General features: G+C 41.8%; 2 protein-coding genes and 1 long non-coding RNA gene across 5 annotated transcripts in view; 1 reads left to right on the forward strand and 2 right to left on the reverse strand.

The window, feature by feature from the left end:
• The window catches only part of FOXD1 (forkhead box D1), a 2,134-nt gene extending 1,544 nt beyond the window's left edge, over positions 1–590 (reverse strand). Inside the window, exon 1 of the mRNA XM_065905493.1 lies at positions 1–590. This exon is cut by the window's left edge and continues 1,544 nt beyond it. Within this exon, the coding sequence (XP_065761565.1) occupies positions 1–582 (582 nt within the window). The 5' untranslated portion in view covers positions 583–590.
• A 12,325-nt stretch (positions 591–12,915) lies between these two features.
• Positions 12,916–48,683, reverse strand: LOC136146449 (uncharacterized). The gene is made up of 3 exons (XR_010658989.1): positions 48,459–48,683; positions 39,867–40,025; positions 12,916–12,960 (listed from the first exon to the last, which is right to left on the reverse strand). It is a non-coding gene; the product is annotated as an uncharacterized lncRNA (long non-coding RNA).
• Positions 48,684–48,873: 190 nt separating this feature from the next.
• Positions 48,874–55,720, forward strand: BTF3 (basic transcription factor 3). Of its 3 annotated transcripts, none has more exons than XM_065905334.1 (6): positions 48,874–49,168; positions 49,759–49,827; positions 52,643–52,756; positions 53,170–53,371; positions 54,337–54,393; positions 55,281–55,720. In XM_065905334.1, the coding sequence occupies exons 2-6, from the start codon at positions 49,759–49,761 to the stop codon at positions 55,325–55,327; spliced, it is 489 nt and encodes a 162-aa protein (XP_065761406.1). In that variant the 5' UTR covers positions 48,874–49,168; the 3' UTR covers positions 55,328–55,720. The 3 variants fall into 3 exon arrangements, with proteins under 3 accessions (XP_065761406.1, XP_065761405.1, XP_065761407.1); XM_065905333.1 differs by lacking the exon at positions 48,874–49,168 and adding an exon at positions 49,186–49,406; XM_065905335.1 differs by lacking the exons at positions 48,874–49,168; positions 49,759–49,827 and adding an exon at positions 52,073–52,091.
• The last annotated feature ends 7,036 nt before the right edge of the window (positions 55,721–62,756 follow it).

Here is a 62,756-nt window from a genome sequence, read left to right on the forward strand (position 1 = left end):
GTTGCCGGGCTCGCGGGGGATCTTGACGAAGCAGTCGTTGAGCGAGAGGTTGTGGCGGATGCTGTTCTGCCAGGCGGGGAACTTCTCCCGGTAGTACGGGAAGCGGCCGCTGATGAACTCGCAGATCTCGCTCAGCGTCAGCCGCTTCTTGGGGCTCTGCAGGATGGCCATGGTGATGAGCGCGATGTACGAGTAGGGCGGCTTCACCAGCGGGTTCTTGGCGCCGCCGCCCGCGCCCGCGCCCACGCCGCCGCCGCCCGTGCCCGCGCCGCTGCCGCCACCGGCCCCGGCCCCCGTCCCCGGGGCTGGACCCGGAGCCGCCGGAGAGCCCCCGGTCCGCGGAGCCAGCAAAATGTCATCGTCGTCGTCCTCCTCCTCCAGGTCCTCCAACTCGTCTTCCCCGGCGTACGAGCGCCGCCGCCGCCGCCGCCGCGCGGGGACAGCCAGGCGGTGCCCGCCGCCGCCGCCCTCGTCGTCGTCCTCCTCTTCCTCGTCGTCCTCGTCCTCGCCCTCCCCCACCACGTCGATGTCTGTCTCCTCGGCGAGGCCGGAGGCATCGGACATCTCCGTGCTCAGGGTCATAGCTGTGGCGCGGCGGCGGCGGCGAGGCGGCCCATAGGGGCGCCGGGCTCCGGGTTCCCGCCGCACCCCAGCCCAGGTCCCGGGAGGCGGGCCCGGCCCGGGGGCGCCACGCTGGGCGGAGTGGGGGAGGCGGGGGTGGGGGGACGGTGCTCCGCGGCTGCGGGAGCTGCGGCGCTGGGGCTGCGCGCAGCGGCCGAGGCTGGCGCTGCGACTTTGTAACTCCTGCGCCGCCGCGGTGGTCCCGCGATCTCTGCGCTGGCTTGGCTCGGGGCGCACCCCGCCTGGGCGGAGGGACTTGACCTTCCTTTCTCCACCAGCAGCCCCTCGCCGGGTCCGTCGAGGAGGGGTTGGCGGGGTACCGAGCGAACAAGTCTAGAGTGGCGGGCGCCCGGGAGGGTGCGGGACGGTCGAGAGTCCAGGGACAGGGCTCGTTGGAGGAGAGGGCTGAGTCCAGGAGAGGGCGGACCTTCCCCCGGCTTATAGCTGAAGGAGGCCGGTCACATGGTGTGCGCGTCAGAGCGCTGCCAAGGCTAGGGAAAGAAAGCCTAGGAAATCAGCCCTGCTCCGAGAGAAAGTTCACCGGAGGAGGGAGCAGCCACTGGGAAGAGGGGGGAGGAGACGGGACCCCACCATGCCCTCCCAGAGGGGCTGAGACCTGTGTTTCGCGCAGGCTCGTGGTGGTCTGACCAAGGGCCGCGGCACGAGGTCGAGTTCCCAGTCTCCTCTTCAATGGGCCCTCACGCCGAACCCCAGAAACACTCCCGGGACGCCACAGGTTGACCACTCGATGGCCTATCGGAACCGTCTAGCCGGGGTACGACCACCCCTGAGGATCGTCTGAGGTGGTTCCTGGGGAACGGCCCTGAGATTTGCTGGGTTGTTCCATATCCTCCAGATAGAACGAGCGGCTCCCCACGGAATGTGATGAGAACTAACCGCCCCCCCCCCCCACAGTTGAAGCGCAATAATAATTGTTTATTGACCTTTTAACCTGTCCCCTTCGGTTCTTCTTCAAAGACGTTTGTTTTCCACCATCTGTTAATAAAAATGCTGTTAGGGTGGCGTTTTAGTCACTATCTGAAATTGAATGCCCTAGAAACTTCACAGCTAAACTAAACCACTCTAATGAGAGGATCTGACACATTTCATGGGAATACAGAAAGTAACCATTGAATGCAGAGAAGAAACAAATTTTTAGTGGAAACCCAAATACACACACACAAAACTGCTTCTAGGAGTGACTCAAAAGAGTTCTTTCATAATGGGGTAAGGGTTTCTATAGCTGTCAGTAAGTTAGGATGTTCTAATCAACACTCCACAGTAATCTAAAAGTGCTTAAATTACTAAACAAATACACGTATCTCTACACAGTCAGGCTTAATAATAGAAACTACAATGATAAATTTAAAACTTTCACGCCAGTTTTTTTAAATGTACTTTTTAATACACTATTTCCAATAGGTATTGGTGAGAAGAAACGAAATAATTTTTAAAAAGAAGATTCAAGTTCTGTTCAACTCAGTTTTCCTTTTCGGGTTACAAAGTAGTGGAAGTAATCCAAATATGATTGTATTTTAAGTACACCTATCTATCACCAGCTCATTTTTACTTTGGCGAGTGGAAAAATCCTAATAAATACTCACACAGCTATACATGTTGGATTTTTGCATTTCCTAAGACACTTTATTTCAAACTGGGGACTTGCCTCAAAATTGTATAAAATGACGGCTTGACAAGAACTGAGGATCGAAAATGAATGGCTTCATGGAGGAACAATCAGCTGCCCTTATATATTAATATATCACTTTATGGACCTAGCAATTTTCACGTTTCCAGACGTTTCATTGCTTCTCTTATCAATTACAGAGTCTCAAAAACAAACTGTTAACCTATCTAAGACTTCTTTTTAAATCGAGTTTTTGTTGCTAAGGACAGCTATCAACCAGTTATAGTTACAAATGACCCATAAAGTCCATCACAGATCTTTGAAAGATCTATGAGAACGCCTCAAAGTCTTAAATAAATTATTTTTCATTGACTCTCGTTTGATATGTGGCTGAATCATTTAAGTATTGTAATAGGCATTAACCCGAGCCAACATTAATCAGTACTGCTAATCAGGCATTACATTGCTTTGTTGATGTAGCCAGGAGTCCTTACCAAGGAGTTCACTTTCACATTTGAAACGTTAAGTTTTATCTAAATAAACACCGTGATTTTCTCTGCATTGAGGGCTGGTGTGTGGCGAAGCATTTAGCATTGAGACGGAGAGGAAGAATTTGTTCGCAGACCATTAGTTATTTTAGATGGATGATCAGTTACAGCCGTCGTTCCTTCTGTCACCACCGCTGTGAACTCGTATGACCAAGAAGGGCTCGGGGATTGACTTTGCCTTCCATTTGTACTGTCCGAAGGTCCTTCCCGAAAGGGTTAAGAGCTTTTCCCTGGAAACCTTTGGGGAAAAAACGTGGCCAAGTTATCTTCTGGCCACTCAGGGGAAAGTGTTAGGATTTACTGAAGGTCAAAGCGGAAAATCAATCCGGGAGAATCGCTGCAGAGGCAGTTTTAACAAGAGATTTGGGTGAGCTTTACTAAAGCCTCGCATTCGGGCACCCCACTTGTTTTGCTTGCTTTAGTTAAGCTACACATTTGTGTACCACCTCTAGCTCCGCGCTCGTGAAACTCCCGGGAGCTTCGCGGAACCCTAGCATTCCGTTGTCCGCGCTTCCCGCTTTCGCCTTCCTTGATCCCTATCCTCGGGTCTGCCTCCCCATAGGGCTCCCAGCTCTCGGCCTCGGATGGAAATAAACTCCGTGACGGGGGCGGGGGCCGTCGCTGCGACCCCGGCTGCGGCACGCCCCGCTCGGACGGACGCGGAAAGCGGCGGGGCTCTTGCGGGCCGGGTGATGCCCCAGTGGGCGAGGCCTGCCTCCTGGCGGCGGCGCGGCGCGGAGCCGGTCCCGAGCCAGAGCTCGGGAAGCGGCGGGCGTTTTGCGAGTGCGGCCGGTGGGCTCCGGGGCTTCCCTCCGCCTGGGCTTCGGGTGGCTAGGCTTTTTCTTCCCCGAGGCCCCCACGTCGCCTTCTCTGGGGCAACTGGGCGTGCGCGGAGTCATTTCCCTGGACTCTACGTTTCGGATATTTTCCCTCGGCGATTTGGGTACTCCACGAGCCCTCCCGGAGTTACGCGTGATGCCACGCCGCAAGGCAGAGGCGGCGGCAGGATCCTCGGCAGCCACCGCCTCAGTTCTCTGCCCTTGGGCCCGGGACCTCGAGCTCATAACGTCCAGGGGCTTCCTTCGCGAGGACTGGCACTGACTTGGGGGCATAAACTCGCAGGCGGGAACCTGGACCTACTCGCTTTAGGCCCTAGGGCATCCCAGGCGTTTACCCGTGAACGTGAATGGGAGCGCGGTTCCAAACTCTGGTACTTTCGGGGCCTTGTCCCTCCTCCAAGTCACTCGATTTACCTGCTTTGAGATACTAATTTGTGCCTGGCACTCTGGTTTTTGGAGAGAGTAACAAAAAACGGCGAGTTTCTGGGTGACTCACGGAAACCAGGTAAATAGGTAAGTATTGTGCCTACTGAGAAGCGTTTCCTTGGTGTTTTAGACTCCGTCCCGCCAATGCAAGGGGCACGGGTTCAATCCCTGGTGGGGGAAGTAGGATCCCCTGAGCCCCATGCCCCGGACCGCCCCCACCCGCCCACCTAAAGTGCTTTCTGAGACTCCAGACAAAATGCTTCTGGGTTTGTATCCTTTTGGGATTCTGTTCTTTGATTCTGCGAATCCCTTCTTGTTGGGAGGTCGTTGTTTTCTGTTTGTTTTTCTGTGTATGCATGTTAAAATATACATAGTATATAATTTGCCATATTAAGTACAGGGTTCAGAGACGTTAAGTACATTCAGTTTGGTGCAACCATCACCACTATCCATTTACAGAATTTTTCCATCATCCCAAACTGAAACTCTGTACTGGTTAAAGAATGACTCCCATTCTTCCCCACTCCACTGCCCTCAGCATCTTGGCAACCTCTATACTACTTCCTGTCTCTATGAAATTAACTATTTTAGCTACCTACCTCATATGAATGGAAGCAGAAAATATTTGACTTATTTTACTTAATTAACATAATGTTTACAAGGTTCATCCATGTCGTATGTATTAGAATTTCATTCCTCAAGCTGAAGAATATTCCATGGTTTGTTACGTCTGCCACATTTTGTTTATTCATTCATCCATCAATGGACATTTGCTTTGTTTCCTCCTTTTCTGTTCATTTTTTAATTTCCACTTACCCAGCTCTTTGTAACACTCTGCATGCAATAGGCACTCAATAAAGATGTGCCTGTTCATTTTCCTACATATTTCTACCCCAGAAATCCTCAAAGGATCCTCATGGTTTTTTTTGCTGTGCCCTGCTGGATTTGTAACCTTAACTTGCTCACAGTTTTGAGACTTTCAGACTCTGATGCTACATATTATCTTCAGTTTAAAAAAAAAAAGGTAGGAGTTAATACTCTGCCAGAATTAGTTCCTCACACACACACACACACACACACACTTTTTATATCCTTTTTGTGTCCTTTTACCTATCCTTGAGCGCCCAAGATGATTTTGAAACGTTTCTCTGGCTGTCTAGGCCCTTCACTGCAGCGTTACCCTGTGGTGTAAAACTACCTGCCGTGAGTGTTGGGTTGCATGTGCCACTAAGCTAATGTCAAGGTCACAATAAGCAGGTACGTCCAATATGATGGCTGAGGAAGCAAGCAGGCTTTGAGAGTTGCTGCAAGTCGTCTTGGGGGCAGTAATGGCAGAGCAGTAACTTCCATCAACCTGTCCCAGTTCTAGCAGCCTCTCAAAACACAGGACTCCATGGGCCAGGTTCCTTCTACCCCTACCACACCACAATCTACTTCTTCAGGACAAGTTAGGTAGTCTGAAAATAAGCTCAAGGCAGGGCATTATTGACTAACAGTGGTTGGCGCCTCTCCCAATAATAGATGCATTTTACCAGAACGCATCTGGTAAACCCAGAAATTCTGTCGATAAACTGACATAATCTGGCTTCAGATGGTGTTATCTTCAGGCACTGTAGTTGGGAGGTGAGATTCCTTTGTGAAGAAGATATTTTAGTGGTCTCCTGGGTCTTACTAGGCAGTCTATGCTTGCACAACAGCTCCTTAAACAAGCATTTCATGGCCTGAGTAGGATTTAGAAATCCTCAAGAATTCAGAATGTCAGCAAAGGTCTAAATCTGTGTTTTTAAAACAGTAAAGTTATTTACACTGACTCAGGAATTTTCATTACTGCAGTTCACCTGGACTAGCCCTCCCATCCTGACACACACCAACACAGACCACTCGGCTCTGGGCCTCAGTGGTTTGCAGTAGCACACATTTAAATTTTGTACCCCCAAATCAAAGTCATTTTTTATTGTAAATTTAGATGTAAGATATACACAACTCCATTACAGAAAGAATTCCTCTGTTTTGGAGGTTGTCTTCAATACGAGACCTTCAAGAGTTTGTGGCTCAAGAGTGTGTGGCTCTGTACTCATCTAGTATTTATTTACATTGTTTAATAAATTAATTTCCTGGAGATATACTTAGTATTTTCAATTCTAATGTAAGAATTGAAAAAAAATAATATTACCACATTTAGAAAGAATGCTTTTATTTATTCTTGTTGTTGCCTCAGGGGTTGTTTGTGAAGTCTCTCTGGGAAGAATGGGGCTTTCCAAAGTGACTAGGGATGCAGCTATCCATAGGACACATTGAAAATGAGTTCTTATAAGACCAAGAGAAAGCCTTGTCTTGAAGTTGTTTGTGCTTCAAATTCAAATGTATACAGTAGAGTGACCAGCTCTCTCTCTCTCTCTCTCTCTCTCTCTCTCTCTATCACACACACACACACACACACACACACACACACACACACACACACAGAGTCTTTTTAACCTGCTGTTCAGGCTTCAACTGAGGCTGAGCTATCCCCTCCAAGCTCTATTTATGCAAACAGGACAGAAGCTCAATGTCTGCCCTCAGGGGCAACCCCTGCACCTGATGCAATGGTCTGACCTCAAGCTGAGGGAGGTGAGTCAAGTGAAGGGGAGGTTTGTTGCAGTTGAGTACAAATATAGTCCTCCGTGCAGAAAGCACTTTAAATGTCTTCCACTAGAGGCTCCTGTGAGTGAATCGACTTTGGTTGCTAACCTTCCAGAGCAGCAAAAACTGAGAAAGGTCCTGAACTCAACATTTACAGACGAGAAAAAGCAAATAATGATCACTAATTAAACAATTTTTAAAAGACATGTAAATTTTAAAAATGATGAAATGCAATTTTCCCCTATCAAATTAGCAAATTACATGAAGATGGTAGGCATGATGGTAAGAACTCAATCACTTTACACCTTTGTAAAGTGTACACTGGTGAAACCTTCTAGCAGACAATTTGGCAATGCAAGCTTGGATCTTAAGTGCCATTCTCTTTGATTCATTGAGTCTAGGGCCTTACCATAAGGAAAGAACCAGAAATATGAACAAAGTTTTATGTACAGAAATACTTGTTGGAGTGATTTTTTTTAAAGGGCAAAAATGGGAGACCTTCTAAATGCCCAAGAGTTAAATATATTACTATATTTCCTTAAGATGGAATATTTTGCAGCCATTAAAAATTGTGAACAATTTTAATAACTTGGAAAAAACCTCAAGATTAATGGTAAATGAAGAGGCCAGAGCAAAAATTCTATGTAATACTTACTAATTATATTTAATATACTATATGCTGTATACATGTAGATTGTATGACTGAAAGGAAATGTGCTAAAATGTCAACTGGTGATTCCCAGGAAGTGAAAGTATGGCTGTTTTTTTTTTAATTAATTAATTTATTTATTTATTTTTTATGGCTGGTTTTTATTTTGCTATTTATACTGTACTTTTCTATGTTTTCCCAAATTTCTCACGACGAATAATGTCCAAACTGCTGAGTTCAGACCCCTGAAGAGCACTGTTAGTGTGAAAGAAAGACTAGAAACTGAACGGTTTATATTGGAACAGACACCAAGGATTTAAAGCAAGCATGATAAACATCTTAAGGAAGAAAGGGAATTTGTTAGTAACTTTAAGCAAGAAAAACAAACAACTTTTTAAAAACCTAGTGGAAACACTGAAGAATGTAGTAGATGAAATAAAAAGAACAAATCAATGGAATAAACAGCAGAATGGATACAACTGAAGAATGGATTGAACTTGAAGATCATTTTAAAGAAGTCTCTCAAAAGCAGCCGGAAAGAACAAAATTCTGGCTCATAAAATTAAGTTAGTGAGTTGCGGTCAGCACTGAGAGAAAGCAGAATTGGATGGAATGTGACGGGATGGGACAGGAGGCGATAGAATAGAGTAGAATAAAAAATAGCACCAGATGACACACCATAATGCTAAGAATAGTTTGTGAAACTTTTACTTCAGTTATTTTTCTATTTTTTAATGCATATGTGTGTACTGAGTTGCCATGTAAAGTGAAATCTGTTAGTGTGGGCCACAGTAAAAAAAAAAAAAAGTTTGACAGCTACTATTTTAAAAATATATATGTTTACATCATGATCTTGCTATTTTTTTCTACCTTCTCTGGAACTTGGCTCATAAATTATCCTCTTTTTCTCTTAAAGCTCGTCTCAGCTTACAAACATGTTCCAACCTCTTGTATCTAAAAATAAAAGCGTGCAAAAATATTCCTCTCTCCTGAGTGTGCCAATGCAAGCTAGTTCACTCCTCTCCCTTTCCTTTCATCCTATGTTTTCAAAAGGCTAGTTTGTCCACATTGCTTCCAACATCATCTCTTGCCCACTCCTTAGACCCTCATTCCAACTCTGAACACCATTGTTGTATTAATTAGCATGCCATGGAGAAGTCTGGCCAGCCAGAAAACTGAGTTAGATGAAGAAAGCAGGTGCTTTACTGTGGCACTTGGAGTTTTTTGGTGTATAAAGTGCATTGTGATACTTCCAGAGGGATACAGATACAGTGTAACACTTTCGAAGTTTATTTTACCATGGAACACCAGTTTGGAAAATGGAGCTCACTGAAATAATATGATAAATAGTTAACAATGACTTTCTAATTGCCCAGAGTAAGGATTTTTCTCATTTATTCACTTAAGAAATTTTTATTATCTACTATGGGGCAGGTACCATTCTAGGCATATGGGATATGTAAGTAGATAGGGAAAAAGATCTCTGCCCAGACTTCCCTGGTGGTCCAATGGATGAGAATCCGCCTGCCAGTGGAGGGGACATGGGTTCAATCCCTGATCCAAGAAGATTCCACATCCCACGGGGCAACTAAGCCTGTGTACCCTAGAACCTGCACTCCACAGCAAGAGAAGCCACCACAGTAATCAACCCGCTCACCGAAATGAAGAATAGCCCCTGCTTGCTGCAACTAGAGAAAGCCTGCACGCAGCAATGAAGACCCAGCGCAGCCAAAAATCAACAAAATTTTTAAAAAGATCTCTGTCCTAGGGAGTTATATATCTTTAGCATAAGAGAGACAGACCACAAGAAATAAATAAAATGAATATATTAATTAATAGATGACTTCTGTGGAATGATAGAAGGTAGTAGATACTGTGAGGGAAAATAGTGGGGGTTACAGTGTTGGAAGTGGTGAGGGCACAGTATGGAAGAAACAAGCAGGTTACAGTTTTCAGTAATGACCAAAGGCTGGAATAATGACACAGCTGGATGTCTGGGGAGAAGAAATCGAGGCAGAAGGATGATTAGGATGGAGGTCCTGAGCTACCGAAATGGAGCAGGGCCTTAAGGTCCTTCCCCGCCTCCCCACCCCATGTCCTCAGCCTGCTTTTTGTCTGTGGAAACACTTCAGCCAAAGAATAAGTTTCATTGGAGAAACAAGAAAATGCAGAAACAAAGGAAAACAGTCAAAGGAGACCAGGTAATAATAGTTTAGTCAGTAAGCAAAGTCAAGTATCTTTAGTTCCTCCTCCGGGGCTCTGGGTAACATTCTGAGCCATGTCCTGTGAGCCCTTTTATAGATAATGAAACCTCCCCCAGGTGGAGGAAGACTTAACCGAGTGATGGCCAGACTGTAGCCATGACATCAGCTGTCACGGCTCCTAGAATTTGCCTCAAAGAAATGGAAGCAAACTGACGCTGGAATTGAAGAGTTACTGCACCGAAAACAGTCAAGATGACACTGGTCAGTTCACCACATGACCAATCTCAAGACGACTGTCAGGGCTAACTGTGCCGTTTCTGCATATAGCCTCCTCCCTCCATCTATAAAAACTCCTGCCCTGTTTGTTGAGGTGTGGGGGGAGTCAGCCTTTGGGCAGGAGTCCACCCCACCTGCCCCAGGTGCCAGCATCCAAAATAAAGCAAATTTTTCTTTCCACCAACTTGCCTCTTTATTGACTTTTGAGTGGCAGAAGCCAGACCCCACTTTCAATTATAGCAGAGCATGCTTGTTATATTCAAGGAGTGGTAAGCAGGTCAGGTGATCTAGTGGAGTGAATAAAGGGGGAGAATGATACAGAATGGAAGGACAGGAGAAGAGGTCAAAGGGTTGGGGGCTGGAAGGAGGCAACCATGCAAGGTCTTGTAGGCATTAGAAAGACAGGCTTTTACTCTAGGTAAGATGGGGAGTCACTGTAGGATGTCAGGCAGAGCAGTGACCTGCTTGAACTTAAATCCTTAAACCCTGTACAGGGCCTCTCTGGTTGCTCTATTAAGAATATCCTGTATGGAACAAGGGAAGAAATGGGAAGATAGGTTAAGAAGTGATTGCTTTAATGAAGGTGAGACCTGCTGGTGGCTAGAATAAGGGGGATGGCAGTGGGGACGGTGAGAGTGGTTGAATTCTAGATGTATTTTGAAGGAGCTCATGAGACTTCCTCACATTGAATACAGGACAGAAGATCAAGACAGGAGTCAAAGATAATCATCTCATCTGGTCTTTCCATGGCAGTTTTGTCTGCTTTTTTATCCCTTCATCACCTGAATGTTGGTGTTCCCCCAAGATTGTGTCTTCAGTTCTACCTCATTCCATATTCTGTCCTGGTAAGACAGAATGGCATTATGCACCCTCATAGCATTACCTGCTATTATTAGGCAAATAATAGCTAGTCCATGTGCCGCAGTGCGGTGCTTCCAGCTGCGTGCTGCATGTGTCTACCTTGACTTTGTGCTGGTGACTCAGATGCTGTCTTCTGACTTCTGAACCCACGACTCCTTCTTTATGCCTCATTGCTTCTGTGTACGTCTCTTGCCTTCGTGCCAGTAAGAACCAGTTGAGACTCAGACCAAGTCTGACTCCTCCCTCACTCTACAATGTCTAGTTTGCTACCGAGTCCTCTCAGTTCTATTTTCTCCAAGGTGTGGCTCAAATGCCACATCCTCAGCAGAATCTTACCCAACCTCAGCATCTTTACAGTAGTTTCTCCTACAAGTTTTAGAGCTTTAGGCTTTACATTTAGGTCTGTGATCCATTTTGCATAACTTTTTGTATATGGTCTGAGTTATAGATAGAGGCTTATTTCATTTTGTCTTTTGCACCTGTATATCGGATTGTTCCAGTGCTGTTTGTTGACAGGCTAGTCACTGAATTGCCTTGGCATCTCCTGATGGGAAAGCAAAATGGTACAACCACTTAGAAAAAAAAAAATTCAGCAGTTTCTTTAAAGGTGAAAAATACACTGACTACATGACCAGTCATTCCACTGCTAGCTCTTTATCCAAGAGAAACAAAAGCATGTGGTCATTCATATGCTTGTATGTGAATGTTCATAGCAGCTTCATCAGTAAAAGTAAAAAACTGGAAACAACCCAAATGTCCATTAACAGATGAATGAAGAAACAAACTGTAGCATATCTACACAGTGGAATACTACCAAGCAATAAAAAGGAACTGTTGACACGTGCAATAAGATAAACGAATCTCAAAGTCATGGCGAGGGGAAAGTATTAGTCTCTCAGTCATGTCTGACTCTCTGCGATCCCATGGACTGTAGCCCGTCTGGCTCCTCTGTCAATGAAATTTTCCATGCAAGACTGCTGGAGTGAGTAGCCATTCTCTTCTCCAGGGGATCTTCCCAACCCAGGGACTGAACCCAGGTCTCCTGTATTGCAACCTGATTCCTTACTGTCTGAGCCACAAGGGAAGCCTGGTGAGGGAAAAAAGCCAGACAAAAAAACAAATATATTCTGTACAACTCCATATATGTAAAATTCTAAAAAATGCAAACTAATCTAGAGTGACGGAAGGCAGATCAGCGATTGCCTGGAGGTAGCAAATGGGAGAATGGATTACACAGGGGAGTGATGATTATGTTCATTATCTTGATTGTGTTAACAATTTCATAGGTGTATACCTGTCAAAATGTATCAAATTGTACCTTCAACTGCATATTCCGTTGCACTCACAATGTTCTAATGTGGACTAATCATCAGTGAACTCTTTGAGAAGATATGTGTCAGCCATCTTTGCATACACATACTGTGTTTAGCAAAGCTTTGCTGGTGTGAAACAAACACAGATAAATCAATTGCTCTGCTGTATAACAATGTAACTGGATAGGTGGTCATAATGACTCTTTTTAAAACATTGATATTTGTGTTGTTGTTTTGTTGTTGTTTCATTGTTAAATTGTGTCCAACTGTTTGCAACCCCATAGACTGTTGCCCGCCAGCCTCCTCTGTCTGTGGCATTTCCCAAGCAAGAATCCTGGAGTGGGTTGCCATTTCCTTCTCCAGGGAATTTTACCAACCCAGGGATTGAACCCATGTTTCCTGCTTCACAGGTGGATTCTTTACCACTGAACCACCTGGGAAGCTCTGATATTTATGAGTTTAATGCAATTATAGTAAAAAAAAATTATGGTTTTTAAAAACTTCATTCAAAGATTATATCAAAGAACAAATGAGAGAAAATAACCAAGAAATTTCTTCAAAAGAAGAGTCATTGGGCGCTAGAGCTTGCCTTACATAGATATTATTATGTAGCTATAATAATCAAAATAATGGGGACTTCACATAGAAATAGAGTGATGGTGCAAACTGTAGAGTCCAGAAACAGGCCATGAACTGTGAACATGGATTATTTAGTATACTACTTTAAATGTGGCATGAGAGATTAGAGGGGAAAGCAAGGAATTATTCAGTAAATTTTATAGGACAATTAACTTTCCTAGGGAGCCAAAAAAATAAAGTTAGACACTTAGCCCATGTATCAAAATAAATTCCAGGTGAATAAAACTGGTGGTTCTTTAGAATAGGGAGAGGATGATGACAAGGATTTCTCACCTGGAGAGAGTTTTTCAAAGTGCTTTATCTTCTTCTGTCCCCCAACTGTAATATTTTAGCTGAAAATAAAGGCAAAGGATGAAAACTTTTTTAGATGAAATGATTTTCAATGAAAAATATAGGAGTTTTTTTAAATTGGATCTTAGAATGTGCAAGCACCTTAAGTATTAGAGATGGAATAAATCATGAAAAAAAGATGGATACATTTTGCTACATAAAAATTGTGTAAAAAAAAATGTGTGTGTGTGTGTATATATATATATATATAGAGAGAGAGAGAGAGAGAGAGAGAGGCAAAGAGGAAAAGATCAGATGGGGGAAGTAATTACAACAAATCTGACCAGTGGACACAAATAGGGGACAGAGGACAAAAATAGTTAGGATGGTAAATTTTATGTGTATTTTTTTATAATAATAAAAGAAGTGACAATTCAGTTCAGTTACTCAGTTGTGTTCAACTCTTTGTGACCACACGGACTGCAGTACGCCAGGCCCCCCTGTCCATCACCAACTCCCGGAGTTTACTCAAACTCATGTGCATTGAGTTGGTGATGCCATCCAACCATCTCATCCTTTGTCATCTCCTTCTCCTCCCACCTTCAATCTTTCCCAGCATCAGAGTCTTTTCAATGAGCCAGTTCTTCACATCAGGTGGCCAAAGTATTGGAGTTTCAACTTCAGCATCAGTCCCTTCCAATGAATATTCAGGACTGATTTCCTTTAGGATGGACTGGTTGGATCTCCTTGCAGTCCAAGAACACCACAGTTCAAAAGCATCAATTCTTCAGTGCTCAGTTTTCTTTATAGTCCAACTCTCACATCCATACATGACTTCTGGAAAAACCATAGCTTTGACTAGATGGACCTTTGTTGGCAAAGAAATGTCTCTGCTTTTTAATATATTGTCTAGGTTGGTCATAACTTTTCTTCCAAAGAGTAAGCATCTTTTAATTTCAAGGCTGCAATCACCATCTGCAGTGATTTTGGAGCCCAAAAAAATAAAGTCAGTCACTGTTTCCATTGTTTCCCCATCTATTTGCCATGAAGTGATGGAACCAGATGCCATGATCTTAGTTTTCTGAATGTTGAGTTTTAAGCAAACTTTTTCACTCTCCTCTTTCACTTTCATCAAGAGGCTCTTTAATTCTTCGCTTTCTGCCATAAGGGTGGTGTCATCTGCATATCTGAAGTTATTGATATTTCTCCTGGCAATCTTGACTCCAGCAAAAGAAGTGACAAAAAAGAAAAAATTCTGTGTGGAATTTTTGGACTGATCAGAAGGTTAAAGTGAACATGCTTAACAATTTGAGCTTGGAAAACTTCCTTTTTATCTGCTAAGAGATAGCTAAGGATGGTAAGGTGTGAAGAAAGGGATACTCCTATGACTTGCTGATGGGACTGAAAGGCATTTGGCAAGATAGAGTAGGTACCTTAAAATGTTTATATTGTTTGGCTCAGTGATTCTACTTCTAGGAATCAATTCCAAGGAAATAATCATTTATATAAACAGTGCTTCATTGGGAAAAAAAAAAAATAAGTGCTGCATCCAAACATTCCCCCCACAGGAATGTGAGCTCCATGGAAGGAGGAATTATATCAGGTTTTTTTGTTTTTTGTTTTGCTTACTGCTGTAACCCCAGTAATAAAACAGGCCCAGGCATAGACCAAGTGCCTCGAAAGTATTTGTTAAATAAACAAATATTTATGCTTTCTGAATTTTATATTGTGATATATTTTATATATGTAAAAAGATAATTTAAAAAAACTTACAAGACACTGAAGCATGACTGCTTGATATAAGAAGGAAAGTGTCATGAGTGTGGCTGAGGTTCCCTGTTAGACACACATGTAAGTTTAACATGGGGAAAAATTGTGAAGCGTGTTCACGTTAACCTCTAATCAGGCCGAAAATTCCACACAGAATTTTCTATTTCCTCTAACTTCCTTTATTATTACAGTAAAATACACATAAAATTTACCGGCCTAGCTGTTTCTAAGTGTGCTATTCGGTGCACTAGATATACTCCCATTGTTGTGCCACCATCCATCCACAGAAATCTATGCATCTTGCAAAACTCTGAACCCATTAATGAGTAGATCCCTTTTCTCCTTCTCCTCAACCTCTGGTAACCACGGTTATACTTTCTCCATGTACTTGACTGTTCTCAGGTACCTCATATAAATGGAATCATATAATAGTTATCCTTTATGTTTGTCTTTTTTTTTCCACTTAGCATGTCTTCAAGATTCATTCATGTTGTAACATGTATCAAGATTTCCTGATAGGCTGAAAAAAATATTCCATTGGATATACAGACCACATTTTGTTTATCCATTCATCCATGGATGGATACCGGGTTGCTTCCACTTTTTGGGTATTATGAATAATGCTGCTATGAGCATAGGTATACAAATATATCTTTGAGCCTTTGCTTTCAATTCTTTGGGAAATATACTCAGAAGTGGAATTGCTGGATTATACAGGAACATTATTTTTAAGGCATTACCATACTGTATTCTATAGTGGCTGCATCCTATTATATATTCCCAAGTGTTTCAGTTTTTTCTGCAAGCTCACCAACACTTGTTGTTTTCTGTTTTTTCATCTTTTGAAGTAGTCATTCTAATGAGTATGAAGTGGTTCCTCTCACTTCTTAACACCACTGGTGAGCTTGGAAATCTTCCTTTTGTCTCCTGCACAATACCTATCAGTGAACTAGCATAGAGAAACTATACTCAAGAAGTCCTCAGATAACAAGGCAATTCATAAGGTCTTTCAGGGTAATCCAGAAAGGGCCGGTAAGAAACCCATACACACACACACACACACACACACACACACACACACACACATACATACATACTCTCATTCCACTTGTACAGAGTCTTAATTTTCACTTTTCTCCTTATCAGGGAGAGGTTTCCAGCAAGCATGGTGGTCATTACCCACACCCTGCCACTAGTGGCAATATGCCTTTCAAACAAGGCTGACATGTGGGGGTCAAAATTCCCTCATCCCCTGTAGTCTGGTTAGAAATGACAGAGAGGGGTTTAAAGGTCAAGGAAAGCTTTGGAACTGATGAATATGCTCACTATCCTGATTATGATGATGATTCCACCGCTATATATATATGTCAAGACTTATCAGATTCTACACTTCAAATACATGTAGTGTATTGTATGATTATTCCTCAATAAAGCTTTTTTTTTTTTTAATTTCCCCACCCCTGGCAAAAATTGAAATTTTTCTAAATGAATTCTGTTAAAAAGCAAGGAAAGGCAAAGCAAAAACCAAAAGGAAGAATGAACTAGGGAATAATTGGGGGCAGATTACAGATTACATTCTCCTTAAAGTATTAAACATACTTAAGAGCCTGATGAACACAGTTTCTCAGCACAGATGGGTCCATGTCTTCTTTCCTAACTCTGCTCATGAGGGATTCAGACACTGAACTTGTGGGGGAGTCAGATTGGCAGTGCTCTGGAGTTTGGTTGAGATTTAAGATCCTGCCACAATCTGCTTCCCAGTTCTTTCTTTCTAGCCAATACTTATTATACTCCTCCACCACACCCCCCTGACAAGTAGGCATTTTTGCTTTTTTTTTTTTTTTTCCTGGACTCTGTCCCAAATGAGGAAAGTACTGCTTTTATGGGCCTCCAAGTTTCCTCCCCTGCTTCAGGCAAAGTGCACTAACCTTGCTAATGAACTTGTAATCATCTCAGAAGTTGTTCTGAAATTCCTACCCTTGCCTCTGAGCCACTGTTCCCTATCCTGTTCAGTTTGTCTGAAATTCATTCATTAAGTCTATTAAATTGACTTGAGGCAGGGTCACCAATTGTTCCTGACTGAAGTCTGAACCTAATGTCACAAAGGGCGAAGAGAGGTGAAGACCATTGTCTAGGAGCTAAGGTATCTGAAGCTCTCAACAAAAACACCAGTCAGATAAAGTAAAAATTTGAAACAAAGACATTGCCAACTACTAAGTAACAAAATATATTTCTAAATTTAGACTTGAAACAACTGATTATTATGCTGACAACTTCTGTGAATCAGGAATTCCCAAGGAGCACAGAAGAGTTGATATATTTGCATTATATGTGGGCTCAGCTAGGAGGACTTGAAGGCTTGGGTGATTCAGGGCTGTGGACAGGAATTGTCTGGAAGTGTCTTTATTTATGCTTCCAGCAGTTGATGAGAGCTGTCACCTGGGACTGTCAGCTAGAATACCAACAAGGGACCTTTTCAGGAGGCCTGGGCCTCCTCCCAGTGTAGGTGACCAGTCTCCCGAAAGAACAAGTGGAAGCTACATTGCCTTTTAGAAGCTAGCCTGAAAAGTCACATGTGATATTTCCATAGTAGTCATAACTCCCCCAGATTCAAGGGGAGGGAACTGCATTAGTTTATTGGGCTGCCATAACAAAGTTCCACAGACTGGGTGGCTTAAACAATTGTCTCACCATTCTGGAAGTTAGATGTCCAAAATCAAATTGTTGGCAGAACTAATTCCTTTTGAGGGTTGTGAGAGAGGTATCTGTTCCAGACCACTCTCCTTGGCTTACAGATGACCATCTTCTCTCTCTGTCTCTTCACCTCACTATGCCTCTGTGCCCAAATTTCCCCCCTTTATATTGGATTAGGGAGAAAAGAGTTTGAGTAAACTCTGGGAGACGGTAAAGGACAGGGAAGCCAGGCGTGCTGCCGTCCATGGGGTCACAAAGAGTCAGACATGACTCAGTGACTGAACAACAAGGGTTACTCCTAATGACTTCATTTGAACTTGACAACCTCTAGGCCCTATCTCCAAATAAAGGCATGCTCTGAAATACTGCAGGTCAGGACCTCAACATATGAATTTTTGAAGAAACAATTTAACACATAAAAGGAATGTAGACCCCAACTTTCAATGGGCAGTGTCAAAGTCATCATGTTAAAAGTGCATGTGGGAGGTACTGATGTTTGCCATCACTGGAAAATATAATCTACCACATCATGACATAAAAAAATTTAATAATGAGAACCTATCATGACTTGTATTATTCATTTCATACAGGTCAGCACACAACATATAGAACATTTACTTTGGACGGGGGACTATTATCATATGTTTTATACTTTTATAGTGGATGGAAAGCTCAGATATCAACTGTTTGGATCCAAACAAGACACCTGGGAAACTCTGTGATTGACTCTTCCCCAAGGCAATGAAAGGCTGTGCTTCACCATCTAGTGCTTCCAAACAGAACTTCCAACAAATTATTATTTCTGGCCCAAGGATTCACTCTACTTTAAACTCCTTTGCTGATTTGCTTATTTGTAGTAGGCACTCTCTATTAGTGCCTGTGGTTCAGTCTTGACCAATCTTGTCTTCACTCAGAGGAACTCATCCCTGTTAGTTTTGTTTTACATGCAAAGTAAATTTAAACATGTATTTTTTTAATCAATTTTTGGAGAAACAATATTAATAAGTATGTACTGTAACAATAAATCCTAACATGCCTCATTTGTTACCATTACTGTGACTACTTGAGATGATGCGTATAGAGCCAAATAAACTTTACACACAGATGGGGCTCCTGCCAAACCCAGATCACTATTAGGAACACGCTTAATGCCCCAGTGCATATCAGCAGATGTTCTGCAACAAGCAGTCATCGAGTAAAGACTGTACAAAAGCCAGTCTCGAAAGCCCAAACATTCCTTTTTAAAGTAGGGGAGAAAACGAGTGGGGTAGAAACCTAGTCACCACACAATCTACTGGACTAATTCTCCAGGTTGCTTTTCAGTATTGCTACTCCCGCTGTTTTGCTTTTCCAAGCTTCTTTTCTGCTGGTCAGCCTTTCTTTTCCTGATCACCTGGGGAGACACCCAGACCTACTCAGTATAATCCTCTGGAGGTGGGACCCAGGCATTATTTCGAAGTTGCCCAGGTAATTCTGGTGATCAGCAAGGTTTGCCAGCTACAGATCAGTGTGATCAAGTTCCCTAAGCATAGGCTAAAAAGGTGCTCAGCCCTGCTCAACCCTACAGTGGCATCCCTCACCACTTCCCATCTCATGATTTATCGATAACAACCCTGACTACCAGTAGTTCACAATACTCAGATTGCTGCTTCACCCTGCTGGGCCCTTGTTCCTGCTGAAAACCCTCTGCCCATCTTGACTGCCAACCTATTCACCCTCCAAAATCCAGCTTCAGGGTCTGCTTCCATGAGGTCTTCCCTGATACCTCACCTCCATCGCCATCCAGAATTAGTCCTTCCCTGCTCTGAATTCTGACTGTACCTCATTCACACAGCAGTCAACACAAGGTGCAAAATGTACCTCCTCACCTCTCTTCTCGAGTGTGATCTACTTGTGAAGGCAGATTCTATGCCATATTCACCTCAGTATTCACAAGGTCTAGTCCCAGGACAAAATGAATGAGTAAACTAGTTTTATGGGGGCAAGCAAAGGAGTCCCTTTGTCAACCACATTAAGACACCTTTGTATAAGTTGTTTGCATGTTTTGTTACTCTGCCTGGCCCTGAAGTGATCAGGGAGATTTTCTTTCAGCTTTTAACACAGCACACACTAGCTCCTTCCCTCAGCAAGAAAGCAGGTCCCTATAAAGAGGAAAATAGATTTCATTTACACTTATAACAAACTTGAAGGACATTAGCACCCGAGAAAGAATCTCCCAGACCAAGGCCCTCTGGTCTCACCTGGCATGGACCCTTGCCTTTCCTCCTTCCCCTATTTCATGCTCCCGTTTCACAGCCCAGATAGGAGGGGCCAATAATTGCATTCATTTGCCTTCCCTCTGTTACCTCTTCCCTGCTTGTAACTTTCACCAAGATTGCAGCTGCAGCCTGTAACTGACTCTCCAATTTAATGCTGCCAGTTTCCAGCCAGCAAAAGCTTCATAAGCTATATAAAAACTCAGTCACACTAAGGATTTTGGCATCACTCATCAGGAAACCAAGGATTTGGTATTGCCCCAAATTCAAAAGACTGAAGTCCTTGCTTCCTGCTCTGGCTGGTCTCTAGGGGAATGGCAACAGGACCCTCAAGCTACAACAGTGATAATATACCAGTGTGTCTCTGACTTTAGGGTATATCCAAGTCACCTGGGGGGCTTGTTACAACACAGACTGTTGCTCCCCAATCCCACAATTGCTGATTCTGTGGGTCTGAGGTGTGGCCTGAAAATGACATTTCTGAAAAGTTCCAGGTGATGCTTATGCTAGTCCAAGGACCATATTTTGAGAACCACTATGGTAGAAAGTAGCTGGGAAGGGGCAGATCAAGCTACCAACCCAACTTGTTAAACCTAGAATTGCTGTGTAGTCACTCAGCTGTGACCGACTCTTTGTGACCCCATGAACTGAAGGCCACCAGGCTCCTCTGTCCATGGGCTTTCCCAGGCAAGAACACTGGAGTGGGTTGCCATTTCCTTTTCCAGGGGATCTTCCCGACTCAGGGATGGAAACTGCATCTCCTGCATTGCAGATTCTTTACTACTGAGCCACCTGGGAAGCCCCAAACCTAGAATAGTGGTTCTCAAACTTGTCTGCGTATTAGACATATTAGAATCACCTGGGAAATGTAATGACTCTGGATGCCCAGGCTGCATCCCTATTATTTTTTAGATTTTATTTACTTATTTATTTTTGGCTGTGCTGGGTCTTTGTTGCTGCATGCAGGCCTTCTCTAGTTGCAGCAAGTGGGGGCTACTCTGTAGTTGCGACCACGTCTCATTATGGCGGCTCCCTTGCTGCCGAGCACAGGCTTCAGGGCATGCGGGCTTTAGTAGCTGCAGCACCCCGGCTCAAGAGGGTGTGTGCTTAGCTGCCCTGCAGCATGGGATCTTCCCAGATCAGGGATCAAACCTGTGTCCCCTGCATTGGGAGGTATACACTTAACCACTGGACAACCAGAGAGTTCACTGATTCCTATTATAAATTAGGATCTTTGAAGGTAGGAGCAAGGTATGTATTTTTTTAATTTCCCAAGTACTTCCATTACGCAGGCAAACTTGAGAACCAGTGATCAAGACTAGCAGTTCTCAACCCTGTTTCCAAATTAGTCACATGAGGACCTTTTAAAACATTCCTGCCAGGCCCCTACCCTGAACCAATTAAACCAAAGTCTGGGTATGAGGGCTGCCTCCCTCCCTTCCTGATTTCCTAGGTTTTTCTAAAGTTTAAGCAGTGTTGAGGATTATTACTAATCTGGACTTCAGTGACTCCCTGTTATAAACTGTCCTTTCCGTTTCTGCTGAGTAATCCCTTCTTATTTTGAACAAAAGAGACTAGGGAAATTTTTTGTCTTGAACACTAGAGGGCACTGGTCTGAATAATCTGGGTGTGGGTGGGAGCACGAGAATAAAGCAGTCTTCAAGGAGGTGTTGATCACTCAGGTGTGTCTGACAGACTCCACTGTCCATGGAATTCTTCAGCAAGAACACTGGAATGGGGTGCCGTTCATTTCTCCTGGGGATATTCCTGACCCAGGCATCGAACCTGGGTCTCCTGCATCGCAGGCAGATTCTTTAACGTCTGAGCCACAAGGGAAGCCCCTTCAAGGCGGGTGCCCTAGCAGTGTGGCCAGACCTTTCCTAAAAATTACCTAGAGCAGCCCTTCTCAGAGCCACCCCAGGCCCGCAGCACCAATGTCCCCCGGGAGCTTTTGGAATGCACGTTCTCGGGGCCCACACCAGAAATTCAAGCTTGGGGCTCTTGATTTTGTTTCCGCAAGACTTCCAGGTGATTCTGATGAATGGGAAGAGAGCAGTGGACAAATTAAGACCTAGATCTTCTGTTTCTTACAGAGACTCATCTCTATTTTTTTAAAACACACTCTCACCACACTACCTTGCATGCTACCAAAAGGAAGGCTCTAGAAACAATCGAGCAGCAATGTAATTCCATGTATTTCAGAGTGAGGGCGAGCAGTCAGACCTTCACCACCCCTGTGCTGGGTATGGGCTTGCAACCTTGGCCTCTTTGTAGGGCCTTAATAGGTGGCTTTGTGTCCTTGATAGGATGGCCACAGGTAATTCCCACTTTCTGCCAGCCATTTGCACTCAGCAGATGCTCTGTGATGGCACTGCCACCCCCAATGTGACTAGAGTATACTTAGGAAGCTTTCTGGGGCTCCTGAGCCCATCTTCTCTTCTCCATTTCCTCACCAGATGGGGTCACATCCTCTCTAATTTTTATGCAAGCCACAACATGTGAGCCTCTGCAGCTAGGCAGCTGGGTGAAGGCACTGCTGGATTGAACCCATCAATATTTTGCCAGAAGCCAGAGCCTTCCTCTCGGCCTGGAGGCCAACAAAATAGGAAACAGCTCAATTTCCTTTTTTTTTGCCAAGAACCCTTTATCGAGGGGTAGCAAGGCCCTCAGGCAGTGTGAGTTTGGAAGGGAAGCAGACCACAGATGAAGTGTGGAGCGAGTCCTGTAAAATAAGTAATTCCTGTCCTGGTGCTCTCGGCCAGGAAGGGAACCAAACCTACTGAGCATATGCTAATTCTCAGGATTTCACGTACACAATTTTACTTAATCCCCACAGCAACACTGGGACATTAGGAGTATTATTCCTACTTACAAAACTACAAAGATATAGAAAAAACAAATTCGAAGAGCTTGAACCATGTGCGTGGAACCCCGCAGTTAATAAACTGAAATTCACACTCCCAGTTGAACCTACCCTGCACATCTGGGGGTGACTTTGTCATTCACACCATGCATCATGCAGAAAAGACAGGCCTAGTTTGTTTCTGCCACTGCATTGCACTTCCTGAATATAAACATTGAAAATGAACACAATTTTAAAAAGAAACCAGTATAAACCTATGCTGGGTTTTAAGAGTTGATTCTTGGGATGCTCTATAAAAATCAAAAGTGTTGTTTCCATGTCCTGGCTATTACTGAAAAATAAAAAAATTAAAAAAAAAAAAAAAGTAAAAAAAAAAAAAAAAAAAAAAAAAATCAAAAGTGTGGCCAAGGAAGAATTTATGAAGGGAAACACAGATGTGATGACATCAGAAATCACCCTTATTTCTAGTACCCTCTTGAATCTGTTTCTCTCTTTTGATCCTGCTTCTATCCTATCCTAAGGCACCTGGTTCATACTAAGGGTATAAATCTTCTATCATACATATGCAAATGCTGTGTTCCAAGTTGTCTCTTGACTTTGGTTATTTCTAAAATAGGAGTTTTATTTGGTCAAATCTATGATTTCTTCCTTCGGAGTCATTCTTAGAAAGACATTCCCCATACTAGGATTTTAAAAATATTTACCTTATTGTGTATAATTTTTATATCTCACTTTTCACATTTAATCCATCTGAAATCTATTTTGTTGTAAGGTATGGGATAAGGCTCTTAAGTTAGCTCTCCCTCTCAGATGGATAGCCAGATGTTCTAATACTTTTTATTTATTTAATGATACATACTTTTCTCACTGATTTAAAGTATCACCTTTATTATATACTAAACTTCATCTACTTTAGTTTCCTCTAAGTTTTGGATTAGAGTTTTTCCATTGATCTACCCTTGTGATGGTAGCACACCAGTTTAATTTCTGTAATTTTATAATATATTTTAATACATGGTAGTGTTAGTTCAATCTTTTTTCATTAACACTTTTCAAGTATTTCCTGACCCCTATTGAACATTTATTCTTCCAAATGAATTCTGTAAGTATTTTGTCAAAACTTGACTCTTCCACTAACTGTTCTAGAAATACCTGGGTCCATCTCTCTAGTGGTGGTGCTAGAGAAGACTCTTGAGAGCCCCTTGGACTGCAAAGAGATCCAACCAGTCAATCCTAAAGGAAATAAACAGTGAATATTAATTGGAAGGACTGACGCTGAAGCTGAAGCTCCAATACTTGGGCCACCTGATGCCAAACTCATTGGAAAAGACCCTGATGGTGAGAAAAATTGAAGGCAGGAGGAGAAGGGGAAAACAGAGGATGAGATGGTTGGATGGCATCACTGACTCAATGAACATGAGTTTGAGCAAACTCCAGGAGATGGTGGGAGACAGGGAAACCTGGCGTGCTGCAGTCCATGGGGTCGCAAAGAGTCAGACATGACTGAGCAACTGAACAACAACAATTTCTCTAGAAGATATTTTTTCCAATACCTGTACCTACAGTTAACCCGGCACTGTGCTAGGAACTGGTGCGATAAAAGATGAATTTGACTTAATCCCTAACCTCAGGGGGCTTAAAATTGCATGCAAGAAAAGAAAATTAATGCATAGGTGCATTCAATCATGATTTCTGCTGTAGGGAGTGCTGAAAAGGGTAGAGTTCTGTGGAGGCTCTGATATAGCTCCTGGAGGAGGGGTGGAATGAAAACAGCAAGACATCACCGGTGCTTCACCACTAGGCCTGGTAAGTGGACTCAGACCCTAACTCAGTTAGGGTTCATGCTCACTGTGCACCATTGGACCCTAAGATTCCAAAGCCATGTTTGGGGGACTCCATTCCACCTTCGCACTGGCCGGTGGGTCTGCATGCCCAGTTTCCCCTCCCACATTAATCCTCTCAGGTTGTCTCACATGCCAGCCAGAGTGCGGCTCCCTGCCCAACAGTATGGCTCTTCATGTCTTTCAAAGCATTATTTGCCTCTTCTATGAAATCTAAAACCCCTCACACTCCTGGGAGGTGGGCAGATATCATACTTTCTACTAGAAAGAGGCATAAACGGATGTTGTGCAAAGCACACAAGTTGAGTGATTCGTCTAAAGTGCTGTTGACAGAAGCAAGCATAGAAGGAAAGTTCAGGCTCCTCGGTAATTCTCCATCTATCCCACTCCATGGCTTACTGAGTAAGCCCAATCTTTCTGTGTAAGGCAGTTCTAACAGTACTACTCAACCTATAGGGAGATATGCCTAGAATTTCATTCTCTCTCTCCCCTGCCCTTCTCCCACCACCACTGTAATGAAATGGTGGGTCCCCCTTCTTTACACTTCTCCCTCCAAACCGTGGGGCTGGGAGAGGAGGCTAGAACAAACCACGGCGAGCACCTAGATGGACACACAAGTGGAGAGGAGGGGACGCGGGCCTCTGGGGAACTAGAGCGTGAGGCCGCGTGGCTGTTGGGTTTCGTGCTGATGCGCCTCCAAAGGCTGGATCCCGGGCACTCCAACACCTCCACTGCCTTTGCCACTGCCACCGCCAGTAGCTTCTGAACAGCATCTTGACTCCTCTGGGCAACTGAAGACAGAACTCAGACTCAGCTTTTCACCTCCTCAGATACAGCTTTTAAACACACATACACACATCTTTAATGATTTTTTAAAAGGGCCTGTATACTAACTAGCAGTGGAGAATAGTAGGGACTGAAAGAGGAGAAAGGGTCTGCCCTGAGTGTCCCTCTAGTGCTATTTCATGTAGAGACTTCATAGAAGGGAAGACATGTCCCCTAACCCCAATTTTCTTTAGAAATATCTAGGACAGAAGATTAATCTGTAGCTCTTGCTCAACTGGGCATTTCATTGCTGGAGTTGAGACTTCAAGAGAAGGGGGAGTTTGGGGTTGATGTGGAGGAAATGGGCTGGATGTTGCCAAGACTAATATTGGGGGTGGGGGGTGCTGAGAACAGCTGTTGGGGGGTGTTCTTCCCTACCTCAGCCTCCAAACCGCACCCTGGACCAGCTGGAGGGGGCACAGATAGGGGCGGTGGGATCTGGGCCAAGGAATGGATGGAGAGAAGGGAAATCTTAAGCAATTGGGAGAGAATTCCTATAAGGACCCAGGGCAGGAGGTGTACATGGCAGGTGAAAATAAGTGACCTAAGTAACCAAGAAAAGTCAGGCTTGTAAGGCCAACTGCAAAGCTTGCTTCTGCAAGTAATGTGTATTCCATCTGTCTCCCCATGCCAGTGGAAGCACTAATAAGTGTTACATGTTGAAAGTTTTGCACTAGCTTGTACATAAAAATTCCATATGCCAAGTGACTGGACTACATGAACACATCTGTCAAAAACAGGTCTCTTAGGCACAATTTAGGACATTCCAAAACAGCTTTATAACTATTTTAGCCTCCAAATGGTATGAATTAACTCTCATAAGCCAGGTCTATTCTGGCTGAGCCAAGGTTTGGACCAAATGTCCAAATAATTCAAGTCAGAAATACTCTTTTGCCTTCATTTTAGAGAGTATCAGTAGCAAGCTCTTTTTTCCTCTGGAATTATGCTGTTGATTCGATGTTTGATGTCACATTGTAAACATATGTTAATATGACCAAAATGATAAAATAGTTCATGTATTATGAGCTTAAAAAGGACAGTGTTCTGTATTTTTATAAGATTCTGCTACTCCAATAACACTGAACATTTACAAAGTACATTGACACATACTAGGTTATTAGATCTCAGGTGCTAAGTATATTTTACTTTGGAAAAGTCAGTGTGAGGGAACTCCTGAGGTGGATCTTTCATTTTTATAAACAATTTAAAAAACTTTAATATGTATTTATTTGACTGCACTGGGTCTTTAGTTATGGCATGAGGGATCTTTTAGCTGTGGCATGCAAACTCTTAGTTGTGGCATGTAGGATCTAGTTCCCTGACCAGGGATTAAACTCAGGCCCCCTACACTGGGAGCATGGAGTCTCAGCTCCTGGACCACCAGGTAAGTCCCTAGATGGCCCTTTTAGATCCCTTCCCTTTGTGAAATGGGAGGTGCCTGGAGGAGGAATGCAAACTTCCCCTGCAGTAAGAAGCCCTAGATGCAAACTTCATGGACCCAGGCTCAGCACATACAGTAGCTCTAGGGATGGAAAATGTGCTTCCTTTTTCCCTCATACTGATGTTCCATTCTTATTAACTTTTATGAAAAAAAAAAAAAAAAAAAAAAGTTTAGAAAAGCAAGTATAACTAACGAATGACCAAATGAGTTGGATAACCAAATTGGAATCTTCAAATGTCTCAACATAAGGGAGTATTGGGAAGGGTCTAACATAAATGCACAAGTGTGCAGACATAGATCTCAGAAAACTGTAACTAAATGGAGGAGGAAATCAGCATGTCAGCAATGTCTGTGAAGAAAGGCTTTAGAATTTCAGTTCATGATTAAATAGGCATCAGCAAGCCATTCAGGCAGCCCTGGTGTCATCTTAGACTCTGCTAATAGAGGAGTACCATCCAAAACAAGGGAAGCAGCCTTCCTTGACTCTGTGTCAGATCCTGTATTCAGATACAGATACCTCATTTTTTTTTTCCCTTGTTCTGGCTATTCCCTGCCTCCCAAATACTTGATTTATTTTTTTTTCATTTATTTTTATTAGTTGGAGGCTAATTACTTTACAATATTGTAGTGGTTTTTGTCATACATTGACATGAATCAGTCATGGATTTACATGTGTTCCCCATCCCGATCCCCCCTCCCACCTCCCTCTCTACCCAATCCCTCTGGGTCTTCCCAGTGCACCAGGCCCGAGCACTTGTCTCATGCATCCAACCTGGGCTGGTGATCTGTTTCACTATAGATAATATACATGTTTGATGCTGTTCTCTCAAAACATCCCACCCTCGCCTTCTCCCACACCCAAATACTTTAGAAAATAAATTCCCCTTTCTGCCTATGTTTAAGCTGGTTCACTTAAAATGCAAGGTGCTGGCTGCACAGCTGGCAACCTAAATGTACTAACATTTATCTTCTTGAAGTATATGTATATATTGGGAATTTCTCAAAGTGGAAAAGAAAATAACACTAAAGCCATTACCTTTTGACCGCTGCAAACATCAAGTCTATCTCTCAAATGTTTCATCTGCCTGGATCATAGCATCTCAGTATTATTTCCCATTAAGAGGCACCAGAGCCTTTGAGAAAGGACTGGGACAGGAGTCAGCCAGGGTGAGTCTAGACCAGCTTCGGGCAGCAGAGAGCAGCCTACAAAGACCGCCAGCATCAGGGCAAAGGGCTGCAGGACACGTGCCCACTGCAGACGGCCAACATAAGCACTGAGGTGTGAAACACACCAAACGTCACAGTCCATGAGCTCAGGCTGACACTTTAAAAAACAAAAAGGCGGGCAAGCCTCACCAGTGATGTCATCTTTAAGAAAATAAGGAGAAAAAAACAAGCATTTTGTTCTGTCTTTCTGTACAAACTACCTCAGGAGAACCAAGCGATTGAGGAAAATTATTTCTCAAATGAATTCCAGCAATAAACTCAGAAGGAATAATGAGCTATCACCATTCTGAGCCCCCATGAAACAATGGATTTGGAGAATGATCACCAACATATATACCAAAACCATCAGGTGAAAAGCTGACGGGGACTGCAGAGTCCGTCGTAGTTTAGGCGGGCAACACATCGTAAGAAACAGACATGAAATCCTACTGCTTGTTGTAAAAAAAAATTAGCACATAAGTTTATAAAATTCTTTAGCGATCAATTAGAAATACAATGGGGAGAAACAGTTCGCCAGTCAGCCTACATCATAACTATTCTTTTACATTAACCATCTTGGGGGAAAACCTGAAGTCTGAAGTGCACAGGGGTGGGGAAGGTGCTATGTGTAACTGCCACCCTCCTTCAAACTGGCATCCACCAAGGACAAAAGTGCCTACCAGAAATATTTGTCAGCGTCCAACAGACATGGCAAGGCTATTCCATATTCTTTTCTTTTCAGGAAAACTCTGCCCTTCTCATGATATCCCATAGCTAACATAAGGGCCTTTCTCTCTGATGGAGGGATTCTGATCAATCTGCCCGTCTGGTTAGCTATGTCTAAGTATAGTGTGGCTTCCGGATCCACCACCATCTCAGCTCTCTCCGCAAGGATCTCCAGTCCTCTCTTAGTCCTCTGAATTCTTTTTTCTTCTAGTTTGGCTTCATTTTGCTTTTCTTCTTCAACCTGGAAGTTTTTTCTCATGTCCTCTTCAGACTGTTTTAATTCCAGAACCATAGCTTTCACATTGTGGGTCACTCCCTGCTCCTTAAGTGTTTCCCCTAGTTGAAGTTGTTTCTTATTTATGACAATTTTGATGTAATTTTCTTGAAATCCGAAGGTTTCAGCTATTTTAGATCTCAGTTCTCTGCCAGTGATGTGCAGGTGGGTCTCCAGCAAATTCTTCCTGTCTTTTTTTAGCCGTGCAGGTAGATAGACTTCAATTGTGGCAATTCCTGTCGTTTTATAGTGCTCATTTCCAGTGCCACGCTCGATTGCTTTGCAATGTATTTCTTCCATTATCTTTTCTACTTCATTTTCACAACATTCTAGCTTGTCAGAGTACTTCTTAGCAAGGTCCTTCAATGCCAAACCAACTTCTTTATTTTCATCTGTATATGGAGGTTTTCAAAGTTGGATTTTGTCTTCCCTTAAAAATTGGGTCAATTTTGATTGGAGATATTTCTTTTGTGCCATCCTGTGTCACAGCCGCGGCAGCCGCGACCCGCCGAGTCCAGATACTTCATTTTAAGAACAAGTTAGAGTGGATCCCAACAGAGCAAGCAGCTTGGTAAATAAGGCGTGGTGTCTGTCCCCAGAGGATGCCTAATGCAGACAGTTCAAAATGAGTGTCGGTTCAAGGAAACTGTGGTTAAGCCTTAAAAAGGAAATATTTAGAGGAGACTTCCAGTATGTTGGGAATATAATCTCTGTTTCCAAATATTTGAGAATCTCTCATGTGAAAGAGAGATTAATACTGTTGGTGTGAGAAAATTTGAATCAATAAGTGAACTTTACTAGAAGACAAGGGCTTCCCAGGTGGTGCAGTGGTAAAGAATCTGCCTACCAATTCAGGAGACCCAGGTTCAATCCCTGGGTTGGGAAGATCCCCTGGAGAAGGAACTGGCAACCCACTCCAGTATTCATACCTGGAAAATCCCACGGAGAGAGGAGCCTGGCGCGCTAGTCCATAGGGTCGCATAAGAATCGGTCACAACTTAGCGACTAAGTAACAATAGCAAGTACATCCGTCCTCAAAGGGAGTGATAGTGCCATCAAGGGGGTGAAAGTTGATTTGAGGCAGGGTGGGGGTGAGAAAAAAGTAACATTTCAGTGATTTCTGACCCTTCAAAATTCAGCCTTTCTCAGGGTTGGAATATTTGTATTCCTTAGTATTTAATTTCTCTCGTTGACCTTTCTTGGTATCATATAAGCAGCATTGCCACAGTCATGAAAGGTACGTAAGTGGCTGCTAGATCACTATTGCAAAAATCTGTACTATATCTGTGGTCACTAGATGGCTGTGACTGGAGGACTTTTTCTTGACTGACAGAGACTGAGGACTCAATCTCAAAGTCACATCATAACGGGAGGCCTGCATGTGCTACGGACAGCCTTGAGGATATTGACTATGTGTGATGCTCAGTGTTTTATATAGGATTTGAACTTTGAGAAGTAAATAAAAATGATTTATACTTACTATTTAATTCTATAAAAGTTAGCCAACAAACTAACTACATCAACTGTTGACAAGAAAAACTGTCAACAATAATTGAATAAATATCTAACATCGAGTTAGGTTAAAAGCCATTTTCTCATATCAAACAGAAGTTAAAAGCTAATGTTTAAGAAATTTAATTTTTTTTAAATTGTTTTTCTATCACTGAAAAAAATAACCCTTTTTGAATGATTTGTTTTTAAATTGATTGCAGTTATTATTAACATATACTTCTAAAAATCTCCAGTATCTATATATAATTTGATACATTGCAAACAGTACAGAAACAAATAATATATTAGAAGTTACACAGCAAATATAAAGGTTAATAGCTTTGATTTTCAATCTAAAATTTACCTTAAAATTTTGTCATTCATAATTCTGCATTAGATAAAAGGCAGAGATTTATACTTATTCTTCCTATGTATGGAGAAGGAAATGTCAACCCACTCCAGTATTCTTGCCTGGAGAGTTCCATGGATAGAGGAGCGTGGTGGGCTATGTACAGTCCATGGTGTTACGAAGAGTCAGATACAACTAAGTGACTAATACTTTCCTATGTATAAAGCATGCTTGCAAGCTAAGTGGCTCAGTTGTGTCCAACTCTTTACGACCCTATGGACTGTAGCCCACCAGGCTCCTCTGTCCATGGGACTCTCCAGGCAAGAATACTGGAGAGGGTTGCCACGCCCTCCTCCAGAAGATCTTCCCCCACCATGGATTGAACCCTTATCTCTAGGTCTCCGGTATTGGCAGGTGGATTCTTTGCCACTAGCGCCACCTGAGAAGCCCAGATATACATATATTACATGAACTGTATATCTGTATATCTAATTTAACACAGATATTAGAATTTCATAGGGAGCGATTAGGCAAAACAACGTCTTTAAAAGTCTTTAGTGATAATTTTTTAGAAGTTGAGAAACTCTGAATTAAAGCCTTCTAAGCATTTTGGCCTGAAAACATTTCACTCTTGGTTTGCCAGGACGAATTGTAGCCAAAGTTGGAAAATAAGAATGGGTTTATTCACAGTCTTGTCCTCATATCCCCTCTTGTTTCTTTTCCCCACCCCAAGTTATTGTACATTTTTTAAAAACAGAATCACTCTCTTCCTTTTGGAGCCATATATAAACCCATTCACTGGCTTCCATGCTGGGAGATGACCCACTTGAACCAGGCCAGTCAGTATTAATTCTGGGACTTCTGCTGGACCTGAGGAGCTGTTTTTCTGTAGGGGTTACATTTGTCAGGTTGTAAGCTCAGAGCTGCCAGGATCTCTCTTTGCCAATAACCTCAGGAAAGCCTAGCTGAGAACAAAACCCACCCCGAAGAAAGCAGAGCTGGAGAACCAAAGGAGACATATAGCATTCAGTGATATCACTGGGAGCCGAATCCAGTCATGCCTGAAGCTATCTGAGCCCCTGGACTTTCTGGTGACCTTTATGACTTAGTCCAACTGGAGTGAAACCTTTGTCACTAGCAATCAGAAGGGTTATTTTTCACTTACTAACCCAGCTCTGCCTCATTCCCTCACTCCATGGCCGTCCAGAACCTGGGAAACCCTCTTCCTTTTGTCATCCAAATCTGCTCTCCCCACATGGAGCCTTGACCCATCACCTATTTCTTCTCAAACTCCAATCTCAGAGAAACTGTTACAATTCTTACTGGGTGCTGTTCTGAGTCTCAGACACTAATCCTGAAGCAGTATTGCTGGTGCCACTTGGTTAAATTGTGAATTACGATTTATCTGAAAATATGTATTCCAGTTCCTTTTTACTGACACCTTCACAGTGTTTGCCATATATGTAAATATACATAAATTAATTAGGTACATTCTATCATCATCAGCTCATGGATGATTAAGCAGGTATCATGAAGGTACTGCACACTTAATCTATACTTATGAAATACTACTCTGCCCCTCCATGACAAGTGTCTACTGGTAATTTATGACATAAACAGAGAGTAAAGTGAAACTGATTTTGACACTTTTTAATGAAGTATGTAAATACAAATAATTTTAATTGAACTACATATACTGGCTAATATATTTTGGAATTTGCTAGTAAGGTTCTAATCAGCACATTCACTAGTGCTAAAGCTATTCAGTATTCCTCAGGAGTATTCCATTTAATAATTCTGTTCTCAATTATCTGCACTCCAGTGAATTCTTGATTTTCAACAACGTTACTCCTGAATGCTTTCCTCTCAAAAACAAATTTAAAATTTTAAAAATAAGTACATTGAAATTCATTAGCCAAAGATGCTAACAAAAGATGGTTTGGGGTTTCATAAACTTTCAGTAGTATAGGGTAGCTCAGTGGTAAAGAATCCGCCTGCTGATGCAGGAGACACGGTTCAATCAGGAAGATTCCACATGCCACAGAGCACCGAGGCCCATATGCCACAAGCAGTGAGCCTGTGCTCTGAAGCCTGGGAGCTACCACTACTGAGCCCACATGCTGCAACTACTGAAGTCCGTGAGCCCGAAAGCCTGAGCTCTGCCACAGGAGAAGCCACTGCAATGAGAAGCTGGCCAAGTGCAATGAGAGAGTAGCCCCCACTCACCACTAGAGAAAGGGCCTATGCAGCAACAAAGACCCAGCACAGCCAAAACTAAATAAATAATTTCTTTTAAAAAGATTTAAAATGCTCTGGGTGCATTCTCAGTTAACTGTCTATGACACAAATCATACAACATCGGACCAGCTAATGAGAGATGATGCAGCAGCTTATTGCTGTTGTTTAGTTGCTAAATTGTGTCTGACTCTTTTGCGACCCCATGGACTGTAGTCTGCCAGGCTCCTCTGTCCATGGAACGTCCCACACAAGAATACTGAAGTAGCTTGCTATTTCCTTCTCCAGGGGATCTTCCTGACCCAGGGACTGAACCTGTGTCTCCTGCATCGGCAGGCAGATTCTTTAGCACTGAACCACCATGCAAGCCCACCACAGCCTGTAGTATATTACTTTATCAGCCTCAGTAACTGGTAGTAAAAACAGGATGGTTAAGGAGATTTAATTCACTAGAATGATTTAGGTTTAGATACACTGCCCTTGAGAACATCAAAATGGGTTCAGGAGACATTTGAAAATATAGACTTGGGAAAAAAGGGCCAGGGTTTGTGATACAAATTCAAAAGTCAGCAGAGACTCAACTGTGGAGGCTCAGGAATGACTGAGTTCTCTGGGGAAGAGAGAGAAAAAAGCAGAAGTCCTGTAGAAAACCTAGTACCAGGTGAGGAGGAGAACCTAGAAAGGTATTTGAAAAAATGTCAGTACAGCATTAGAGAAAAAAAAAAAAAAGAAGAACACAAGGCCATATGACCAGATTGCAAGTGCCCATATCTTCAACAGCTGTTGAGAAGGTGGGGAAAAAAGTCTCGTAATTGAGATTTTGCTAAACAGGCAACAGGGCAATTTTTGTTTAGGTTATATGTTATATGCTAAGTCATCTAGTGGTTAGGGCTCCATTTTGATTCTAGTTGATAGAAGACAGATGTCTGGCATCTGGCTCTATGACCAAGTTTGGTCACTGTTTTGGAGCAGTTGGCAGTCACGCCTGGCCCGATCTCTGTGGGGGGAATAATGACTTGACAGCAGTTGTGCATCCAGATTTGGGCGAAGTGGGGAGTCGTATGAAGTGTTTCACCCAAATTACATAGTACATGGGTTTGTTTGGTTTTGGTTTTAAGAGTACATATTTTTTTGTACCTGTTATCATAGAAAAGCTATAATTTTGTTATATTCCAAGTTTCTTATGTTTAGCATGGAGTATTACCCCATATAGCTAGCAATCTGCAGAGCTGTCATGCTTTATATTACTAAACTAGCTATTTTGTTTATATCTAAGCTATAGCTATCAGCTAAATGGGAATGAAGGCTCTTAAAGTGATTTACTCCACCCACTTCTGAAGTCTCCATTGATGTGATGAATAGACCAAGCCCACCAAGAACAGCTTTGGATAGTCTGAAGTCAAACCTCTTTGAAAATTCTTTCTACCCACCTTACCTCACACCAGCTTCTCCACTTCATTCTGGCATTATTTATTGTCACTCTTTTCAAGATTAACATTCTCTTGTTTGACACTCTTCAAGGAGCCCTCCATTCACCTTATAGCAAAACTTAAAAGTCTTTAACATTGCTTCCCGGGTCCCTCAAATTGGTCCTCTGTCTATGCAGGCTTAACTTCTGCCACTTATTTCCGTGCAAGGCTTCAGAAATTCATTCATACACCATCTTCACAGTTTGTGGCACACCCCAATACCAAATGAACTAGTTATTCAGTATTTTAAAAATAGATCAATTACTTGAATAGGTGATTTTAAAAGAGAAAACTTTGTATATCTCTACAAAAATAGCAAGTTAGTGTCAATTGCTAGAAAGTGAAGATGTGTTATTTAATCTACCTAGATGCTGCTGCTGGCTAAAGCTCCAGAGTTCAAGCCTACACTTTAAAAGGAGATTAGCAAATGTTACAAAGGTGTTTCATACTAGAAACAAAAAGTGGGAAAAGAATTGGAGAGTATAATTTTACCACTAAGTAATGACTTACGTGACCTTGAACCTCCTAAAATCTGAATATTAAGTGTGATGTGTCTCAGTCTTTGAGAAGTACTAGCTTTTCAAACTGCTTATAGTTTCCAAGCCTCCTTATTCTTCTGTCCCTAAAGTGCTCTCTGATTCTCAACCAGTTGATTCCTCTAGCCCCTTCAAGATGCAGGGAACTCTTTCAGTTCAGTTCTGTTCAGTTCAGTCGCTCAGTCATGTCCAACTCTTTGCGACCCCATGGACTGCAGCACACCAGGCCTCCCTGTTCATCACCAACTCCTGTCCATTGATTCGGTAATGCCATCCAACCATCTCATCTTCTGTCATCCCCTTCTCCTCCTGTCTTCAATCTTTCCCAGCATCAGGGTCTTTTCAAATGAGTCAGCTCTTCGCATCAGGTGGCCAAAGTATTGGAGTTTTAGTTTCAACATCAGTCCTTCCAATGAATACTCCGGACTGATCTCCTTTAGGATGGACTGGTTGGATCTCCTTGCAGTCCAAGGGACTCTCAAGAGTCTTCTCCAACACCACAGTGCAAAAGCATCAATTCTTCGGTGCTCAGTTTTCTTTATAGTCCAACTCTCACACCCATACATGACTACTGGAAAAACCATAGCCTTGACTAGACGGACCTTTGTCGGCAAAGTAATGTCTCTGCTTTTTAATATGCTGTCTAGGTTGGTCATAACTTTCCTTCCAATGAGTAAACATCTTTTAATTTCATGGCTGCAGTCACCATCTGCAGTGATTTTGGAGCCCCCAAAATTAAAGTCAGCCACTGTTTCCACTGTTTCCCCATCTATTTGCCATGAAGTGATGGGACCAGATGCATGATCTCAGTTTTCTGGAACTCTTTCCTGTGAGCAATTCTAGGCAATCTGGGATGCGCTTCCTCAGCATCTTGTCTGCCCGTTTCAGAGCACATAATACGGCTGTAATTAGTTTTCTGTTTCCTCCACTACACTGAAAACTTCTTTAGAGCAAGGCTAGGTATTTCATTTCTGAGACCTCAGCACTGTGTAACTGAGTGACCAGTACATGTTTATTTCCATATACCTGCATAAACAAACAAATGCATGCCTCAATCAATCAATCCATACAAGTATACTTAGACAACAGTTTTCAGATTTGGGTGTGTAATCATAATTACCGGGGGACACTTGGAAAAAACACAGAGAATTAGACCCCAGCCCCCTCCTGCTCGAGTAGGCTTGGGGCTCTACATGCTGTGTTAGCTCTCCAGGTGAATATGACACACACCGAAGACTGAGAAGCTTTTCAGATAAGAAAAAACAGATTCAGAGAGAGCAATTTATTGTCCAGGGACTGAAGAGGAAGTGAAAAATAGGATAACTCACCATTGTTTGTGAGGGGTTTTATTTTAGTCTTTAAAATGTGGATGAAAAAGACTGCTTATAAGGGAAATATGAAGCCATGGTTCTATGTTTGTCAGTAGAATAAATACTTATACCCACCTACTCCTCATTTGTTTGAATCAACAGTGAGGGATCAAGTTCAAAAATCAGCCATGATATTTAAAGGCACAGATTACAGTTGTAATTTAACTATGCTTTAATGTAAATGTCATTTTCCTCAAGTGTTCAGCAGATTTGAGTTCAAAACATACTGTATGCTGAAAGAGAATAATAGGGAGTATAACATTTAAATTGTGAATTCTGTAAAACTACAGGAGACTGAAAACTATTACTCTCTACCACCTGAGCTACATTTTATAGAATTATTATTCTATATATATTATTCTACAGGTGCTTTTTACCTTAAAGCAGTGCTTTAGGCAGGTATTGGCAGTATTTTAGATTTTGATTTAATGATGCTATTGGCAGTATTTTAGATTTTGATTTAATGATGCTATTTTTACAAATGAATCAGAATAAAATCCTGTGACAGTAGAGGGCATAGAAAAGCCCAAATAAGTGTGAATGCCCCACCTACCATTTTAATATCATTGTGTGAGGTTTAGTAGAACTTTCTAAAATGTAATGATCCACTTTATATCACTAATTCACATTATATTATCTCTATGCAGAGAGACCTCAACTACTTGTTTGTGCTGAGCTAGGCCGAGTCCAATTCAAAACTTTTCTTTCTGGTCTTTTACTAAAGATCTTTCTAGAATCCATGTGAGGAAAAACACAGACACAAACCAAAAAATCCCCAACCCCAACCTTGATCTCTACTTTACATCATAACCAAATATTAGAGATGGTTCACAGAGCCAACTGTGAAAGCAAAAACCTCAAGAAAAAAGGAGTGTGGAGTAAATAAACTTCTTAGGGAAAAAACAGTACTAACCATAAATTAAAAAATAATTTTCAAATATACAATTTACTATTTTAATAATATTATTTCTAATAATACAATCTAATATTTATTAGTTTAACACTTTGTAGTAATAAAGTGGTAGGTAGGGCATACATGATTCTATTTCTCTTAAACCAAGATTCTCAGTCTCTATAAACATAAAGTATTTATTCATTGGGCTGAGTGGGAGTGTGGGATTAGCAGATGCAAACTATTAAATATAGAATGGTTAAACAAGAAGATCCTGCTTATAGCAAAGGGAATTATATTCAATATCCTGTGATACATCATAATGGAAAAGAATAGGGAAAAGCTTGTTTATATGTATAACGGAATCACTTTGTTGTCCAGCAGAAATTAACACAACATTGTAAATCAATGATACTTCAATAAAACTTTAGAAAATAAAAGATAATTTACTCATTGGCTTTATCTTATACAAAAAATATCTTCTAGCTTACAATTCCAATATTACAAATAATGATACTAGTGAGTGAGGTTTACATTTTTCCAATTCTTTTTTCCTTTAAACGTGTTCCAATAAAATTGAACAGTTTTCATACTGTGTTTAAAAGTCATTTGAAGTAGCTCTTTTCTCTGTATGGCAACTTGCACAATTTGATTGGGGCCCTTTGTTTCCATTTGCTCAATTTTAGGGTTTGTTTTTCTTTTCACATTAATTACATTTTTCAATATATAAAAGATTCAAGTCAAAACTAACCGAAAAAGTACATGTTGAGAAGTCTTGCTTCCATTCCGATCCCCTCCATCGCTCCATTTTGTTTCTGCGCACATCATGTATATAAATTCCACAAATATTTCATATATATGTGTTATATATGTGTTCTGGTTTCTTATTCTATTGTTTACTTTTTTTGTAAAAATAACATACATATTCCAATTTCCCTCTTACAAAAAGGATATACTATTCTTATTGTATATGCTATCCTTCATTGTCTAATACTCTAGTGCTTTGCAGAACCTGTACAATTTTAATTCAGTTCAGTTCAGTTGCTCAGTCGTGTCCGACTCTTTGCAACTCCATGAACCGCACCATGCCAGGCCTCCCTGTCCATCATCAACTCCTGAAGTCCACCCAAACCCACGTGCATTGATTCGGTGATGCCATCCAACCATCTCATCCTTTGTCATCCCCTTCTCCTCCTGCCCTCAATCTTTCCCAGCATCAGGGTCTTTTCAAATGAATCAGCTCTTTGCATCAGGTGGCCAAAGTATTGGAGTTTCAGCCTCAGCATCAGTCCTTCCCATGAATATTCAGGACTGATCTCCTTTAAGATGGACTGGTTGGATCTCCTTGCAGTCCAAGGGACTCTCAAGAGTCTCTCCAACACCACAGTTCAAAAGCATCAATTCTTCAGCACTCAGCTTTCTTTATGGTCCAACTCTCACACCCATACATGACCACTGAAAACCATAGCCTTGACTAGATGGACCTTTGCTGGCAAAGCAATGTCTCTGCTTTTTAATAACTGTCTAGGTTGGTCATAACTTTCCTTCCAAGGAGTAAGTGTCTTTTAATTTCATGGCTGCAATCACCATCTGCAGTGATTTTGGAGCCCCCAAAAATAAAGTCTGACACCGTTTTCACTGTCTCCCCATCTATTTGCCATGAAGTGATGGGACCAGATGCCATGATCTTAGTTTTCTGAATGTTGAGCTTGAAGCCAACTTTTTCACTCTCCTCTTTCACTTTCATCAAGAGGCTCTTTAGTTCTTCTTCACTTTCTGCTATAAGGGTGGTGTCATCTGCATATCTGAGGTTACTGATATTTCTCCCAGCAATCTTGATTCCAGCTTGTGCTTCCGCCAGCCCAGTATTTCTCATGATATACTCTGCATATAAGTTAAATAAGCAGGGTGACAATATACAGCCTTGACATACTCCTTTTCCTATTTGGAACCAGTCTGTTGGTCCATGTCCAGTTCTAACTGTTGCTTCCTGACCTGCATACAGGTTTCTTAAGAGTCAGGTCAGGTGGTCTGGTATTCCCATCTCTTTCAGAATTTTCCACAGTTTGTGGTGATCCATACAGTCAAAGGCTTTGGCATAGTCAATAAAGCAGAAATAGATGTTTTTCTGGAACTCTCTTGCTTTTTTGATGATCCAGCAGATGTTGGCAATTTGGTCTCTGGTTCCTCTGCCGTTTCTAAAACCAGCTTGAACATCTGGAAGTTCACAGTTCACATACTGCTGAAGCCTGACTTGGAGAATTTTAAGCATTACTTTACTAGCGTGTGAGATGAGTGCAATTGTGTGGTAGTTTGAGCATTCTTTGGTATTGCCTTTCTTTGGGAACAATTTTAATTAAATAAACTATTTTGATTATGCTCAAAGAGAATAATTATAGGACCATTGAGAGTTACTGGTAAGGGAATAAGACAGGTGACTCCAGTGCATGTTTCCCATCACCACCAAGCAATTTCTCAATTCTCAGTGGACACCAGGAATCCACACTGACCAGGTGTCCTACAATGGAATTCAATTCTGACACTGTTGTCACATGCTAGAGGTTAAGAACTCAGTTAAGACTGCCCACCCCCTTTAGATGCCAATCACAAGGTCAGGTTGATACCAGCTCTTCTGAGCAACTGATTATTGTTTGGAGGCTACTGGGTTCAACTGATGTGCTAGAGTAACTCACAGAACTCAGCGAGTTTACTTACTGGATAATTTACTCACCAGATCATTGGTTTATTATAAACAGAACGCCAGGTGGAAGAGGTGTACAGGGCAAGGCATGTGGGGAGGGGCGCGGAGGATCCAAGTCGTCTCTGAGTGTGCCACTCTCCCCAACCTCCGTGTAGTCACCAACTGGGGGGCTCTCCAGACTCTGTCGTTCTGCGTTTTTTATAGAGGCTTTATTACATGGGCATGTCTGGTTGAATGGTGATTGAACTGGTGATTGAACTCAAATTGCAGCTCCTCCCCTGCTCAGCAGGTGGGGCTAAATTACAACCCTCTAATCAAAGTTGGTTCCCCTGGCAATAACCATCCCAACCAACTTCTTCCAAAAGTTATGTTATTAAAATAAACTCAGGTATGGTTGAAAGGGATTTGTTATAAAAATCAAGATGCCCTATTTGCTCTTATCACTTAGGAAAATGCAAGGGTTTTAGGCACTGTGGGCTAGAATTGAGGACAGAGACCAAATTTACATGTATTATAAACCACGATATCATGACAGCACATAGCACTAATTGTTACCATTGTATTTGTCAACTAGCACCACAACAATACTATATAACAAACTACCTCAAACTTCGTGACTTATAACAATTTATTTCCATGCTCTTAAGTCTGTAGGTCAACTGTACGGGCTTGGCCAGATGGCCTTACTTCAAGACTGCCCCACTTGTGTTCATTCTGGGCCAAACTCAAGGGACAGTGGCTCCCTAAGGCATGTTCTTTTCATGATGATCTCTAAAGAAGAGCCAAAAGAAACCATACAAACACATTTAAGGTCTCTGCTTATCTCATATCTGGCTAATATTTCATTGATGAAAGCAAGCCTTGACTAAAGTCAAAGTGAAAGTTGCTCAGTCGTGTCCAACTCTTTGTGACCCCATGGACACATGGACCCCGTGGAATTCTTCAGGCCAGAATACTGGGGTGGGTAGCCTTTCCCTTCTCCAGGGGAGCTTCCCAACCCAGGGATCGATCCAGGTTTCCCACAATGCAGGCGCATTCACCAGCTGAGCCACAGGGGAAGCCCAAGAATACTGGAGTGGGTAGCCCATCCCTTCTCCAGTGGACCTTCCCAACTCAGGAATCTAAGCAACTCCCCCAAATGGGCAAAGATGTATTTTCTGCCCATGGTTGAAGGAAGAGGGAATGGGTATTTGCTGAATAAATTCAAAATGTCCCTCAATGTGAAGCAGTTGGTGGTGTAACCTCTCCTTCCCACCTTTTCTTCCTTCTAACAGTCTTCCTTGTTTTGCTCCCTGTCATCTTTGCTCTCTGAAACTGAACGGCATTCTTCAGTTCTTCAGTAAGTTTGATGGCCGCTCTCTAGGCCAATTTATGACCTAAGGAAGTTGATGAACAACTGAGATTGGGAAGTGATCAGTTCAGATGTTACTTTCCATGACTACTTCCCTGAGACTGAAATAAACTCACCATTCCTAATATTTTGAACCTAAATTTATTTTTCAAAATAAAAATGAAGATCAAGGAAATTTTTTCTCTTGTTGTGTAGTCTGTGTAGCCCAAATGTGAAAGATGCTTAAGAACTAGAAGAGTGATAGGAGATAAAATCTGAGAAGTAGTTAATGCATTTTATATGTGGTTTTGAAGGTCATAGTAAAGCATCTAGATCTTATTCTAAATGCAATGGGCAGTCACTGGAATGCTTTAAACAGGAGAGTAATATATGCTTTATAAAAAAACAAACCATCTACTGTGCAGAGCGTGAATGCAGGTTCAAAGTGGGGACGGGGAGGTAAGTCAGGAGGCTTAGTAAACATGATCTGTGGCCAAAGTTGGGGTGTATTCTGAAGGTAGAATGGATAACATCTGCTGATGGATTTGATATGGGAGGTTATAGGAAGAAAGAACAGAGTTGACTCAGTGTTGATTTAATAGTGGATGGGATATATTGTTCTGCCTTAGATGTGGTATATTTGGGATATCTGTTAGTCATCTAGATAGAGATAAAGAGTGAGCAGTTGAATAAACTTTTGTTGGGTACTAGGTACAGAGTTGAGAAAACCATATTCCCTAGCACTCAGTATCATGTTGTGACAGTTACAGGCCCAGACTGTGGAGCTACCTGCCTGCACTCATATTTCACCTTTATTTCTTACTGGCACTGTGGCTTTAGATAAATCACTACCTTTTTTGTGTCTCAATTTTTTGTTTCTAAAAACAAGAGTAATAGTATCTACTTCATAGGCTCCAGTGGGTTAATATTAACATATATAAAGCACTAAGAATGATGTCTAATGTAAAACCTACACAGACGTGAGCCATTTTTAGCACAGTCATCTTCAGTGTGATGTGAAGTCACACATATGTGAAAATGTTTTTTCTTCTTTTCTGACCTTCACTCCTATTCTCCTCTCTCCAAACAATTTTCTGATTCTCTGGATACTAATTGGGAGTGCAATAATTGACTTCGATCAAGACACTATCTACTTGGAGTTAAGGGCTTCCCTGGTGGCTCAGTGGTAAAGAATGTGCCTGCAATACAGATGTGGGTTTGATCCCTGGGTCAGAAAGATGCCCTGCAGGGGGGCATGACAACTCACTCCAGTATTCTTGCCTGGAGAATCCCATGGACAGAGGAGCCTGGTGGGCTACAGTCCACAGGGTTGCAAAGAGTTGGACATGACTGAAGTGACTGAGCATGCACCTGGAGTTAAAGGGTGTCAGTCCGGGTTTCCCTGGTAGTCCAGTGCTTAAGAACTGGCCTTGCAATACAAGGGACACTGGTTTAATCCGAGGTCCTGAAAGATCCTACTTTGCCCAGAGCAACTAAGCCGGGGTACCACAACTACTGAGCCAGCACTCTAGCCCCCACAAGCTGCAACTAGAGAAAGCCTGCATCAAGAGGCAACAAAGAACGATGCACCAGTCAATAAATAGATAAATCCTATTTAAAAGGGGGGGGGTATCAGTCCCACAAGACCGCCCCCACTTCAGATGCCAGTTCCAAGTCCTCAGCCACCCTTATTTCTGACCAACTGACTGCAAACCAGGAGCTCCCATGACCTCCTCCTCCTCAAGTTCAGACATTCGCTACAGTGGCTTACGCAGCTCAGGAAACTGTACCTGTGACTGGTGGCTTATTATAAAGGATATTACGAAGGAACAGCCAAATGTAAGAGATAAATAGGGACTGGTGTGCGGGGCGGGGATTTCTGGAATCTCCATGCCCCCCCTTTTTTTTTAAAGTGTCTATATCTGAAACTTCATTTTATTTTTAGCTTTCCAAATTTTAAACTTTTTATTTTGTATTGGGGTATAGCCAATTAACAATGTTGTGGTAGTTTCAGATGAACAGTGAAGGGACTCAGCCATACATACACAGGTAGCCTTTCTCTCCCAAACCCCCTTCCCATCCAGGCTGGAACACAGCATTGAGCAGAGTGCCATGTGCTATACAATAGGTCCTTGTTGGCTATCCACTTTAAATATAGCAGTGTGTATATTACCTAGCTATCCCTTCCCCCTGGCAACTATGTTAGTTTTCTAAGTCTGTGAGTCTCTTTCTGTTTTGTAAGTTCATTTGTAATGTTTCTTTTTGGATTCCGCATGTAAGGGATGTCACACTATACTTCTCCTCCTCTATCTGACTTACTCTACTCAGCATGACGCTAAGTCCATCTATGTTGCTGCAAATGTCCATTGCCCTCTCTGGCCTCTGTTACCCTCCCAGCACCTTGACGTGGTCACCACTAGCCTTGAAACTCTCCAAACCCTGTTTAGGGGTTTTTCACAGAGTTTCATTTTACAGGCATAATTGATTAAAATATTGGCCATTGATGATTAAACTCAACCTCTATGCCGTCTCTCCTCCCTGGAGGGCAGTGGGTGAGGGATGGGCCTAGAAGTTATAACCCTCAAACCCCCAGTCCTGCCTTCATCTTTTGTGGCAATCTGACCCAACCGGAAGCTATGTAGGGGCTCCAACATACTTATCATCTTGTTAGTACACAAAAGACACTCTTTTTTTTTTTTTTTCAAAAGACACTCTTAAAGAAAAAAAAAAAAAAAAGACACTCTTACCACTCCAAGGAGCTGTGACCCAGAAACCTGGGACAAAGTCCAAATATATATTTCTCTTAAAACCACACCATTCTAACATTGAAATATGACCTTAAATATGCACATAACTTTGTATTTTATGTATATTGCTTTTCATCCTTTTAAAAACTTTTATGGTTAAGTATAGCAAATACACGAACAGGCCAACAGAGAAACCCTTGATCACCACCCTAGCAACCTTCCGCATTGTCTCCTTCCAATTACAACCCTTCTTCTCTAAGAGCAGTTACTATCCTGATGTTTCTAACCATCTCTTTTTCATTTTTATCACCTAAGCATGCATCCCTAAACACTCTAGCTTTGCCTGGCCTTTCTTTTCTTTTCTTTTTTTAGGAGGGGGCAGATATTTCTCTTAGGTGTCTTTTTAGCTAAGGAACCCCCTCTCCCCTTTCCCCCCCTTTTTAGTTTAAATTTTATTTGCTGAAATACCAGATCAGCTGTCCTGTCATTTCCTGTAACCTGAATTTTGTTGACTGCATTCTGTGGAATAATTTATTTTTTTCTGTTGCTCATATATTCTGTACATTGATGCATCACCTTGAGGTAAAAAAGTAATGATTTAGTGATTGGCCTCCAACTAATAAAAATAAATGAAAAAAAAAAAGTCATGATTTTGTTCAACAAGGATGCTACAAATGTAACAGACCACGAGAAGATATTTACAATATCTAAAAAATAATAAAATGGACTATTTTATATCTGGGAATTCAGCTAACAAAGAATGCATAAGATCTTCAAAAAGTTATCTCTACTGAAGTGCATAAAATAGTTGAAAAATAGATGCACTGTGGTGGTTGTGAATGTGAAGATTCAGCATTCATTCAAACTTCTTTCAAGTTTGCTTTCTTGTCCTATAAGTCTTGAAAATTTAAACACTACAATTCTGCAGGCAATTAGAGTTCTAGAGGTAAGTGATTTCTGTCAATTGGATACATTTAAGTAAAATTTGGAAGGTGAAAGTAAGGCAAAAGGCTTTTTTCTGTTCCTTTGTTTTTCGGCTGGTGGGCATGGTTAAGGTCCTAGTATTTTCTGCACCAGCTTTCCAAAGCACAGTCATTTGCTTTGAGTATTTACTGTTACAATATCTTCTAAATGTTTGAATTGTAGCTACAGTAGTATATTCTTAACATCAAAAAGTTCAGTTGTGGAGTCCTGATTCTCCATCATCCTGATGGCTGGGTACAGTGGTAGTAGTTTCCTGGTAGCCCCAGTTTGGCAGTATTATCCTGGGGCTCATTTCGGACAGCCTGCTCCTCCAACCCTTCAAACAATATTCTGAACACCAATTTCCCATGTTAAATCGATATACATTTAAAATAGCCAGATATATTTCCTGCAATTGAATGCAGACTCATACACTAATGAATAAAGATTCAAAAAGCTTCCCAAATCTACACAATCAATCCCAAGGAAAAAAAAGTTTAAATAATTGAACAAAACCTAAAATATATACGGAACAGAGGTCTGCAAATACATCACCTTCAAAAATGAAAAATAAGTAATCACCCTACCATATTAAGAATAATGAGTCTGGAGTTTCCCGGTGGCCTAGTGGTTAGGATTCAGTGCTTTCACTACAGAGGTCAGGGTTTGATCCCTGGTTGGGGAAACATCCTGTCTGCTGCACGGCATGGCTAAAGTACTAATGTGAGTGTGTGAGTGAGTGAAAATATCAGTTAAAAAAAGAACAATGAGTCTATGTGTTAGTTTAATAATTGTTGATGTTTGGGTGATGAACTTATGGAGGTTCACTATATTATTTTTAATTTCATGTGCCTGAAGTTTTCCATAATAATGCAAAAAGAATGTTCAGTCTGACATTCAAAAAATTGGAATTATAATTTTAGGACTTACCAAAATGAAGATATTTATAACCATGGGATGAAACCATTTAGGGAGAGTATAGACAGAAAAGAACATAGGGCTAAGATGTGAGCATCTCTAATATTTAGAAGTCACAGGAAGAAAATAAAGCAGACTGATGAGATGCCAATAAAGTAAAAGGAAACCAGGTGAGATGTTCTGGAAGCTTAGAGAAGAGAACATTTCAAAATGTGGAAGGGCCAAGTGAGTCAAATATTGCCTAAAACGAGAACTGAGAATTTGTTTCTGGATTTTTCAAGATGGAGGTTTAGACAATTTAGGGAGAAATTTTGCTATGAAAAGGAACACAAAAATTAAGCAGTGACTGCAGGGGAAGTGAAAGTCACTTAGTTGTGTCCAACTTTTGCGACCCCATGGACTATGCAGCCCATGGAATTCTCCAGGCCAGAATACTGGAGTGGGTAGCCTTTCCCATCTTCAGGAAGTCTTCCCAACCCAGGGATCAAACCCAGGTCTCCTGCATTGCAGGCAGATTCTTTACCAGCTGAGCCAGCGAAACTCTACTGGAGAAGAAGGGAAGTCAAAATTTTGTTTTGTTTTCTGTTAAGATACCTGATACTAAGGCATATTCTGTGTACTGGCAGAATGATCTAGTTGAAAAGGGGAAAACAGATATAAGAGGGAAGCAATAACAGAATTATCAAGGTCCTGAGTGAAACAAGTAGAGGGACTATTTCTTTCATGTGTAATAGGAGGGAAGACAATAAACACATTCAGATACATGTAGATGGATAGACTCGGTGGGGGTAAGATGAGGCTGTGTATGTCTATTTTCACACTTTTAACTCTCTAAGCCTCAGTTCCCACACCATGAATATGTAGAGTACCTACCTCATAAGCTTTCTGTGAGGATTCAACAGAGAGCCAACACAGTATTAACCCAGTGGAAAATTGTTATTAAGACCCTAGTTCAGTAATTCTCAATTCTCCATTTACTCAACAAAATTATCAAACTCTCATTTTGCATTTTATAAAATACCACAACTAAAAATGAGTATGATGGATGTAACTTAAAGAGGTTGAGGGTGTCAAAGAAAGCTTTCCTGAGACACTTAAACTGACGGCTAGATGAGGTATAGCTGTTAACTTAATCAAGGTGGGGAGTGCTAGCAGAAGAATTTAAGGTTTAGAAACTTTAAAAAAAAAAAAAAAAAAAAAGTCCATTGTGGCTATCAGACAAGGGCCAGAAAATGAAGCAAGCAAAACCATGGGAACATTTATCCTTAGTGATTCCTTATACTTCTTATGGGTCAGAATAGGGTTCTTAAGAAATAAACATAAAGTAAATGTTTTAGCTCTTACTGAAGCTGACTCAACACAGCTGAGAAATGAGAACAATTCGTGGATGCTGATTAAACTGTAAACCAAAGAGGACTGCAGGTTTCCCCTTTCTCGCCTACTGGGATTCTCCAGGCAAGAACACTGGAGTGGGCACAGCCAGGTTGAGTGCTCGGTAAATGATTCTTAGACTTGTTCAAGCTCAGCAATAAAGTCGGAGAAGGCAATGGGAATCCACTCCAGTACTCTTGCCTGGAAAATTCCATGGACGGAGGAGCCTGGTAGGCTGCAGTCCATGGGGTCGCAAAGAGTGGGACACAACCGAGCGACTTCACTTTCACTTTTCACTTTCATGCATTGGAGAAGGAAATGGCAACCTACTCCAGTGTTCTTGCCTTGAGAATCCCAGGGAAGGTGGAGCCTGGTGGGCTGCCGTCTATGGGGTCGCACAGGGTCGGACACGACTGAAGCGACTTAGCAGCAGCAGCAGCAGCAATAAAGTGTGAGAGCCAGTTACCCATATTTGTCATAGACATTTGGGAGCTGGGAGGAAATGGTAGTATGTGAGTTACTTATTTGGCGTCACTGAGCTAAGATGGCAACTTAGTAGCTATTTTCTGGGGAGGGAGTCACGGAGGAATCTCTTATTTCTTTTAAAGACTAGTATGTAAATATTAGCAGAGTCAGAATTTATTGTTAGGATAGTGACCCCCTAGAGCCTAACAGTACAAACTCCCTTTTCTTTAGTAAACTTGACTCATATTTAATAATAGAAGAAACATTGTTTTTTTGAGAAAACATCAACTGTTACACTATCCTAAAAAACAACACTGCGGTCCTCCTCAGTTCTTTTCTCAGAGATGCTACAATTTGACACATTCACATTAGATAAGTATTCAAAAACAGAAATGTTAATCTTAATTGGAGAGAAATCTGCACCTAGACAAGTTTTCTTGCTTTACAGAAATTATACTTTCTCTAGTTTAGGTTTCCGACTCACTTTTTAATATGCAAAGACTTTTCCTAACTAAGACCACAAAAAGGCTGATCAGCTAGCATTATGATTTAAATTGCCATTTTCAATATCAGTTGTTTTAAGACTGTCTTAAAGCTTGTCCTAGTGTGTAGAAATTTTTAACTTCCCCAAGCACACCAGGCACAAATTCTCCTTTGACTGAATTACTCAGTTCAGAAAGATAAAATGTGTTCAACTGTGAATCGCTAACAGTCAAATCCATGCCAACTGGTATCAAGTAGTCAACTTTTTATCTAAGACTCATAAAAAATAGGGTAAGTAAGTTCACGGATCTAAAGTGGTTAGCCATCCGCTGAAATGCAGATTACCTGCTCCTATCCTCAGTCAGAATGAATCGCTGAGAGATGGGACTCAGGTCTGCTTCCTGAACGCGCTTCCCAGAAATTCTGAACCACGGTCCGGCAACCAACCTAACTTTGGAAAGCTAAGTTAGCCTCATTTTTTACAAAACCTCGCAGTAAAGGTTAAATCGGGCGGAAGGGGAAAGTCTAAAGCATTCCGATGATCGCTCCAATCTACACGTCCCAGCGAGTGGAGAGTGGCTAACAGGTGAGCACACTCTAGATGCCCACTTATTTCCGCAAACGTGAACAGGCGCTGTCTTCCGAGCCTGAAGGACTTGGGGGTGGGGCCCTGAGACAGGGCGACTTACTCAACCCTAACTGTGCAAAGAACCGTGTTCTCTGGACCCTCCACAGCCTTTCCCAGGTCACTCGCGGTGCTGCCAGCCCAGTCTCTCGTGCGGTCTCAACCCTGCCAGTGCTGAACGAGGAAAGGAGGGCACAGGAAACCGTCACAAACGACACCCCTTGAGGACGCGCGTGCGCAGCCAGGCACTGAGCGCTCGGAGAAGTCCGTTTCCTGACTTTTGGAGGAAGTGGCGTTGCGTCACTTCCGGCCTCCCTCTAGCTGCCATCTTGCGTCCCCGCGTGTGTGCGCCTAACCTCAGCTGGTCTGCCCGAGACCACCTGAGCGCCAACCCTAGTCCCCCGCGCGGCCCCATTTCCGCTCCAACAAGGTACAAAAAGGCTCTGGACGCCGGCGTGGGAGGCGGACGGGAACGGGGGCGGGAAGTTCCCGGAAGGAGCGAGACAGGGAGGGACAGGGCTGAGGAGAGGAAGGCGATGCGACGGACGGGCGCACCCACTCAGGCTGACTCTCGGGGTCGAGGTCGGGCCAGGGGCGGCTGCCCTGGGGGCGAGGCGGCGGCATCTCTTCCTCCACCTCCCGGCGGAACCCGAGGACAGGAGCCTCAGGTACCGCGAGGCTTGCGGAGAGTGGCCGGGCAGGGCAGGCCCTGGCTAGGCCGAGGCCAGGCCGGGGCCGTGGGTGGGGGTGGGGGTGGGGATGAGGGGGGCGATCAGGCGTGGATTAAAGCCCTTTCTCTGGGCTTGTAAAGAGCTGGGGAGTTGTGGGAGTGGGGTGGGAAAGCGGGTGCTTTTTGGGCTCCCTCGAAAATTGAAATTTCAGGAGCTTGGCGGGGTGGGTTTGGGATCCAGGCCTCTGCCTGTGTAGGACATTTATTCTGCTGGTGTCTTGGGAAATAACGAGCGTGGAATGCTGGAGTGAACTAGAGCTTTCCTCGCTGAGGGTTTCCTGTTTTTCTAGATGAAAGAAACTATCATGAACCAGGAGAAACTCGCCAAACTGCAGGCACAAGTGCGCATTGGTGGGAAAGTAAGTTTAAATAGTTGGGGTTTTTTGTTGTGAAGTTTTGTGGTTTAGGTTTTTTCTTTGCATTTCTAATATAACTGATCTGTCACTTTGTTTCGAGAGGGCATTTCATCGAACTAGCAAATCGTGTGAAGGGAATGGCAGGAATTAAAATAGATATACAATGTAGCCTATGTATCATTTTTAGGTCATCACGTGGCCCTTAAACCCTTGGCTTGTTTTGTCATTGACTTTATAACCTAAGTTGTGTAAAGTTGGTGCTTGATTTTTTTTAATAAACAACTAAAATTAACTGAATTTAAGTTTCACCTGTCTTTTCAAATGGCTCTGGATAATTGTACTTAATAGTTGGAAGTTCAGGTCACTTGTAAATTAAGACGTTTCTGTGATCTTTTCTTAGCTAAATGCAATCTAGAGTAGTTGTATATTTTCTGGGGTATTTGAAGATGTCATTCTTATAGGTACATTGCATAGGAATGCAAGAGTAATGACTGTGGATTTGGAAATACTACCTTTGTAGGTATCTTTCAATTTTTTAAATTACACTAAAACTGGAGAAAATGGGAGTGATGAGTGGCAGGTTTTTAAATGATCAGGTTTTGGTTAATTGATTTTTCCTGGTAGTTGCTAGTCCCCTTCAAGGGGATTCTTTTTTGAACTTGGTAAGATTTAGATTCTCTAATTTGCTTAAATAAAAAATCCACTCTACCAGAGGTCTACTGAATTTTATTTTGCATGGTGTTAGCACATTCCTAGTGCTTAACAAGGTGTGGTAGCCTGTTGAAACAGAACATGTCTTTACTTGGTAAAACTTGTGTAAAGCTTTCTTGCTACAAGTTTGTTGTCTATTAGTTTTTCCCACTTTAAGCATTTGACTTCAAGTAGAGTCTATTAAGTACTGATTTTGCCAACAGTGAAAGTATCCTAGTCCTCCCCTCCTCTCCCCCAAAGCTGGTTTTCAAGATCAGCACCTACCCATTAACAGTAGTAGGTGTTTCTTCTTTTTTAGCAATTGTTATAAGCTAGATGTGACCTTCAGATGCCAAGAAGACTCATTCCTCCTGGGTCAGTGTTTGGGAGCTCTTATAGGTTGTTAATCATCATTCCTTTTAGTGCAGGTTTCAGAGGAGTCATGTGAATAATGTGCTTGTGTGCCTTTTGTTGTTGTTGTTAACCTGGTCATTAGTCTTTAACTCGTGAAAGAGATTCTAAGGTAAAGGAAAGTTGAAGATTCTTAAGGCTGGTGTACGAGTAAATTTTAATTGTTAATATAGGTAGTCTGTCGTCATTGTAATGTGGAAAACATTTTCTTTACCTTTTAAGAAACCTACTTACTGTGGTATGTGAAAATAGATGAGTTAGTGTTGCTTTAGAGAAATCTGCAAGCATTAGGTATTTTTAGGTAAATGCCATGAAGGCCCTTTTTTTCAGTATCTGGTCAGAGCATTGATAATAAATTATTTCAGTAAAAATTGAATGTCAAGGGTGTGAAACATAAAGAATGCAGACTGGTTTTGTTTTTAGAATCTTAGGTAATTCTTTGGGATGTATTTTAGAGAGAATTCTTTGGAAGCCAGGGTATCTGCATGACCACTTCAAGATAATGTTTATTCTTAGAGGTTTTTGAGGGGTTTCATAACCCATATTTTTTGTAGCTATTGATATTTTCTTCAGGTACACTGTGATTTGTTTAAGGCTTTACTATTGCTCAATCCTGAGAGTATAAAATTTAAAGTTGAAAGTCATTAGAGGGGGACTTTAGCCCTAGTGGGGGGATAGGCATCTTTAAAAAAAGTAAGAAACTTTTCATAGTGTAATATACATAGTGAAATAGAAGCATTTTCAAAATACAGAGATCATGAGGATTCGATTTGGGGTTGTTAACTGCAGTTTGGGGAAGGCACAGAAGAGGTGATGGCTTGAGTTTTGAGACGAGGGGGATTTGGAGATTTGACATAAATGTACAGGAGGCAAGTTTTCCTGAAGACAGTATTTTATTCATTCATCAAGTTGTATGCCTTCAGTGAGGTCAGATACTGTACTCTACTAGATTGAAGAATAACCTGGATAGATAGAAAGTGAGTGGGAATTTCTATTTTTCACTGGTTGGTTGGGAAAGGCCACTCAGGTTTGGTGACATAAGAGCAGAGATATGAAGTGAGGTAGGGAGTCCTGCAAATGTTAGAAGAGGGAGCAGTACGTGCAGAGGCTCCTGTTTGCATATTTGGCCTATTTAAGGAACAGCAAGAAGGTTTACTTGGCTGAAGGTAAGTGTGTGTCGTAGTGTCAAGAGTGGCATCGTGGGGCAGGGCAGATTGTGTAGGGGCCTGGTAAGTTAAGAACTTCAGATTTTACTCTTGGGTGCTGTAGAAGTCTGTATATAGACTTGTGTCTTTTAGGATCTTGCCTGTGAATATTAAGGAATGTTAGTTTTTCTTTAATATAAAAACAGAAGGTTAAATAATGGTTATCAACTTGGAGTTTGTAAATGAGGCTTAATTAAGGTTGGCACATGCTACCTCAGATAATTTCTAGAGCAGATAATGTGAAAAAGTAAAACTTGGGAAAGATCACTCCTTATATCTGACAAAACTAGAAGTGTAAAAATTATGAAGGTTTTGTACGCAGTTTTCTTTATTCCCCTCTTTTGGCTTTCATCAGTGCCTTAATATGCCTACTCACTGCATAAAAGGTTGTGGTTATGGTAATTTTCTTAACACAAATTGAGAGGTCAGAAAGGAATTAGAAACTGTCCATTTGAAAATGCTTCTTCTGGCATAAACATGTGCTATATTCTGTCTTTTTCTCCCTGCAATAGGGAACTGCTCGCAGAAAGAAGAAGGTGGTTCATAGAACAGCCACAGCAGATGACAAAAAACTTCAGTTCTCTTTAAAGAAGTTAGGGGTAAACAATATCTCTGGTATTGAAGAGGTAAGTGTCAAATTTTATTTCTTCACAAAATTAAGATTTGGCTAAAAACTGTTCATGCATTTATGATTTTTGACTCTACTTCCAACAGAGAATTTCATCTCTAAAATATTTGTTTGTACTCGATTAATATCAGGGAGATTACTAAGTGTAAAGCGATTAGGTCGTACTTTTCATTTCAGGCAGAATTTTGCTTCTGCAGTACAGTGAAATACAGGTTACTTAGACTTCTGCTTAATAAAATGTTCAGTTTTAAAGAGATTTTGATGGGTGTTGCTAATTTAAATTAAATGGCACCCCACTCCAGTACTCTTGCCTGGTAAATCCCATGGATTGAGGAGCCTGGTAGGCCACAGTCCATGGGGTCGCAAAGAGTCGGACATGACTGAGCGACTTCACTTTTTTTTTCTTTTTAGGTGAATATGTTCACAAATCAAGGAACAGTGATCCACTTTAACAACCCTAAAGTTCAGGCATCTCTGGCAGCAAACACTTTCACCATTACAGGCCACGCTGAGACAAAGCAACTGACAGAAATGCTCCCCAGCATCTTAAACCAGCTTGGTGCCGACAGTCTGACCAGTTTAAGGAGACTGGCTGAAGCTCTGCCCAAACAATGTGAGTTTGCTTGTAGCAGTTTTGCCCAGGGTTACTGACTTACCAGTAGAGTTCTAAAATTGATGATGCAAATGGATATGAATATCTTTAAATTTGGAAATGTAAACTTTCCTCTAAAGAATATCAATTTTTATATTGATTTTAAGCTGGTGTTCTTAGTGTGTTCAGTAATTTATGCTACGATCATTATACTTGATGAAGTGAAATGTTTTTTCTACTAGCTTTCTCTTTTGAATCAGAGACTAAAATTACCTTTTTTAGCTGGAAATGAGGACCTTTAAAAAATGAATGGCAGTTTAGATTGAAATATATTAAAATATATTCTTTAGGTTTACAAATTCAACTGGTATATTGCCAACGGTCTTTTAAGAATTGGCTTGCCACTATTCTGGATTATGGTGTAATGAGGATTCTGTTTAGAGCAGAACATTGTGTGGTTGAATAGGTGTACATAAGGGGGAAAGCTACTTTATGCTGAAGGCCTTGGATTAAAATTTTGAGCAGTGGAAATAATGAATCAAGATAGATTTATTATATGACCTGCTATTTAGTCATCCATGTTTTTCTTGACATTTGCTCACTCTGCTTTAATCAGTTTGTATGTGTGTGTGTTTGCTTGTTTTGTTTTGCTGAAAAGCCTGCTTTCATAGCTGAGGTAGACTTTTGAAGGATGCCATGGAAAATTGTACCCGGCTAGTAATTTTCACTTAAGTAAAGGTTTTTTGGTATGTGGATTTACCTTTACCCTGTTGTAGGTCAGCGGGGTTGAAAGGATGGATTTGGAATTTGGCGTGTTGACTGGTACTAGTATTCTTGCTTGTTTGTGGACATTAGACTATCATGTTATTGCTAGTATTATAGATGAAGTCCCACATCACCATAAACCTAAGTCATAACAGCATTTGAGCTTTCATCTGTTGTTCTCTTGGTTAATGTTTACTGAACACTCATGTTTTCTTTCACAGCCGTGGATGGAAAAGCACCACTTGCCACTGGAGAGGAGGATGATGATGAAGTTCCAGGTAGGAACCTTCACTTGTGGTTAAACTAGAGAATCTTAGCAAGGGAGAATGAAGAATCTTTGCACCATAGGAAAGATTACCTGGGGAGGTGGGTCATAGGGTAAAGTGGGGCAAAGGGAAAATGAGAAAAATATCACAGTGTTGTTCAGTTGGAAGTTAGGTTTCTAGGCTTGGTTTTTCTGTTTGGAATCCCAGGAAGGTATCTAACCTTAAATATTGAGTTAATAGGTATGTATATTGTAACCTCGGTATAATAGCTACTTGTAGATCACAAATCACCTGTTTCCCACTGATGTATGAGATCCATAGATGTACGAAAAGGCATGAAGAAGTTGTAGAAATATCTTGGTATATAATCACTCTAAAATCAGCAGAAAAACTTGTTTGGCAACAGTGAGGCATTTTTCTATCCTGGTTGTTACTGGATAATTTATTTTGTTGTGAAACAAATATTGGGCAGTAGACTGCCTAGACTCAGAAATACTACTTTGCATAGACAGGTGTCCTGAGGTATCCAGGAAAACTTCAAATTGTGTGGTGGTATTTGATTCTGCCCTAACATGACTAATATATTACACTGCTAAACTGTAATTCTTAAAGTGGGGTGGGAATGGGGAGGACATGTATATTCTTTAAGTGTAGTAGTTGTGTCATTGAAAATTAATATCTCCCTCTTTTCCTTATGTTAATTATATGTCAAATTATACACTTGAAAATATACCGAATGATTAGTGGTCTCATTGGAAATAAAAAATGTCTTAATATATATCCTAATTTAACTGTAGGATATATTTTGAGAGCATTTCCCTATCTCCTTTTTAACAACGGATTATTTTTTAGACTTGGCTTTTTTCTGAGTTTCTCTTTTTTCTTTTTCCTTTTCCTAGATCTTGTGGAGAATTTTGATGAGGCTTCCAAGAATGAAGCAAACTGAATTGAGTTAACTTCTGAAGAAGATAAATCTTGAAGAAGTTACTGGGAGCTGCTATTTTATATTATGACTGCTTTTTAAAATTTTGTTTATGGATCTGATAAAATCTAGATCTCTAATATTTTTAAGCCTAAGCCCCTGGACACTGCAGCTCTTTTCAGTTTTTGCTTATATACAATTCATTCTTTGCAGCTAATGAAGCTGAAGAAGCCTAAGAATAAAGTTTGAGACAAAGATAAATAAAATTCTTTGCCTAGTATATGGTTTTATTTTTTATTTCATTGATACCAATTTGTACACAGAAGGCAAAATTGTTTATAGAAAGCTAATCATGGCATGTAATATGACTGATAATGATGAATGGAATCTGATTAAAGATTTAAAATGACAGTATAAGTAACAGTGGTGGTATAAAGTTCTTATGTTTGAAAACTTTTTCTCCAGTGGGTCTTGGGCTTCCATGGTTTGTGATGGGTGTAATTATAAGAAAATATTCTCTGGTGGGTGAGTGGAGTTTTTCCTCTTAATATTGTCTGTATTGTAAAGATACTAAGTGCCTTATATATATATTATAATAGTTTTCTTTCATTTAATCCTCAATCTATGAAGTAGGGACTAGTAGCTCCATTTTGTAGATACACCTGTGAAAGTGAAGTCACTCACTCGTATCCGACTCTTTGTGACCCTGTGGACTGTAGCCCACCAGGTTCCTCCATCCATGGGATTCTCCAGGCAAGAATACTGGAGTGGGTTGCCATTTCCTCCAGATACAACTGAGGTTTACTTTAAAAAAAAAAAACAAAAACGGTTAATTTCTTTGCTCCCTTCTAGGTAGTTATTCTCTAAGATGCCTAAAAAAATAGTTGTGTTAGGAGTGTCACCTTGTCTTCCTAAAGTGATAACACTTTAAATGAATACTTTTTTCCTTAAACTTTTTTTACTTTTAAAATTAACAGTAAAATTGACAGTTGTAAGAATTTTAACATGTAATGTGACTGCCACCACAGCATACTGAATACAGTTCCATTACCCCAGAGAATTCTTGCAATATAGGGCTACTTTTTAAAAATTGTAACAATAAGAATTCATTTTAAATTTCCATACCAATTTGAAAGTACCATTTGAAGTTATTATACAGGTATATCTTAAAGTCACTATTAGTTAACTCACAAAAATGAGGTGCTATGAGAAAAGTGCATATCTTACTGTATTTCTATTAAGATGTGCTGCTACAGTAACTAGGACTAAAGTCTCAGTGGTTTACAGAATTACAAAACATAAGTACATGTCCCCAGACTTGTGGGTCAGGTTAGGCTATGCTACATACTCCTAGTCCCAAGCTGATGGAAGCAGCCTCCATCTGGCAGAGTGAGAAGACAATGGGTCATATGCTGGCTCTTAAAGCTGTTGCACATAGCACTTCTTATATGTAACTGGCTAAAGCAAGTGCAGCAGCTTGTCTGGAGGGCAGAGGATTGAGAAGACTTGTAGGGCCCAAGGATTTGCATTTCTCATGAGCTCCCTGGTGATGCTTTCTTCACTAGCACATTTAGAGATGTTTTCAGCTCACTCCAAGAGATTGCAGCGACAGGCTGACTTGAGCATGTGAAAATGCCATTATCTGAACATCCGTTCAGTTATTTGCCTTTGATCTGTACAGGAGAGGGTCTAAATAAAGGATCTGGTGGTATGCTGGTGGCTCTGGACTAGTAAGGTTTTTTTGGTAACATCTTCAGTATCACTTGATGTTTGTGGTTTGCCTGTGGCTGGGCTCCACTTTACTCCCAAAACAGCCTTTAATCAGCGTTACCAGTCTCAGGACAGGGAAAAGAGATTGCAAACAACTGGTTGGCTCTTCAAGGTTGGAAAGTGACATATGTCATTAACAAATTTCGGCAGCCAGACAAGGCACATACATAGTCAAAGTCTGGTAGCTGTGAGGATTGGGGAAGTATAATCCTCCCCCACCAAAGGATAGCAGAGGTTTTTTTTTTTTCAGCTAATACAGTCCACCATATCCTTACAATTTTTCTTTAGTTGCCCACAATTCCTGTGGCTATTATTATCTTAAGCACTGTACAACTCATCATCTTGAGTTACTAAGTCGTGTCCAATACTGCAACCCCATGGACTGCAGCATGCCAGGCAGGCTTCCCTGTCCATCTCCCGGAGTTTGCTCAACCTCAGGTCTACTGAGTTGGTGATGTCATCCAACCTTTGTCGGCAAGTGATGTCTGCTTTTTAATATGCTGTCTAAGTTTGTCATAGCTTTTCTTCTAAGGACCAAGCATCTTCTAATTTCATGGCTGGAGTCACCATCCACAGTGATTTTGGAGCCCAAGAAAATAAAATCTGCCACTTTATCCCCATCTATTTGCTAGGAAGTGATGGGACTGGATGCCATGATCTTAGTTTTTTGGATGTTCAGTTTTAAGCCAGCTTTTCCACTTTCCCCTTTAACCCTCATTAAGAGGCTGTTTAGTTCCTCTTTGATTTCTGCCTTTAGAGTATCATCTGCATATCTGAGGTTGTTGATATTCCTCCCAGCAATCTTGATTCTAGCTTGTGATTACCAATTGTCATAAAAGTCTCCCCTGAAGAGTCACATGATTGATAAGGGAACCCTTAAAACATACCCCTTGAGGAGTAGTGTGTGTATGTGCTTAGTCACTCAGTCGTGTCTGAATCTTTGCGACCCCATGGACTATAGCCCACCAAGTTCCTCTGTCCATGGGGATTCTCCAGGCAAGTGTACTGGAGTGGGTTGCCATGCCCTCCAGGGGATCTTCCCAACCCAGGGATTGAACCCAGGTTTCCCACGTTGCAGGCAGATTCTTTACCATCTGAGCCACCAGGGAAGCTCATAAGTAGTAGGGTGAGACTCAAACCCAGGTCTGCTCTTTTGACCTTAGCACCTGCCGTAAAGAATTTCAGGCCCTAGTAGGCTGGAGGGCAGATCATTCTGATCTGGTTGATCTTTTGGCTGTTATCCCTATTTGCTGGCTGCCATCCACTGCTTTTGAATCAAACTTACTTTCAGTTGGATCTAAACCAGGGTTACACTAATAAAGAGATAGACATCGATTCTGAACTGAGGATTTTTAGGATTAATATTCTTTTTAAGTTTTATTTTTTTATTTGGCTGCATCAGGTTTTAGTTGCAGCATGTGAGATCTTTTTCTTTTTTAGTTATGGCATACACACTCTTGGTTGTGGCATATGGGATCTAGTTCCCTGACTAGGGATGGAACCTGGGCCCCCTGCACTGAAAGTGTGGCGTCTTACCACTGGACCACCAGGGAAGTCCCAGGATTAAAAATCTTGTTGAAATAACTGAACTAGAGTACACTTGTGTCATCATAACCCTGTGTGTGAGGGCAGAAAGCTACATTCTAAAAATTGGAAACTTAAAGTTTAAAAACAGGCCAAAGTTTGCTAAAGGCTGGGTCCGATTTCTACCAGTCATTTTGTTCTCTATTACATAACACTCGATTTGTGCTTTAGTAACTCCCTCCATACCACACCCCCCCAACACACACCTTTAAGATATATATGTCATATTGTAGGGAGAGAAGTCTTAACAGAATTAGTAACAGTTTTTAGTCTTTCCAAAATAATAGTTTAAAAAAGCTTCTATTCACATAAATTTTCATCACTCCAGTCAGCACAGTCTTGAATGCCGTCTTTGCAGCGAGTTCTGGGAATGCAGTCACAGTCTGCAAAGAAAACAGTATCACATCTTCAGCCCGAACACTTTGGGCACTGTAAAACTAGACAATTTTATTATTTTTAAAAGCGTAACTGTTAAAAGGTCAAAGTGAACTGGGGAAGATACTGTTGGGAAAGAATACAGCCATTTGGATTTTTAAAATACTAAGAAAAACTGTCCAAGAGGAATATTGCAGTTTGTTAAAGATTCTACATATTTGGGTGAGAGAATTTGTACTTTGAAAAGCCATGAAGAATACTGCCTCTCTCCATCAGCCTGAAAATAAACATACTGACACACTACATAAACAAGGAGGACCCATATGAGTTTATACATTTAATTCATAAGGAAGAGAATCAATATTTGGTAATTTGGCAGCAAGCAACAAAGATCTGTTTATACTTTTAGTCTTCTGTTGTCAACACCTTGTTAGATAACATACAACTCCTAGGAAGCACTTTTATTTCTACCTTGCATGAGGACTATACAAAAGGCAAGGTATGATCTGTTCAGTGTATTTTATTTCCAATAAGTCTTTTACATTGCTGATTGGGGCCAGCAATGTATCTTGTATCTACCACCATGGTTTTAGAGTAATCCACTTTACCAAATTGATTTACCAAAGTGATCAGGGTACTACACAGTGTTAAATCATCATAGGAAAACCCTGTGGAAGGCGTCTCGAGGGGAGAGTGGTGGACGACTGGCAAGAAAATGCCAAAGGTTAAATAAACAAACAAAAATCTTTGAAAGTCAAAGCATTCAGATTTTTCTTTGATTTTACCACATTTCCAAAGAAATGCAAGAATTGTTCATCAAGATTTTTTCCTTTGTTAATTTTTGCAAATCTGGATTTATTTGCTTTAACTAGAGAACTCACCTAGTTTAAATATACAAACTACTGGAAATGATAGAATTGCTTAATTGTGAATGTGAACATCCTTAGGGAGATTTCTAAGCATGAGTCAATTTATATGACTGAAATGTAAGGATAGCAACTCATTAAAACATTAATTACATGTTTTCATCTTTACCTGATTCATCTGAACAATCCCCACAGTGTTTTCTTGTGTCACACACCTGGTCCACGTATGTCCAAGTCTACTCATTGGGGAGCATGAATATTAAGTTTTGTGGAAGACCGCTGGGCTTTTGGCCTATGTAGACAATGATGTTATTTCTAATAGAAGCATTCATTCATTGATAATGTTTTAAGTGTAATTCTGTACTTTAGATATGAGTTGCTGGTGACTGCTTTTTAACTTGCCTTGTCTATGCACTGCAGTCCAGCCAGGCATTACGGAGCAGGGAGGGGGGCAAGCAAGTAGTGAGGTCCCCACATAAGAAGCCCAGCCCTGTGAAGCTGTTTGACACTGTCGAAGTGACAAGTCTGGAGGATTTATGAGACAAGTGCTGGATGTTAAGGTATGCATCTGTGACCATGAACACTCAGCTGTCTGTATTTTGCTTCTTGAAAGTTCTATAGTTGGACTGGGTTAATCATTAAGAGGCAGGTAACACCACTGTATGTATATCCCTTAATCCATGAGATGCTTGGCACTGTGATTGTGGCTAGTCTCACTTGAATTGCTAACAATATTTGTCACCCCACCCAACCTCATTTAACACTGGATAAAATGTTCCCCACTGTATCCTCGTGTCCCTAAATGCGGCAGAAACCCCTGGAAGATAGAAATCATATCTGCGGAAGCTTTAGCGCTGGCCAGACCTGGATTGGAGCCCTGGCTTGTCGGTTTGCCAAGCTGTATAATCTTGGGCCCGTCACCTAACTGCCCCCAGGTCTCTGTTCCTCATGGTTATGACAGCATCCACCTCGCAAGACGGTTGACAGGAAAGAACTATTATGCTGGGGGTCCAGAGCCGTGGTTGGCACGCAGCCCGTGGACTCACTCCTGATTAGCCACATCAGGAGACTCCCTCATTCTGGAAGTATATGAGGGATAACCCTGGCTGGTGTGACAGCTTCGTCACCTAGCGGGGAGACCTACTCGCAGGTTTCACAGGTATCCCGAAGGTGATCCCAGGACTGATCGCATTAGCCAGCGCTCCGAGCACGAGGCATGCCAGGCAGGAAGTCCAGAGACACCGCTTGGTGGGAGGCCAGCATCGCTCTGTCACAGCAAGGCGCACAAACACAAGGGGAACAGTCTTCATCTCGGGGCAGAGTCTCGGCTGGGGGCACGGCGTGAATCAGCCAGCTGGGGTCCCTGCCCACCGCAGTGTGAAAGGCAGGAGACAGCAGTTAGGGCCTTCCGTGTGTGCTCGGAGTTGTAGCCGTGCTTTTCCTGTCTACAGCTTCTAATTCAGTCTGAGCAACAGGCTTTTGATGAATGGGTGTTGCTCCCTGGATTGTAAAAATGGAGCTTTAAGGTGAAGCAATGGGGCCAATGAGGTGGAGTGACTTCTGAGGCTTATGCTGAGGTCAGGGGAACTATCTCATTTGACACTCAGGTCCTCTGGTTCCCCTCCCAGGGCTGTGCCAGTGTTTTTTCCCAAAACTGGCCTTCAGGCTACCTACCTGAGAATCACAGAAGGCAATGCGGATTCCTAGCTTCCCCCCACCTGAGACCTATAGGATCTCCAGAGGGTGGGACGGGGGTTCTGTATATTTTTTGAGCACCTCAGGTCACTCTTAAACACACCAAAGTTTGGTACAACTCTGCCAAAGGTGAAACACAAACCTTGATCTTGATTTCAAGCATTCCAAAGCTGGCTTCTGGCCCGAGCAGTCCTGGGAGAGCAGGAGAGGCAAGCTGCCTGGCTGGTTTTACGGGCACACCATGAAGTGAAAAACAGTGCTCAGACGGCTCTTGAGCTTCTCTCCGAGCTCAGCAGCGCTGCCCTGTGCAAACAGTGAGACACACCCTTGATATTTCTGAGGCGACCTATTGGCCAGAATTCTTAGCATCTCTGCACCTTCTTCGGGGGCCTGGGTCTGCGGTCACCCCACCTTGTGGGTCAACAGTGTATTGAGAGAGACAGAATGACATCTTTTCATGGAAACCACTCCCAGACTCCAAGGCTTTTTCCATCCCTCTGACAAGTGTAAACATTATTTTGTTTCTAACACCTAGTAGTGCTTCAGAGTCAACTGTCCTGTCGTGTGGCTGTGAAAAGTCACATTATTGGTAGAGAAACTTAGGCTTGAAGAATCTAAGGATCACAGCCCAGGAGTGGTGGAAGCAGGGCCTCAGATGCCATGAGACACACCGCGGTTTCTTGCCGCCCCAGAGGGCTCCGCTGAAGATCCTCCCTCTACTAGATCACAAACACCAGAGAGTTCTTGTTCCCGAAAATGCAGCCTCCCGCTCCTGGGGTCCGTGTTCCTTCGTCCTTCCCACAGCAGCTACAGCCTTCAAAATGTTCTCAGTCCTTGAAAATCCCACTCTGGGACTCTATCCTCTGCCTATAATTAGGTATATAGAAGACAGTTCTATGTAAAAAGATTTTTTTACCTACTGTGATTTGTACTAGGCGATGCCAAATGCTAAACAATGCTGAAACACTTCAGTCATTTTTAATATTGAACATCTGTTTACTAAAATTGATCAGATAAGCTGCTCACTTTTATATGTAGTTGGTTCTCAACTGTGCAAATTTATGTAGTTGGTTCTCAACCGTGCAAAATAATCATAGAGGAACACAAAACATAAAAACAAAGTCCAGGGTGCTAGCAGTGGCCGTCTCCAGATGGTGATTCAT

The sequence above is a fragment of the Muntiacus reevesi genome, chromosome 14, assembly GCF_963930625.1.
Source record: "Muntiacus reevesi chromosome 14, mMunRee1.1, whole genome shotgun sequence".
Classification (NCBI taxonomy): domain Eukaryota; kingdom Metazoa; phylum Chordata; class Mammalia; order Artiodactyla; family Cervidae; genus Muntiacus; species Muntiacus reevesi.

What these genes read in the sequence shown, in the direction of transcription:
- BTF3 (XM_065905333.1), top strand. Translation starts at nt 49,275, where the DNA reads ATGCGACGGACGGGCGCACCCACTCAGGCTGACTCTCGGGGTCGAGGT. An exon ending in CCCGAGGACAGGAGCCTCAG is followed by an intron (nt 49,407 to 49,758) that starts GTACCGCGAGGC and finishes CTGTTTTTCTAG; the next exon opens with ATGAAAGAAACTATCATGAA. An exon ending in AAGTGCGCATTGGTGGGAAA is followed by an intron (nt 49,828 to 52,642) that starts GTAAGTTTAAAT and finishes TCCCTGCAATAG; the next exon opens with GGAACTGCTCGCAGAAAGAA.